This window comes from Lonchura striata, chromosome 1, assembly GCF_046129695.1.
Source record: "Lonchura striata isolate bLonStr1 chromosome 1, bLonStr1.mat, whole genome shotgun sequence".
NCBI lineage: Eukaryota > Metazoa > Chordata > Aves > Passeriformes > Estrildidae > Lonchura > Lonchura striata.
In genome coordinates this window covers 125,935,197-125,998,269 of record NC_134603.1, presented here as the reverse complement: position 1 = coordinate 125,998,269, position 63,073 = coordinate 125,935,197, and the positions used below count along the sequence as shown (strand labels likewise).

General features: G+C 42.3%; 1 protein-coding gene across 2 annotated transcripts; it reads right to left on the bottom strand.

The window, feature by feature from the left end:
- Positions 1–26,130: 26,130 nt before the first annotated feature.
- Positions 26,131–34,679, bottom strand: SP8 (Sp8 transcription factor). 2 transcript variants are annotated; one of them, XR_002466098.2, is made up of 2 exons: positions 34,644–34,663; positions 26,131–26,297 (listed from the first exon to the last, which is right to left on the bottom strand). XR_002466098.2 is itself a non-coding variant. In XM_021538052.2 (2 exons), the coding sequence occupies exons 1-2, from the start codon at positions 34,662–34,664 to the stop codon at positions 32,091–32,093; spliced, it is 1,500 nt and encodes a 499-aa protein (XP_021393727.1). In that variant the 5' UTR covers positions 34,665–34,679. The 2 variants fall into 2 exon arrangements, 1 of the variants encoding a protein (XP_021393727.1); XM_021538052.2 differs by lacking the exon at positions 26,131–26,297 and adding an exon at positions 32,091–33,569 and having other exon boundaries at positions 34,644–34,679.
- Positions 34,680–63,073: the final 28,394 nt, after the last annotated feature.

Below are 63,073 nucleotides of genomic sequence, written 5' to 3'. Positions count from 1 at the left end.
TATTTTTAGCAGCTGTAGCTCTGCTGCCAAGAGCAAATGATTAATCAGGTCCTTAAAATGACTTAACAGCTGTAAATCAAGGAGTAATTTTAAGAAGCAGAGCTCATGGACAGAATAGCTGTTTCATTTGCCAGGGAGCAGAAAGATATATTTAGTCACCTCTGGATGCTAGCATTGCCTCCATCAGATCTTTTAGAAGGTCAAATTGATTATTCCTCAGGTCTTGTCTGCATGTTGCTACTGAAAAAATCTCACTGCAACATGCATAGATACCCAGGTTTTTCAGAGTTTCTGGTATCACAGCCACAAGTCCCTTTGAACTTGGACTTTGCTTGAGAAAATAAGAGGCGTTTCCACACATTTCTGGCTGTGTGTCCTGGACTTCGTTCTTCATGTCTCTCTGAAGCTGTTGTCACTGACTGCTTTACATGCTGCTCCTTGCATCCTTACTTCTGCCAAATCTATTACCTAAGATCAAACAAGCAAATCTGGCTGAAAAAAATCATTTTTGTCCAGAATTACCTGTATATCTCCTTATCTTGTATCCCAGTACTCATTATTATTTTGGGAGCTCATTTTTGGCTATCTCAATGGTTATTTTTGAGTCAATTTACAGAAAAATATTTCCAAGGTGTCCATGGTACACCACTGACATGCTCTTCCCAGAGTGGGAATGACTGTGCTTACAAATGTGACCAGGGAAGTAATTTAGGGTGCACACTTAGAATGGTGAATGGTTGAAGATGGAGAAGAGCTCCTGTGTATCGACTGCTCAGTAGTATTTGCCATGACCAAATTACCTGCTACAGCTGACCCTCAAATGAGAGCTTATATCATATTCTGGTTATTTTGCAACTTACTTTTGTTTCAAAGGCCTGATTCTCCATCCAGCAGAGCCAATGAAGCATGTCTATATTCTTTAGAATCAGATTAATCTTATATCATGTCAAGAAAAATGACATATTTTATGAGCTCTGTGATACATCCACTCAATGCTTTTAGTAATGATTTTGAAACTCCTTCTTTAAACCTCTAGAAGGTTAAAAACCTAGAAAACCTCAATAACTTATTTTTCAGACCACGTTGATGTCATTTGGACCACAACATTCCCTATCAAATACAACATGGCCTGTAGTCTCAGTTGGAATCGACATCTACATCAAAATAGCCTGCCCACTGTCAGAGTTTAAGCTGGACAAATATTTGAAAAATTAAGCTTTTTACAAATCCTTATTTTGCAGTTACCTTCACTCCAGCCTTGGAAACACACTGCAGGTTACAGGGCATAGTCTGAGCTCATAGGAAGGAAGAAAGAGGAGCTTCAGCATTTAGAACTTGTAGAGAATGCAAAATCCAGGCCATCATTAGAGGCAGACACTGTCTTTACTAGGAGTGCAAAAAGTCAGCTTTTTAAAGGATGTCTAGAACTGTGTCTATAATTCCACAAGAATGACAATGGCCTGAAAAAAAAAAAACAGAATAATTCTGTAACAAATATGAATCAGCATAGTTTGACTGAAGCCTGTGGGGTTATTCCAGTTTACAACAGGTTAGGATCTGGCCTCAGCTGGACATTTGCATGCGTAAATCAAGTAATTGCATGCACAAACCGATAGTTATTTTGATTTGCATGTAAGTGTTCATACTAATTAGCAAGAGCACTATTGAACTAATGCTTGTCATGGTTTTTTCATGTGCAAACAGATGCATTTGCACTGAAGACTTTGTTAATAGTAACAATGTGGAAAGGGGAGAAGAGGCCTCTTACACATTGAAATCTCTTTTCTTTCTCTGACTTTGCTCCTTAAGTCTATTCTTATATGAAAACCTCCACTTTATTAAAAAAAATTACTGGACCTTTGGGGACAAGTTAGCCAGAGAAAGAGAAAAAAAATCTTCCCCTGTGTCTATTTATGACATTTCTGTGCCAGTTTTACATTGCCATTAAATATGGGTCAGTCTTAAAGGATATCACACATCAAACTTTCTACAGAGTGCATATTTCTATGGTGAAGCATTGCAAAGCAAGCAATGAGTCACACTAAGGAGAGAAAAAGAGGCAGGCTTTAGAGAGAAGGGAAAGTAATCAAAGCGAACCCAAAGTGTACTTGCAAGAAATGAATGTAAAGCACCTGTGTTTCAATCAAATTCTAATTCAGTTCAACGGATGAAGAGGTAACACTCATCAAGTTGTGAACTTAAGTTTACACCACAACTTTTCAAAAGCTTCAGTCTTCTCAGATCTTGGATTAAGAGGTCAGGCAAAAGTGAGGGATGCCAAACTTCAAGTTTCTTCAAAGTTTAAGGGTACCTGAACACAAGAATTCAGACTAGCCCAGTTCCAAAAAGGAAACTAATCAATGAGAAGGAGGGAGGCAGAATGCATGAATTAATGTGTTTCAACTGGACTCTTACAGGAAACAATCCCAGACAGGTAACAGATTTTAAAAAAAAAATAAAATTTTATATCTACCCATGTGGTCACATTTCTCAAGAATCAAAACAAATTTTTAAATTCATCAAGAGATAGAAAAGAGAAGACAGGAATTTGCAGAAGGCAAAATATTTTATTTTATTTTATTTTATTTTCAAGCTGAAACTTTTTGTTTCAAAACAGTATTTTCAGTTCAAGCTGCACTTCAGCTTTTAAAATATCACTCAAAGAGAGCTTAGTATTTAAAAAAAGGAAAAAAAAATGAACTTTGGGTACCATTAAACAACTTTTATAGCCATGAACTTTTTTAATAACTGAAAAATACACTGATTTTCTGGTTTGGACTGGTTTTGAGTTAGAAGTAATTTCCTTATTTTGTGGTTCAGCTGCCAAACTAAAAATCTACATTATTTTCAATGTCTTTAATTCTGTGCTCCAGTCTGGACCGATATATAAAAAATAATGTACTGAACTGATAATATAAAATTCTGGAATAGGTTACTTTCTGGAATTAAAATACAAAGCTAGAGTGGGAGTAGAGAAATTGTGTAATCTCAAAGTGTCCTAACAAGGGCAGTGTGATTCTGTCCTCCAAACCAATCACTTCCAGCTCTGTGTGACCAGCAGTTCTGTGCACACAAACTACAGATGCATGCAGCCTGGGAGAGTGTTTTAAAAAATGGTCACTGCCTGGTTGACAGATTGCCATACACATTTCTGTCAGGGGAGATGAGGCCATGGAGAATGACTTCCATGACATGTTCATGGCCTCTTATTTTTCTCCTCTTCATTTCACAACTCTTTTATAGTTCTTGCTGTGATCTAGAGGATGAGATTTTGAATTAATATTTAACACTCAGTGATAAACTATTTTTTCTTTAATTTCCTGATTATAGCTTACTGGCACAAGACTTGGAGCTGCAATATAAAACATTCCTATCTTTGGTATTTCTGTCATTATCTCCTTTATACATGTGTAACTGCTCATCTTTTCCATAGCATCTGTGCTTCCTGTCACAGGAATGCTGTAAGTGCATAGATGATGTAAGTCCCATGGACAACCAAGATAAAAAGGGACTTGCAGGCATTAGAGCAGGCAAGTCAGTGCCACTCCCAATCTTCAGAATTTAAAGGCTCTGTGCCTGTGATGTGGCCTTGTTAGGATGTGTTTACAGCTTTCTTCTCCTATTTTCTGTGCAATTCTTGTCACAGTGACATCCTATAAATGAAGCTCTTTGAGCTACCACAATGATGATGGCTCAGTATAAGCACAGTAACAGAAATTATCTAAAAACTATCATATTTTACGTGCATATACTTTATATACACTTGATAATATTGTCAATCAGTTGGGGAGGACATCCACTTTATTTTCAATAAAGACAATGTTAAAACTCAAAAAATCCACCAGAGAATTAAGAGACACAAGTCAAACACAGTCAGCAAACATAGAGAAAACATCCTGGGGGATGAAGAGGCTCATTCCCTCATTTCTTAGTCATATAACCTCAAAGAACAGGACAACGCATAAACTTCTCAGCAGCAAAAAGCAGGAGGGAAAAGCTAGCACAAATCTGTCTGGTGTAGATGAGCACAAAGGTTTCCTAGGGAGGAAACAGCCTTCAATACCAATTTGAAAGTAAAAATAAAATAATGCAGAAGAAATACAGATTGTATGGCATTATATATTGCCACTTGCTAGCCCTTTTGTAGCTAGCTGTAATAATTCTGGTGACCATCATTTCTCATATTTAGGTAATTCTTATGTGGGAATGCTTATGTGGGAATTCTTATGTGGGTGATTAGAGGTTAAATGCTGACCTGTTAAAAACAGTTGAAAACGACATTTATTTTTGTAGTTCTGTGACTTCATCCTGAAAATACTCCTGCTTTTGTGAAAGAAAGGGATCTTTTCCTTTGGGTACCTGAAGCAGATTGAGACCAAGTCCCTGTTGATTTCTTAGAATCAAAAGACGTGTTCAGAGAAACTCACCTCTCACTAAAACTGTCAGGAATACACTGACAGACAGGCTTCCAAGGCATATTGATGGAGTGATAGGTTGTTAGCAAACATTGCCCAGATGTCTTGCTTGAAGGATGCTGTTTTTAAAAATTCCAGAAAGCTTTTTTTCTTCCTTCTTCAAGTGATGGGTGGCTTTGGCAATATGAGGTTTGGACAGAATGAGGGGATTATAGAATTATAGAATCATACAATAGTTTGTGTTGGAAGGGACCTTTAATGGTCATCTAGACCCTGCCATGAGCAGGGGCATCTTCAACTAGATCTGGTTCTTCAGAGTACCTTTCAACCTGACCTTGAATGTTTCCAGGGATGGGGCATCCATCCATGCTCTGAGCAATCTATTCCAGTGCTTTACTATCCTCAATGTAAGAAGCCTCTTCCTTGTATCTGGTCTTAATCTACCCTCTTTTAGTTTAAAATCATTATGCCTTGTCTTGTAGCTACAGACCCTATTAAAAAGTTTGTCCTCATCTTTCTTGTAAGGCCCCTTTAAGTATTGAAAGGTTGCTATAAGGTCTCCCCGGAACTTTCGCTTCTCCAGTCTGAACAGCCCCAGCTCTCTCAGCCTGTCCTCATAAGAAACATATTCTAGTTTTGTGATTGTTTTTGTGGCCCTCCTCTGGATCTTCTCCAATGAATCCATGTCGTTCCTGTTGGAGGACTCTGGAGTTGGATGCAGTACTCCAACTGACTTTTCCCAAGTTTGGATCTTTTTCACAAGAAACTTACCGGTGCTCTGTATTAAAGAATATATTTTCAGGTTTTCACCAAGCAGTCATTTGCACCTGAATTTGTCATATTTTATACAGGTTCCCCAATGAAAGCAATAGAAGAGATTAGGAAATATTATCTGTGTTTCCATTTGTGCATGCAGTCTGTGTGTGGTGCATCTTTACTGTGCACAGGATCTTCCTGCATATATGAACCACACCTACTAGTGAAGCTGTCTCATTTATGGAACTCCCTGACTCTTCAAATGGAGATGATGCTGAGTTTTCTCAAGTGAGTTATGCTTCTAAATAGTGAGTATTTCAGAAATACTTAGAATAGCATTGAGATAGGTGGGTCCTGTTAAGGATTCAGGATTGATTTTCTGTATTTCTCCTGTACTGAAGGACTCAGGTTGAGGGTGTATCTAATTATTCATGTGAGACTGACTGTGAAGGGTGTTTTCAGGCAAGCCATATAAATTAATAAACATAAATGTGTTTATTAAGAATGTGCAGATTTACACCTCCCTTCACATCTTGGAAAATATTTCACTGTCACCAAGATAAATCGCCTTCTGAGTAGAAGGAAATAAATTCTAGTTTATATCTGTATTCTTTAAAACTCTAGAGACTTTCTCAAAACACTTCAGCTCCTATTTCAGCAACTGCCTTTTGGATAAATCTGGAATTCAATTTAGCCACTCTGGCTAAAGAAACAAAAAAATACTTCTATAAATACATTGGCTGCAAGAGGATGGAAAGGAGAAGCTCAATCTTTTGCTGGATACAGGAGGGGGATACGGAAAGGGCTGAGGTGTTTAATGACATCTTTGCCTTAGCCTTTAATACCAAAACCAGTTTTCTCAGGTTACTCAGCTCCCAGAGCTGGAAGTTAGTGATCAGGAATAAAATCCATGAGAAAAGGATTATATCTGTTATGCCAATTAGACACCCACAAATATATGGGCCCAGATGGGATACGAGAGTAATGAGGGAGCTGACAAAAAAGCTTGCCATGCTGTTTTCAATCATTTACCAACAGAACTGGCTGACAGGAGAAATGCCAGCTGACTGGAAATTAGCAAATGTATTGTCCTTCTGGAAGAGGAATCAGAAGGATGATCCGTGGAACTACAGGCCTGTCAGCCTGATCTGGGTACCAAGGAAGGTCATGGAGCAGATCATCCTGTGTGCCATCACACAGCACGTGTAGGAGAACCAGGGAATCAGGCCCAGTCAGCACCAGTTTACAAAAGGCAGGGCCTGTTAACCAACCAGGTCTCCTTCTATGGTGGGATGACCCAGCAGATGGGGAAAGACTGCGCATGTTGCCTGTCTAGACATTTGACGCCCCATCCCACAGCATTCTCCTGGAGAAATTGGCTGCTCATAGCTTGGATGGATGTAGTCCTTGCTGGGTGAAAAACTGGCTGTCCAGGCCCAGGGAGGGGTGGTGAATGGAATTAAACACCCAGCCACTCTTGGGGTTCCACAGAGCTCAGTGTTGGGGTCAGTCCTGTTTAACACCTGTACTGATGATTTGGCTCAGTGGGTTGAGCTCACCTCAGTCAGTTTGCAGCTGACACCAAGTTAGGTGGGAGTGTTAATCTGGAGGCTAAGAAAGCCCTGCAGGGAGATTTTTTGATAGGCTGGATTGATGAGCTGAGGACATCTCTGTGACATGCAAGGAGTTCAGGGTCCTGTGCTCAGATCACAGCAACCCCCAGGTGGCATTACAGGCTGGGGGAAGCGTGACTTGGGAGCTGCTCAGCTGGAAGCAACTCCAGGGTGTTGGCTGACAGCTGGCTGCATATAAGCCAGCTGTGTCCAGGTGGCTCAGAAGGCCAATGGTATCCTGACTTGTATCAGCAATGGTGTGGCCAGCAGGACCAGGGCAGTGGTTGTCCCTCTGTATTCAGCACTGAAGTCACACCTCAAATCCTGAGTTCAGCTTTGGGCTGCTCACTACAAAAAAAAAAAGGCCATTGAGGTGCTGGAGAGAAGGGCAATGGAGCTGTGGAAGAGTCTGGAGCCTTGTAAGCCCCACAAGCCTTACAAGGAGTGGCTGAAAGCTGGTGTTATTCAATCTGGAGAAGAGGAAGTCTTGTTGATCTCGGATGTGATGGTGCAACTTTTTTAAATCACCACAACCCTGATCCCAGTATATTTGCACATCCAAATGGCATGACATGCCTGGAATTACTCTTACACCACATAGTGTGTCAAGCACACAAATAAATTGAGTCTGGAGAAAATTATTTGAACCTTTTTTTGGAAAATATGAAACATACATTGATAAGAAATTTACAGTTAAATTGAAACCACCTAAAATAACTTTCTCAGCTTGTCAGTGTTTATTTATCCTCTCTTCAGGCATCCCTTCTGTCCCCTTACCACTTTGCATTTTGTAGTAATTAGTAAAATATGTAGAAGGATATTTATTTTAAACTGAAAACCTAAAAGTCTAGGCATTCTCTGCATTTTTATCCAAAACCTTTTAGTGGATGACACATTTTTGGATCCTGTCTGATTCTGGTGTCAAACTTCTGGCAGTAAAATGTATTTACTCTTGTTGTGCCTAGTCATATATGCTAGTAATATCTGGGAAGATATTGGCAATGTAGGTGAGACATCTGAAGGGCAGATGATCAAAAAATTTAAATAGCTCCACAAGAGGGGGAGTGTCTGGAAAAGAAGTTTGCCATATTAAAAATGGTTAAGTGCTAAAAACAAACATCTCTTGTTCCAGACAGACAGGTATATTGGCATAATATAACCACCCAGAGCCAGGGAAGAGAATTGACTGTGGACAGAGTACAGCACAATGCAAGAGAGAGGCCACTGGTGTGCAGGAATGTGGTTTTAGTAGTGATTATTAAAATGAAAGTTATGAAATCCACTTTTTGTCCTCATTTGTCCTCTGGTATTGGCAATGTTGTTTTAAAAGTCTCCTTTTAGGAGACTTTTAGGCTAAGCAATAATTTTGTTCTTCCTTTTTGTCATCAGAGGATGAGGCAGCCTTTCCAAGCCCTGCACCAGCACCAGTGACCCTGACCCTTGGGCACTCCAGCCTTCTGCCACATTGGGCCAGTATTGTGGAGGGCCTCTCATCAGCACTGACCAAGTCAATCCCATGACGAAAATGTTTTACTCTGTACTCTTCATTGGAAACAAAAATTCAGGAAAATGTTGGTTTTTATGTCACTTGCATCTGTTTACACTTTGATGATGTCTTTAGTTATCTTTCCACTTACATATCCAGTTTTAAGTTTTCAGATGGTATAAAACAACTTAAGTTTTCAGGTGGTATAAAACTGTTAGAAGGATCAATAAACCAGAAAATAGGGCTGTCATTCAGAGAGAGGCTGAAGAAATGGACTGACAGAGGATGCCTTAATTAAGACAAAAGCAATATCAAGTAGTGGGAGAGTTTGGGAGCTGTCTAGCTGTGAGTCACCTTTGGAGAGGACCTGAAAGATCCTGATGGGTGGTAAAATGGGTGGTATGTCTTTCTGGTGATGAAGACTAACCACATACTGGGCACCATTTACAATATTCCACCAGCTGAAGAAAAACAATACAGCATTCCTGGAGTGCAATGTTCAGTTTTGGGGTGTCCATCAAGAGTTTAACATAATCATAGAATCATAAATTTATAGAATGGTTTGGGGTGGAAGGAACCTTAAAGATAATCTAGTTCCAACTGCCCTGCTATGGGCAGGGATGTCTTCCATTAGACCAGGTTGCTCAGAGCCTCATCCTGCCTGGCCTTGAAGACTACCAGGGATGGGGCACTCACAATTTCTCTGGACAACCTGTACAGGTAGCTCACCACTGCCATAGCAAAGAATTTCTTCCTGCCATCTAATCTAAACCTGTTCTCAGTTTGAAGCCATTGTCCCATGTCCTATCACTACAGTTCCTAACCAATGATCTCTCTCCAGCTTCCCTGTAGGACCTTTCAGACACTGGAAGCTTGCTCTGAGGTCTCTGCACAACCTTCTCATATCCACTCTGAACAGCCCCAACATTCTCAGCCTGTCTCCATAAAGAAGTGATCCTGTTCTCTTATCAACTTCATGGGTCTCCTCTGGACTTGCTCCAACAATTCCATATCCTTCTTATGTTGAGGACACCAGAATTTTATGAAATATTTTAGACTAAGTGTGTTCCAGGAAAATGAGAAAATATGCAAAACCAACATTCTAAAGCATAAATCTGACCACTGTAGGGTGGTTTCTAATTCAGACATTCAAACAGCACCACATATAGAGCTCACAAACAGCACAGCATCCTATGGTTGCTGGGAAGCAGAGTTCAGGCTGATTTGGCAGATTATTTTGAATGAGCTTCACATAACATAAGGCATATATGGAGAAGGGCTACAGTGTAATGTTGCTTTCTTCTGTAGGAGGGCAGCGGGGTATGTAATATCTCTAATAATTTTAGGCCATTTACGCCTACACACTGCCATCCTCCATACATATCAGAGGAAATCTAGCTCTTTGATGAACTTACCTTTCTGTATGTTGTTTGAAAAAGCAAAATAATCCCCTTGCCTCCCATACCTTTGAAAACAGAAGCAAAACAACAGAGCAAAGATATTTTTAATTTTTTTTGTTTTCTGAATTCTCTTTGAAGACATATTTTAGCAATCTTTCATGTTTCCTTTTTAAAAGTATAGGAGTAGTTTTTGCCAAAATATATTATTGTGTCAAAATGTGTTTTCATTACACTACAGGATACAAAATAAATAAGTGGCACTTTACCTGGAAAATAAGATAATTTCTTGGACCATGGATGACTCAGTCCTCTTCTTTGCCTCATTTGAAGGGTTTAGAGAGTAAAAATAAGTATTAGAAAGTAAAAATAAATATTTTTTCTAGTCTTATCTGCTCAGTTGTATTTTTGGTGGAAGGGCTTGGTTTTGTTCTGTATGCAGTATAAAATTCAATTTGTTCTGAAACTTTGGTCACTAACCCAAAACAATGTTGTTCTGCTGGTCTACTTTAGAGCTCTATGTCTCAGAGGCAATGCCTTGATACCTTCTTCCTTTGTGTGGGATGACTGCAGAAACAGGTGGTCTCTGTTGTTTCAGTTGCTGCCAAGAGGAGGAATCTACAGAGAAGTTGTCTGAGAGAGAAATAAATACTTGATGCACAGTCAGAAACCATGCAGGAGAGCTCCTTTTATTTATTATTTTTGCATTACTGTGAGATACCCTGCTTAGTTCTCTACTTCTCTTTCTATCTATTTCCTCAAAATAACTGCATTACAATTGATAATCCTTTAAAAGTAATACTGTGTTTCTCTCCCATTCCTGAAAACATCTCTTTTTCTCATTAATTCTTTTACTATTGAAAACCACATAAAGTAAGGTCTGCTCCAAGATCTGCTATCAGGCGAGACAAAAAAATCCCACAGTTTGCTAGACATGTAATGAACTTTGCTATTGAGAATCTTGTGATGGAAAAAAATAGTCATTTTCAATAATTTATTTTCTGATGTAAAAATTTCTTTATGTCACCAAAATCAGCAACATAAAGCAGAAACAGCCTAGTGAAAAATTACTGTATGCCACTGTTGTCTTCAATAACCAGAAAATGTGATCTTTTTCACAGTTGTTTTACAATCTATAAAAATTATTAAGCTCAGATCAAACATGACAACTTAAGTAGGTGTTTTAATTACACGTACAGTAATACAGTCCAGTGCAGTATAAAACACAGTATATTATTCATGCTGCAGTTTTGTTGGTGATAAGAACATCCGATAATATTACATTATATTAAAAGATAGCAGAGTTGCCATGTCCTGGAACAATTTTCAAGGAATCATAGACAACAGGCTCTCAGACCACAAATGAGTTTTGTGGTATTTAAATATTATGAGTTTCAAGGCCCAGAGGTTGGTGTAGTTATATTATTGCATCCTATGTGAGTGTTTTCAAATTGTTTAGTATGGAGAGGACATCGCATATTCCCCTACAAGTAGACATATATGGTCAAGTTGGCCATTATTTTCCATGCAAACTCTGAACAAATTCTTTTCCTGTAAGTGATAAAAATACAGCTGCAGACCTAAAATTATAGTAGAATGAAACTGAAGAACAGCTAATAAGGGTTATTCAGAATAGTTAGTCACCATTACACCCACATCAGCATTTCAGGAATATTGTAGGAGTCTTTTGGTGAATATAATACTTCAGGGCATCCAAGTATGATGGAGCTACCTAAAAACATATGTCTACAATAGATTCTTAATCCAACATGAGCATTTTAAGACAAATGACTACATGAAATTATTCATTTTCAGAACAAAAGTAGCACATAAGCATTGTTGATCACATCTCAAAGGGCACATTTGATGGAAGTTTAGAACTCAGTGTCATTTTGTTTGTGTATCTATCTCATTCAGATATCCTCATTCTAGAAGTCTTGTCCCTTCAAGTTGAAATTGTACACACTATCATCTGTTGACACCTGTGGATAAGGGAAAAGCTCTTCTGTTGCACTATAGAAGACTGCAATTTGCTGCACCGATGATTTTATTATCTAACTAGTGCCACAGCTGTGCAAGAACTACTGTCCAGTATCAAGGGCTTTACAGAAAGGGTGATCACTATTGTTACTTACTACTAACATGGGGAAGTTTCATATTGTAATCTGTAAGAAAACAGGCTTCATTTTTCCTTATCCATCTTAAAGATTACTATCAGCAAGTTGCAGATTGAGAGGAGGAAAGCTGTTCTTTCATTCTGCTTCACCATGACTCCATAGACACCAATCAAGCTCTCCCTGTTTGCATCACACAAGACAGGTAAACTGCTACCATGTCAGTGTGGATCCAGTTTTACTGAGGAATAATTCCAGTTGATATAAGCGGAAATTAAATGCTGCTTTCATGCTTTGTGCCAGGGAGGATGATGAAGACTTAATCAAGGGTATTTCAGCTTCAGCAACTGCCATGGCTTTGGATTTTGGAGACTTCATTTGCCCTCTTGTATTCACATCCTCTCATCCTGTGAACCCCCCTGTCCTTATAAATGTTCCACTTCACCAGGATTGTTCTTGAATTTCCTGTTGCTGATATCTAACATAGAAAATCATGTTATTGTGCCAGATGTGCTTTACAAGCACATAGACAGCTGTTATTCAACATACACCCTTCCCTGCCTTCTCCAAGGTAAAGTAAAAGAAACACCCTGTGATTTTTCCCAGGAAAGCCTTCAAAAAACACAAATCTTGAAGTCTTGTATAAAAATGTACAGAGTTCCTTAGCAATGTACAAGAAAAGGGAAAAGACAAAGAAAACAAGATTAATTTGATCCAGTGCGGGTACTCCAGGTGGAAACATTAATTTCTGCCCTTGCCACAGTGGAAGTGCAGAATGTTTCTTATGTCACCCCACTGTCACCCCACATCTGTGTCTGGTTATTACTTTATCTCCTTGTTCAGACGTGTTCAGCTAATACACTGCAGGGCATATTCAGGATCTTGGTGCAAGTTTCTGTTTGAAAATAATTTTTCTGTGAAAAATTATTTTCACAGAAAATAATTTGTTCTTCCCTTCTGGTTTTTAAATGCTTATGTTTCAAAACACTAGTATACTAGCACAGTTTCTACTTTATTGTCATTTTATGTGTTTAAAGTTGCCATATGTCTAATTTTTCTTACACAATCAAGGCAATGTTTCCCAAATTGGTAATACTTTACTGCCTTTTCACCCTTTTACCAATGTCCTTGAATGGAGAGAAATTACAGACATTCTCATAAAAGAAAACCAAAGCCCAGGATGATCTTATGAACTGCTGAAACTAAGTGTTCAGGAATTTTTTTAAACTACCATAGATCTTGTTGAAGCCTTTTAACAGCCATTTTCATAAAAGTAGATATTGCACTGCCTTCTTTCACAGCAGTATTCTTTTAGAGTTTTACTGGACACATCCACTTTCTGGTGATATTCCAATAGTTTAAATCAGTCATGAGTATAAATAATATTTCATAAACTCCTTTCTTTTTTTTTTTTTTTCAGATTACATAGGGGAGGATTTCTGAGTATTTTGGGGTTTTTTTGTTTGAACTAAGACAGGTACTTAAATCTCAAAAATATGGTTTAACTGATACATGCCAAAAGCCTTTAAAATCCAGTAAAAGACAGGCAGTCATCAGTTTGCTTAGCATCAGGAAGCTCTGGAAGGTGATTTCAGTAGTTAATACCTTGAGAGCCTGATCTCTGGCTCAAGAATTTCTGTTCTTTGTATGAGCAGATGACAGAGATCAAGATGTTCATTAGTGTGTGGCTGGCCCAACTCTAACACTAGAAAGATTTTCTTGGGTGGATAACCCTGTTCTAGTTAATATATTTAAGCCCTAAATTCACTTAGAGAAGCACTTTATTCATAGTTTCTGATGACACGTGGGTCTATGTGCACTTCTTATACTTTATATTTTACAACAGTCTAAACCAAAAAAAAGTTCCTGTGGCTTTCGGTGACACAGGTTGTTACCCCTGACAATATATTTGGAAGTAAATTACAAAAAGTAATTTTAATGCATCTTCTGTCATTGGTCATTTGTTACTGTACATATGTAGTATAACAAAACAAAACTATTTCTCCAGCATACATCTAAGCTGGAAAACAGGAGAATGAGATTACCACCAGGTTCTAGTCCTACTTCTGCAGAACAGGTAGAATAATTCTGAGTAGATATCTACTCATATTTTAACTGCACTTACAGCAAGTTTACTGCACAATTTGGACTTCGGTTTTCTGGGAGAAAAAAGATCTGCAGATATTCTTCTAAGAGATTTTTGCTTCACAAATTTGGGCCAGGGTCACAGAGTTATACTGCTCAAAGCTGGGCTGAGGTTTGCAGGATGAGTCCTGGCAGAATATGGCATGAGAAAACATCCTTGTAATACAACTGCAGGTAGTTGTCTCTTAAACTTGTTTGTTGTGTGTCTAGGTATAACCAAAACCTGATTAAAGTCTGCATGTATCTGTTACTCCCCCAGGAGAAAGATTTAATTTAGCAGTGTTTCTTGAGAAGTCTGGGCCTGTCTAAATAAGAAAATTTACCAACTTAACCATACTGCTGTAGTTCCCTATGGGGATGAAAGGAATAGGTGTATCCACGAAGAAAGTTGTAGCTCTGGCAGTAAATTTCTCTGGGCAGACAAACCCTTCAGGTTTTGTCCATAACTTGGAAATTCAGACCTGATATTCATAATGCATAATTAATGAAGTTGCAACACAGAGACAACACAGCTGCTTAACCTTAGGGAAAAAAAGCAAGGAGGCTTGTTTGGTACTTGACAATATATCCCAGAATATAAAATACTATCATCATCTAATTTGGTGTGGTTTTGTGCCCTCTTAATGCTCTGTAGATCTCCATTTTATTTGGATTAGGCATTGACTATCATGAAGTAACCTGTGCTCTTCCCATCCCTGTGATGGAAGGGTCAATAAAGAAACAGGTTTTGCCAGCAGATGATTATCAAGTGTGAGAGTCATTATACTGTGATCCCAAATATGTGCAACCTGTCCAGTGAAGCAGACCTACAAAAGCACACTCTTTCCTTTCCTTAGCCAGTCAGTGACACACATTACACAGAGATGATTTGCAGACTCATAGAAATGATCCTATCCATCTTAACTTGCATTAATTTGCATATCCAGAGCTGCCTTCAGAGCTTCCAAACCCATTTCTCTTTTTCCCAGACCATATAGACACACTATAACTTCTCTTATTTCTCTTATTTTTCCTCAGATGGTGGACAAACCCTCCTGCCTGTGCCCAGAGCAGAAGGACCTGCATTTTGACCACTCACCAGCCATCACCAGCACCAAGCACCGTTGCTCTTCTAGCTGTTACCAATGAAAAAATAAAAAGAATTCACCAGCAGTAATGGCAAGACATGAAGCATATTTTAATTTAGCAAATGCACAAACATTGCCATAAAACATCAGTAGCTTGAGGTCTTCTTTAGAAATGAGCTGTCAGAAGGGGAAGAAAAAAAAAGAGCAGTTAGTATCAAAAGGGCGTAGTCTGACCTGCTGGATTTACAGGCTTTATTGCACAGTACTATTTGGGACTGGGAGTCTTTCAACCTGATCAATATTCCTGCCTTCAGAGAATAAATACACACTTTTTACATTGAGCTGAATATAAATGTGGCTGCAGACAATTTTTCACCTTTTTATTCAAGTGCTTACTCCCTCTTTTCCTGCTCCATAAAATATGCAACTGAACAGACTCCCTTGGAACTAACAGTGACAGATATAATTAATTAGCGGCATAATCTTAAATTGTTGTTCTAGTTTTTATGTTAATTTTTGTAAGAGGAGGTTTAAATCATTAAACTGAACTCTTGGTGCTAAGACTGTAGTGATGTACCTGGTTTGGGAGCACATATCAAACAAATTAAAATCTGTAAAATATTGTTCCTGGTTTCAGGCTATATCTCAGCTCTGTTTAAATTTAATGTATTATTTTGTTTTCTAACCATTTTCAGGACCATTTTAAATTGCTACAGGTGGGTTTTAGAGACTTGTGTTCTATCTCTGGATACCCCAAATGTTTGTATCCTGTGTTTCAATTTCTCTTTGTGAAAATCTGTTTTACTGCAAACTACTTCAAACTTAAAAGTACCTTAAGAACAAGGGATAGAGAAATCCTAATAAGAAGCAAATATGATAAAAAAAAATGTTTGCCATGATAGCGACATTTTACAAAAATGAAGAGAAGCTTAAAGATTGTGAAAAATTTTCATTTGTCACATTTGTAGAGAAATTATAAGTTAATTGAGAAAGTGATTAGCACACATTGTGGCAATACGAAGTAGGTGTAGGTGCACAACCTCACAGCTACATTGAGCTTCTTTAAGTGGCAATTGGAAAGGAAAAAAAAATTTTACTGGTTTTATCAGTCCATTTTCAGCATGTAACAAACAACATTAAAGCAAAATGGTTCCCTTATGAGTTTCCTTCTGCTTATTTCCAGCAAGAAATATCTGTTCACTGGTTCTGATGAAGTATCCTACAGAGCCAAATGCCCAAAATAGGAAATCTCAACCCATAATAGAAGACTGCTTAATGTCTTAGAGATGCACACAATCCCACAGCTGTCAAGTATATATCAAAATATCAAAAATTGTTAATAAAACACGTGTCCTTGAAAAACTGGACAAATCACATGAAAAAATAGATTGTGTAAGTGCTTAAGTTTCAATCTTTTGTGATGCTAAATCCTTCAGTGCACCCAGTTCAATAAAGACCATTACTACAATTATTTGGAAAATGGTAGGGTTTTTGGTTTGCATTTATTATATGACCCATAGAATTATTGAAGTTACGTGGAGGAGGAAATGAGAGTGGTAAATGCTTTAATAATCAGTCATATTATAACTCAGTCATGGGTTAAGAAATTAGAAATACATTGTCAGATTTGTTGAAGTACTAGACATCTTTTAAAATTTTGAGTCTAAATAATCTGTAGAATAATCTTAGCTGAAATACCTAAATATTGATAACTGAGGCACTTTTAAACATTCTATGCCAGACATGGTCCACTTCTGAGTTTAGGGTAGACTTAGCTTGTAAAAACATTTACTGAAGCGTAACTAATTCACACTGTGGTGTACAAAGCCTAGAACAAACACAGCTCAATCTCACTTAAAGGATTTATTAGACTTGCAGGTGGAGCGTCTAAAGCAGACCTTCAACTTTCTCAGATGGAAATAGGTATCCAGTGCTGACAATTCCTAACCATCAGCAAGCTCTGCTTCACTCTCCTTGTTGAAAGGACTGCTTTGCCCTGATGTCTAACCTAAACCATCTTTGCTGTTCATCACCAGTTTCTGCTGGATATTTTCCAGCTGGCACACACCCTTCATGAAGTCTTTTGCCCAAAACCAGGTTGCATACCCTAGCTGAGGCATTTGCAGTGCAAGCAGAGCAGAAGGATTATTTGCCATGCTTTGTGATCTCTACTCCTGCCCAGTGTATGTCAGGAGGGTGTTTTGCAACAGCATGACATTGTTGCAACTGCTGACTCCCTGCTGAGTTTAGTTCCTAGAACTTGTTCTTATTGAATATTGCCCTATTTTTTCAGACAATTTATCCAGTTAGTCAAGGCAATTTTGCATTCTAATCCTGTCCTCCGGCATCCAGTCTTTCCCAACTTGACATTTTCTGGAAATTTAATAAGCATGCTCTTCTTCCCATCTAGGTCATTAATGAAAATATTGAATATAACACAGCCAGGGCAAACTCTTGCAGAATTCCATTTACGCATCTGTTTGCATGAGGAATTCATGGCAGAGCAATCAGCAGAAGTTAGTAGGCAGATGCACCTAACTGTTACAATTATCTCTTCTTCTAAGTCAGCACACTTTGACTTGAATGCAAACAATTCAGATTCAAGCCGTACGGTTTAAAAATCCAAATATGATTGCATCTGCTCTCATCTGAGCAGTCTGTTTCACAAGGGACCCATTTCAAAGCTCATTATAGCTAATGAATGGCTTCTATAAATTTCAGTGGGCCATGAATCAGGGTTGAAAAAAGGCTAAACGTGATCCTTCACTGACACTAAAATGAAGTTTTGCAGAAGTCAGCATTTGATTTTTTAAAAAAATATTTTGATTAATTAAACTAACTAGTCAGCAAAACTGGTCAAAATTTATTTTTCTCAAACCTTGTATTTTCACCAAATGATCGAGGAATAAATTGAACACATTTCAAATTTATTATGCAAACATCTAAGATAAATTATTAACCCACTCAAACTTAATTATCAAAAAAATATATCAGCATGAGCTGATGGTGGGCCTCATTGAAACAGATCTGTGAGTTCAGAGTCAGCCTCTTCTAGCTCCCACAGAGTTTGAAATATTAAATACAGATTAGAGTTTCCTACAGCCTCTGGTAATCAAATAATTTTGCAAATTTGTAGCTGATGGCTTATCTACATAGAGTCAGAGATAGTGAACTCATTGTAGAGGACTGCTGTAATTACCCTCAATTATGTACCAGGCAGTCCCTTAGACTAATTTTTGCCTAGACTACATTTTATTTCCTTTAAAAAATAGAAGTAGCTAAAGAGTTAACAGTAGCAAGAATTTTACTGCAGTCTTTTTGATTATTCCAGAAAATTGTTATTTTAATTCCAAAGACTAGTTATCGTCACAGTTAAAATTTTGCAGCCAGGAGTCTATACTTGGCTCATTTCATCTGAGTTCACACACAATAACACTTGAAGGATCACAAAACACTTTCCGTTTTATATTTCTGTTTTCCATACAAGTACTTCAGGTGTAACCCCTAATTCTCATCTTTCACTTGGTAGAAGTGAGTGTCCTTACAGCCTTTTTTATCCTGCCCCCAGCTGTGGATCTTCACTAAATGCTCCTTACATTTCCCTGCACCATCCTTCAATCTGATTTCACCAGAAATTCTTCACCAGATTCTAGTGCTATCACTAAATTACAAGCTGAGAAAATCCCACAAGCTGTGTATTGTGAACAAGACAGAGTTTTTAAAAACAGCTTCATTTCAAACGAAGGCAGTGAGACCCTGGAACAATTTGCCCAGACATGTTTTGGGTGCCCCATCCCTTGAGGTGTTCAAGGCCAGGTTAGAAGTGTCTTTGAGCCACCTGGTCTAGTGAGATGTGCCCTTGCCAGTGGCAGGGAGTTGGAACTAGATGATCTTTAATGTCCCTTGCAACACAAATCATTCTATGGTTCTGTGAATTAACACTGGATGTCTGCAACATTCGAATTCAAGTCCTCTGCCCTTACACACTGCAGGCAGGCATCATCATAGTTTTCTATGTTTTATATCCTGCTTTTTGGACTATCTTTAAAGATTCTTTCAGCTGCCCTTTTCTTTCCTGCCATATATCCAGCATGCATTTCTGCACCTAACCTTCCACACTGTCCTCTATGTGTTCACTGCTCTCTGCATTTAATGATGAAGACCTGTTGCTTTCTGTTTGTGTGAGCTTGCTCAAACCAGGGTAGCAGCAAGAGAGCAGTCACTGATGAGCATAGGGCAGCCCACCAGACACTGAGCAGGAGACTATCCTAGAAAAAGTTGGAGTGACAAAACAAACCAACTGCAAACCAGACTTCTTTCAAGAGGGCAATGGGAGGGATGATGGAATAGAGGAAAAGGAGGACTATTGAGACACAGGCTAGAGTCTTGTCTTCAAAAAGACAGGTTGGCTAAAGATAAGCTTATTTCCCCTTTGTATTTTTTGCATCAAAACTTATTTCATCTTACTGTATTTCTTTTACTGCAAGAGAGTTATCTTTCTCTGAATTTCAATTATCTTGATTGTCTTCTTCAGGATGCCTCATGTGTCAGGTGTTCTGCTCATCCATCACTTTGCTATGGGAAGTGTTCCTCTTCTATGGGTGCAAAGTGAGAATGTCAGAAGGGGGTTGCTGCTTGTTTGCGTAACACTGAATATTTTCCATGTGTGACACAGTTTAGTAATTTGGTGGTCTATCTGGAAATATCTGATTTGTAGTTTGAAATCTGGAAAATCTTAAACCATGTAACAGCTTTGAACCTTCAGCTGGGACAGCCACTTATGTACCCTGCACAAAGATACTGCCGTTCACCTGGGCCCTCCACCCTCTTGTCCTGCTCACTTGTTTTGACTTGTTTTGGGTGCTTTAGGAAACAAATTGTGAATATGCCTATAGGGAAGGTGTTTGGGTTTTTTTGCAACACTCAAGTAGACACTTGCTGTGATAGAGTTACTGCCACATGAGCTTTGCCAGAGTCTAGCCTATCATCCTATGAAAACATACCATTTATCTTTCAGTAGACAGGACAAGTATTGACCTGAGCACACAGCACAGGAACTGCAATGCTTACTGAAGTTTTCATGCTAATGATAAATCTAATTAGGAATTTGTAAAAAGACCTTTTTTGTGTCAAAACTATAGGGAGGAAAAATTAATATATTCTTATAGACTTCACTTGTGATTTTTAGGTAGCTGCTTCAGCATCTGTTTTTCAGTTTTACTTTCAGGAAGAAAAAATTGGCAATTTTTTGTGGAAAGTGCTGTGAAAATGTGAAAACCTCAAAATGGTTTTGCAAACAAAGCAAAGTAAACCTGTCTTCTCATAAAATTTACTAGGCTGATAATTTGGTGAAGACAGAGTTTGCTTAATTCAGATTTTATTTTCATTACAACATAGTGTGAAACAATCCATTTCAGTCAAAAGGCATCGTTCCATGTTTTTTCATCTAAACCACCTTGAGATTTGATAGCTGCAATTCAGCCTAGGAAAGGAAGTCTTCCCAAGGCAACCACATGGAAGTGAAAATTGCCTCTGACAGAATTGTATTACAGGCACATTTGATGGTTATGCAACACACATGTGTGGCTGAGACCGCTCTCCCTCCCTCAGCGTGTCACATATTTGGCTACGAGGAGCCACTTTATGCCTGGAGGCACAACTGCAGTGCCTGTTTGTGTGTCCAGCAGCACCACCCTTTGACATGTTCTTTGACTATGAGCAGTCATGGTCATCCACCAGCACCCTTTCCTCCTGCTGGTTTAACCAAGCCTCTGACTGTTCAGATTCACTCTGAGGGTCCTAATCCCCTGTCTTGGTAGAGTTCCACAGACAGGAGATTTTATATGTTTAGATATGTCACTTTGTAGTTGAATTTTGAAAGTACCCTGGGTATTCCAGTAGTTCATTTGAACTGCAGTATAACTTATGCACATCTCCACTTCTCTTCCACATAAATCTGTACTTTGTGCTGCTGCTTCCAAGTCTTCCAAGTCTTGGAAGAAATGTCAGAGATGCTCCTTAACAGTAGAAAAGAATGTTTTTCAACTGTCCTAAATTCGTCCTAAACTTCCAGCCTCCCACAACTGCTCTAGTCCTGTGATACAAAATATCATCACAATAGAGGTTTTATACCCCCAGCTTCCCACAGGGAGGAATGAAACTGGTGCTGGTGGCAGGATTTGCAGTGTGTGAGGTGCCTTCCCATCAGATAAAAGTGAAATCTAAGGTCCTTATACTAAGGGAAAATCACTGACTTAAGTGTGTCAAACAAAACATATTCCAGAATTATTCCACATGCAAAACCAAGATGTAAGGCAGTATCTCTTAAGAAAAGTAATCTGCAACTCAGTGACTTTAGTTTGCAAGCCTATTTGTACCAGATTCTGAAGTGAATGGTCTTCTGTTAATTGATTAGTTTATAAGTCTGAGTTAAGTGTACTACAATTCCCTTCTGAATTTCCCTTATTAGAACAATCTATCCCATAGCCTTAGTTACACAGATCAGCTTTAACTAATGGAAAAGGTACTTGTCAAATATAAATGCAACCTCAAGAAAATGGGTTGTCTCTGGTCATACTAGTGACATATTCTTGTATTAGTCAAAAAATGTAAAGGTTATTCTGAGTTCATTAAATGCTGTTTGCCAGTGTGCACATATGAAAATAAATTTGTCTGGAGTCTGAATTTTCTTATAGAAATGATTCTCATGAAATCAAACCACCAATCTGCTTCTATACCTCTCAGTACAGGAACTCTTGTATCTGTTGGCTGGTTTGAGGTGCAATTAGCTTATTAAAAATGAAGAAAATAAGCAGTTTAAGTAGTGGAGTTTGTTCCTGTATCCCAGTTAAAGAGAAGGACAACCTCATGCCTTGTTACAATTTAAAGTATCTCTCCAGCCTGGCAGCTTTTTTTACTGCTCCCATTTCAGAAGAAGCTTTCATCAGCATTTACATCTCTGTTGAGATACAGATCTCTTTGTTCTTTGGCAGGAATACAAGAGAAACCACACATCATTTGATCTCTGGAGCAAATGCTTAGTTTTGTCAGTGTGCATTTAGCAGTTAGACTGTTCCCTGGGACAAATGACTGAAATTCTGCTCACTTCTCAGCTTGGGCACCTCTGCTTTGACTACTTGGAAGTCCTGCCTTGCTGGGGCCCAGGCCACTGGTAAGTCACAGGAAAGGGAAACACACTGCTGTGACCTTCCTCTCATCATTCATTAAAAGCATTTTCCTGTAGTCGTGTGGGGAGCTAAATCCTGGTAGTGTACAGAGGGATCCTCAAAGCATATGAACAGGGTCAATCTCATAAGGGATGAGCAGGATAAGACACCAAAGTGGCTTTACAGAGCCTGGGAGCACGTAGGGACATCCATACCTAAGCATGCAGGGACCTGTACAGGAAGGTGCTTGCTGGGTTTGGCAGCAGCCAAGTGCTCGTGTTTTATTTCCTGATCCTGTCCTGTTCACTGGGTTTCATCGTGCCTCTTTTTTCCTTTTCAGAAAGGGAGAAAATTTCACCTACTTTCTCTGCTTCTCCCGTACTCTCTGGAAATGTAGATAATGCCTCAGAAAACAGAAATAACAGCCTAGAGAAACCCGTGCCATCAGGGCAAGACCACAGTAAGATCAGCCTTGAAACCCACCCATAACCAAGCTCCTTCCTTCTCCCATGCGCTTGTGTCCTAAAGGACATTATCATGAAGGCACAGCCTGGTGTGTTATTGACTCTTCAGCTCAGTCTTCACCCAGGCAAAGCCCCAGTAAAAATGGTGTTTCATGAGAATGAAAATTTGTCCAACACATACTAAACAGAGATTTTATCAGAGAAGTTATTGCAGCAGGGCTAGAAATGACAGCTGACAAAAAAAAAAAAGTAAGAAAAGGATAGCAGGTTTAGTGAGATCATGGTTACTACTACAAACAGGGGAGATGTGGCTGTTATGTGCCAAAAATATCTCTAGTCGATGCAGCTTCTGATCTCTTCTGTGCCTGGAGACACACAATAAATTATACAAAAATATTTTCAACAGAACTTTTTTGAATTAAGTCTGACTTCAGAAGTGTATTTTTCTCTGCTATCAAATGACAAAATCCACATATGTAATTTTAAATTTATTGCAGTAGATGAAATGTGTGTTTGGCTCATAATCAGTAAGTACAATTCACCAACTATTTTACAAAAGGCTGAAATTTTTTCATTCGTATTTAGCTGCTGAATCCCCCTCTCGCTCCTTTACATGAAAAGAAGTGATGATGTGCACATTTTCTTGAGGTTTTGGGTCTCTTATAAAACTTCTGTTAATTCCCCCATAAGCATTTTGACAGCAGGTCAGCAATTATGAAACAAACATATCTTTCTGCCTTCAAATGACAAAATAAAAACAAAATAGATAAATTCTATCAGATAAAAAGACTTGTTAATTAAGATCATTAACAATGAAGGTTTTTTTTTTAGGGCTTTCATCGTTTATTAAATTTTGATTAAAAGATATTGAAAGTAAGTAGTCTAATCTGTAAAAAGTGTATTATCTCTAGAGGGTAACACAACTTCTCCATTTGTGCACAATCATTTTATATAATATTACTGACAACAGGAAATCATTGCTTGCTGTACATTTAAGATGGAAAAATACTGCATCAAGAAGAGGAAAATCTTTTGTTCTATGTATCTATATTTCAATTTTAATGTATATGTAGAAAAAAAATGTTTACACTCCCTCTCTGGTATGATGCTGAATGCAATGTACCTTGGAATATTTGCCTCACGATAGACTAAAGGATACATATGTGGAAACTTAGCATTTTAGAAGTCCATCGTCTTTCTTACCTGACTCATACAGTCAGAAAAACTTAATGTCTGACACAGCAAGTGAAAATTAGCAGGGCCTGACATGAATGTTAGCCAAGTTGTGATTTAATGTCTATAAAACACTGTGAACTCTTACATACTGTGTTTTGTAACTGAACTCATGTTTGGGTACTCAGTAGCTCTCCAGAACAGAAACAAGATCCATAGCATGACTTTGACATCAATTAAGCTTTTCTCATTTATGAGCAGAAACAGGTCAGACTGAATTTTTGGATTTCTGTGTCATAAAGGGAGAAGGACTAAGCAGAACTAAAAACAAATATATTGCAGTTACATTTTTAAGGATGACTTTGATGAGAGCAATTCTTTCAGGATCCAAGTCTTTCAGAATTCAGAGTTTTGTAAGCTATTTTTTTAATAAAGATATGCTGCTTGCATGTGTTTTCAATTCATTCTTTCTTTCATTCATTCATTCATGCATTCATTCATGCATTCATTCATTCATTCTTCTAAATACTCTGTGCTTGGCAAAACGGGATGTAAATTTAGTCTGCAGCTGTTCCCACAGGCGGTTGAGTTTAATTGAAAGTAGAAGTGATCCAGTGTCAAAGTGGGCATTAAAACAGAAGTCTACTGGAAATCTTGGGCTTGGTGCATGAGGCTGATAAACTCCCTGGCTGCTGAGCCAGGGCTGTGTCACTGTTTTTGTGAGTGACACCAGTGCTCTAGAGGGAAGGAGTCCTGCTCTGCACCCCTCTAAAAAGTGAGACCTGTGTTTGTCCTAACACAGAAGATGGCTGTGCAGATTTAGCAGTGTGCGCTGCATTCAGCACAATTGAAAACTGTGTTTGGCAAATGTTTTCTCCCTTTGGCTTTGTCTTTCCTATGTATATGGGTAAGCAAATTAAACCCCATTCTTAGTGTGGTAATGGTGAGACTATGCAAAGCAAAGCAAACACACACAGCAGACAGTGATGCTGGCTCTTACTGAAGTTCCAGGTACCAACCTATTACCAGGTAGGGATTTCCCCCTTGGGACAGCCTGTTTGCTTTGCCCACCTAAACCCTACATCAAATGTAGTACCTTTTGCTATTCAGCAATGCCAGTTTATATTTATTTCTGGAGAAACCAAAAATCACTATTGGCAAGTAATTATGGCTTGCCTCCTTTACCCTGAGGAAAGAGAGGTTCACAGAACTCACTTGGCAGCTCTGAGAAGGCAGTTGAGTGAAGTTTGGTGGTAATGTTTTTGCAAGATTTGCAAGGATAGGCAGCATCCTCACAACAGGTTGATTGCTGTAATGGAGAAGAAAATCTTCATACCTGCTGCCAGGCATCCATGTCTGATCTTCGAGTATGAGCATGAAAATACCTAAAAACAAAAATCACAAACAAACAAACAAACAAACAAACAAACACCACAAAACAAAACCAAAAGGAAAAATCCCAAACCTCTGAAAAGTAGGAGAGAAGGCGACTAAGGGGTTAAAAACGTCGAGAGGTGTATAAGAAGGAACAGCTGGGCAAAGGGGGAAATCCCTGAAGTTCTGAGTGTTAAAGTATCTTCCTTCGAGTAGTTAAAAATCCGACTGCCTGCTCCTTGCAATCGGAGGCAGAGAAGCAGGCGGTGATATTACCTCAGCACCTTATTTGCAGGCTGAAGGGGTTTTCTTGGCCGGCCGCCTTTCCTTGGAGAGGACACCTTTGCCTGCTGTGCCCGTTCCGCTGCGCTGTCGTTGTGTCGCTCCGTCCCCCCGAGCCCCGGGAGCCGCCAGTGCCTCCCGCTAGTCCTTCCCAAACCGGGTGCTAACACGGTTGTAAGAGTTTAACAACACGCTATACATTTTGATTTAAAAACAAAAACAAAAACAAACAACAAACAACAAACAAACAAAAATGCTTTCTAAAACTAAACCCGGGAGCAGCGTTAATTAACTGTGGAGCAATTTTAATTATAAGGAACACACTTTCTGCCTTTCACGCGCATAAGTGGATGAAAAGAACACCTGAGCTACCGTGAGAAACTAAATTTACAAAATATAGGAAAGTACTTTGGAGCGTCTCCTCGGGACAGAGTTTTCTGCAATAAACTCGAGGAAAAAAAAAAAAAAGCCGTCTCCGAGATAGCCTTAAACTACATGAATAAGTTTAGCAACTCAGCCAAAACCTTTGACACCCTCTCACTTCCCCCTCCCAGCAGTTTTCAAAGAATTCGGGGATGAAATATCAAATAAATTCCCAATCCTTCCCTAGTGGCTGCTTTCGCATTTCCAGCGCCTCTTCATCCGAGACAGGACATCGTCCTGCTGCGGAGGGCATCCCCGGCCGCCCCGTTTCGAGCCGCTGTGTGGATGCTCGGCGGAGCCTGGGGGGCTGCAGGCACCTTCTCCATCTCACCTATTTCCAGGCGATTTCACGGAGATTCATTCTCCCATAAAGGCATGGAGCTGTTCATCTGCCCGCAAAAACGAATTCTGGACCGTTTGCTCTGCAAAAGAAATAAGCCCACCGACCTAAGGAGTGTCGCGATGTGTCCCCTCGAGGCAAAGCAGGGCACCTCGTCCAGCGGGAGAGAACCGGCTGTGATTTGGAGTAAAACACGCTGAGTTTGAAGGACACGCCGGCGCCCGCTGCCAGAACGCGTGCGGCGCGGGCAGGGGCGGCCAGCCCCGGCCTCCCGCCGCTCCCACGGCGCCGCCCGGGTCAGCCCCGGAGCTCCGCCGGAGCTCCCCTCCGGCCAGCCCCGGCCTCCCGCCGCTCCCACGGCGCCGCCCGGGTCAGCCCCGGAGCTCCGCCGGAGCTCCCCTCCGGCCAGCCCCGGCCTCCCGCCGCTCCCACGGCGCCGCACGGGTCAGCCCCGGAGCTCCGCCGGAGCTCCCCTCCGGCCAGCCCCGCGTCCGCGGGGGTCCCGCTGCCGCCGGGGCGCACACACCGGGGGGCGCTGCGAGCCCGCGGCAGCTCCGGCCGCGCCGCCCCCGCTCCCCCGTGTGCGCGGGTGCGTCTGAAAGGGGAAGGGGGCCGTGGGGAGGCAGCTATCGCTCGAGAGAGAAGCAGCGCTGCAGCGATGGGGAGAAAGTCCGGGCGAGGTGCGGAGCCTTCTGCTCAGCAGCAACCGGGACGTCCGAACGGCTGGCTTGATTGCCAGCGGAAGGAGAGCTGGTGAGGCGTGGGAGAACAGCTTTGAGTGGCACAGGCACACACATGCACATCCTCCCGTCTCAAGGGATGAGGACAGGCGTAAAGCAAAGTATGTTGCCGGCAATAATAATAATACTTAAAAAACATAAAAGTATTATTTTCCTCGTCTCCGCAAAAGACATTTACACGGCTTGACATCGCCCCAGAAGCAAAAGCTGTTCAAAAGAAGCCTCCCGCCCAAGCATGTCTCTTTCCACAAAAAGGGATGAACCCTCACATGCCTTCTTTCTGCGTCCCCGACACACAGGGCAGCCCCGAGGCTCCAGCCGGGAGCGGGGGCCGCTCCCAGCATCGCCTCCCTGGGGACACCAACTTTGCGCAAGCGTCGGGGCTCCCTGTCTGCTTTTTGCACTTTGCAGAGTAGTAAGTATCGCTCAGGCTGAAAAGCAGAATTCTCCGATTGCCAAGATCAAGATTACTCCACAGGAGGTTGGGCCATTATTCAGCTCCTCACCGGGTCTTGCAGGCAGTATAAATATGCTTCTTGAAAAATTGTGCCCTTCTCAAGAAGTAATACAGGATCCCAGTTTGTTTCGAAATCCACAAGTGTAAAATGGAATTACTCGGTATTTAAAGTGCCCCACTAAGGCTCCTATGCAGTTGCCATTATCCCCTATTTCCCTAATCCCTTTTTTAAAAAAAGTAATTCCAAGTGGCAGTTAGAAAACCATAGAACAGGAAACACAGTAATTGTCCTAAATAGCACAGTTTTTCCTCAATACACAACTTCCTGATGTGCAACAATTTCTCCATACACTTTAGCAAAAGACAGACAGTTTGCTTAAAGTGATGCCACAACAAGTGAAAAGTGAAAAATTGGTGTTCTACATTTTAAAGCAGATATTGCAAAATGTGCTCTCCTCCATGGAATTGTTGAGGAACTTTTAATATATCTTTACGATTTTAAAAAAAAGTGTAATGGAGTCAGCTTAGAAAGAGACTCCGTTTATTCTAACATAAAGTTATTCTGATACAGCGAAAGAGTTTTGTCCTTTTATCATAAATCTGGTGAGAGCATGAGCAACTGCACACCTAATTTGCTCATACCTTTTCCCAGCTCCTCCTTCGCCAAGATAGACCAGAGTTCACTTCACAGAATGTACCTGAAATGTGACAGGTTTTGGCAAGTGCATACTTACTTTCAGCCACTCGTACTGAAAGATTTGTTGGACTGCACCAAGTAGCCTTATTACATCACCTTTACAGCTGTGAACGTGTTGACGGCTGGATTAACCACCACATCCAAAAATAAAGCATTTGATATTTCAGTTCTTTTTTCTGCTTTCGCATTCCGAGACTGGAATCGAGGAGAAGTCAACATCTTTTGATCGCAGTTTCGTCTCATCAGGCACAGGCCGAGGGTAGCAGGAAAGGCACTACCAGCAGGCAGAAATGAAGTGGCATTTTACATCACTTCAGCTGCACACATCTCCTGTCACTTCTCTATTGAAAATTTAAACTGGAAAATTACAATAAAAAGCTGGAATAATGGGTAAAGCAGGACACGAAATTCGATAGACATTGCTACGAGCTTGAAGGGAAGCGACTTAAAAGGTCAGAGAGCAAACGGGAATGGCCACAATCATCTGAAGGCAGTTGGAAGGTAAGTTGATGGACACCGGTTTGACCTGCAGGTCAGCAAACTAGTTTAACTCTACCTTGATCTGCACAACGCAGAGACAAGTTCCCGGCTCCTATCAAGCAACTCAATGCCCTTATCTGGAAGGGTTTAGTAAAAGTAAATCCACTACAAAAAGGAGCTATTCAGCCTTCAAGTGCTGGGTTTTGCTGGTAAAAGAAAGGAAAAATATGTGTGTTCTCACACAGCCTGGACCCAAACTGGCAACTCCCAAACAGCAGCAGCACACGCTCCTTCCTGGGTGAAGGATGAGTTTTGCTGCTGACTCTATCCCACTGCCAGACAGTCCCGAGATGGAGCAATCAGTGCCCTAAAGAAACCCCCAAGCTCCTGGAGAACACCATTTTGATAGCGCTCTCTTTTCAGGTGGATATCAGAGAAGCAATATTAGAAGTTATTCTCTTCTCCATTACCCTTTTTACTAGATGCTCAGACCATTTAATCAGGACCAAAATTTCCAAGTAACATAACCACTGCCCCTCACTCCCACTGGGGAAATTCAGGTGCTGCTACACCACCCTATTTACATGGTATTAAAAAACAAAATCAGAACAAACTGTTGCTTTTTTTCAGTAGCAAACTTTTCAGGCCTCTCCTGGTTGCATTTGTAATGAAGAAAAATCTGAATGTATCTCAGGAAAAGTCAACCAGAACAACTCTTTTTGCTAGTGGTTGTTAATAGTCCTGCCTAACCCCTACACCGTGCAAAGAACCAAAATCTTGATTGCATCTGTAGTTGACAGGTCTGTGCTTTTTGCCCTGCAGTTTTGCCCTGTTGTTTAAGGTACTACTAACGTGTTTTACGTATGTGCACAAAAGATCATTCTGCTATGCAGATTACATGCTCTAGCCCTAATTTTTCAGTACCCCAACAGTGAGCATCACCTCCCTAGGTAACACAAGATACCAGATTTCCAAACAGAAACAACACGGCCTCCACACGCTTCCCCACCCCCATCTCCCCACCCCCCCAAACAAGGTGGCAAAAGAAAGTTTTAGGAGTTTGAGGGGTTTGTGGTTTGGTTTCAGTTTCGGTATGGTGTTTTGGGGGGTTTTGCCAAAACGCTAATCAAACGCACAATTGTGTTTTTATTGTTGTCCAGGGGGAGCTTGAGGAAAAGATTTAAAGGACACAGCAAGGGCGGCAGCGCTTGACCGGCTGGCTGACAGCACCCCGCAGCCCCTGAAATTGCCCAGATTCCCGGTCCTGTGGGGAAAACGCCCCCGAACAAGAAGGGAGTTTTCACACGCAACCGCGAAGTTTCCCAGCCCTGAGACCTGAAGAAGCTAGTGCTGGCTACGGCAATTAGCATCGCTCCCAGCCACAACCACCTCACCTCAAAACAAAAGCGGAGGACCACTTTTTCTTTTGTCTTTTAAAGCAATAATGACCCTCAGCATTTCAATATTAAATCTCCTTTCACAATGGATCTGGCGTGATGTGAAAAAAACATTTCAAGGAGGAGTTATATGCAAAGCAGCTTCTCAAACATACTCAGATTTGTGAGAGGCAGTGTAAAATTATTCTGATAAAAACAATTTTAAAAGGGCTAATGCCTTTCATTTAGTTTCCTCTGATGGTACACTTAAAAAAGCATGAAACCGAAAAACTTACCCATTTTAATGCCTTAAAGCTGCTCTCAGTATGTCCTAAAATTTACGCTCGTTGTATTTTTCTCTGTAACTCTAGAGAACAACTCATGCCACACGAGTTCAGAGTAAATCACTGACTGTAACGATGGGCTTAAATGAAGAAAAACAACTGGCTGACCTAAGATAGAATGATTTTCTGGAGTTTATTAATACCATTTAAAATATTACAGATAAAAATCAATTACATTTCATGCATTTAAAATGCAAATCTAAAATGTTCCAGCGAAGGGCTTTTCATTTCAATGTGAAATATCCAAATTATTTCAACATTACAATGAGACAATTAGTTTGCAGCATTGCAAACCGCTAATGTAGTGTCAGGAGTGTTTATTAACATTTATCAATATTATTTTCAGGAAATACACATAGGCCAACGTTAGTTCAGTTTCACTTGGACAGTTTATTTAATACATGGGTTGTGGCAAACCCACTTTATGAAATATAGGAGAACTCTCACCGTAACTATACCTGAACTGCCAGCAAATGCAAATAAGTACATGCTCCATTAAATTAAATGTCATTCAACATTTATCAAATATTGTTTGCTTAATTACAGTTGTATGCCTAGCTAAATTAATATTCAAGCAAAACCTATATCCTGAAGTGTGATTTGATGCACACTTCAAGCAAGGAGTCCAGAAAAAAAAAAATGCAGTGAACCAGGACTGCAACAAGAATGTTTTCTCGTGACAGGAAAAGAAATAAAAATTTAAAAGGAAAAAAAAAAAGCTCAAGTGTATTTCAATATATTTTCAAATATTTACTGGAAGAAATGTACAAGAAAAATACTATACAAAATCGTCTCCTGGACAACTGCACCTCACACCGATATATTGGTGGAGTTTTATTTAATTGTTAGCTAATCTAGAACGATTTTCCAGTGGTACAAACCTATAGGTTCAGACGCATTTTACAAATATTTAATTTTTCTATTCCCCCCCCGGTCTCCCTTTTTTGGCATTGGAAATACATCTTCGCTTGAAACCCACGGTTCTTCTTCATCTGTCAGAAGTTAAAAAAAAATATACGACTTTCAACCTAATTATTTTCAACGTATTTCACGATTCTTGCTTAAACGAGAATTATACAAATATGCTGGCAAACGCAGTGAAATTCGGACTCGAGGAGGTAAACGATTTGTTTAAATTGAACAAAAAAAAATAAAAAGGGGGGGGGGGGGGGTAGGGAAATAAGCACACTGCCGCTCCGGTCCCGGGAGCAGACGGGCTCCGAGCAGGTACCGGGATGAGAGCAGGTCCGAGTGTGAGCTCGGCTCTGCGGGGCACGGAGCGCGGCTGGCGGCGCTGCCGTCGGAGGCCCCGCCGCGGAGCAGCGCCGGCCCGCCCGCCCCGCCGGGGCACCGAGGATGTACCGACGACAGTGGCGGAGGGTGGGAGTACGGGACAGTTTCCAGCAGCAAAGCGAGAGGGGACGTGGGTGTTTTTTCCGCTCTAAAAGCAACACGAGGCCGGGGTGGGCGGGGGGGGGGGTCTCAAGGCGAAGGGGAAAGGAGGCGGCGGCGGGGCCGCCCCATGGGGGTCGCAGCTCTCCGCCCTTGCCGAGCCTCTCCCCTGCCCCCTTGGCGGGGGTTGCGCGGCTCGGCCGCACCGCCAGCACCGTGCGGGGCTCCGGGAGGGCAGCGCATCGGCCGCGAGGCTGAGCGCTGTTCTTGCGGAGCCGTGCCAGCTACTTACGTGTCCGCGTCCCCGCCGCAGGGCTGCGCGCTCGGGGGGCTGCGCGACCAGGAGGGCGGCGGGACTGGGGGGCGCGACGGCCCCGAGCCTCCGCCTGTCACTCCAGGCCGTTGCGGTGGCCGGGCTCGGGGGGCGGCAGCAGCTCCGGGGAATGGCAGGGCGGACTGCCGGCCGCGCTGTGCTCGCTGTCGGTGTCGCTGCCCTTCTTGCCGCCGGGGCCGGGGCCGCCGCCGGGGCCGCCGCCGCCGGGGCCCCCGGCGCCTCCGGGGCCGCTGTGGGTCTTGACGTGCTTGCTGAGGTGGTCGCTGCGCATGAAGCGCTTGTTGCAGACGGGGCAGGCGAAGCGCTTCTCGCCCGTGTGGGTCCGCAGGTGCCGCTGCAGCTCGTCGGAGCGGGTGAAGCGCTTGCCGCAGAAGAGCCAGTTGCAGACGAAGGGCCGCTCGCCCGTGTGCCAGCGCAGGTGCGCCTTCAGGTGCGAGGTTTTGCCGTAGACCTTGCCGCAGCCGGGGATGTGGCAGCTGTGCAGCCCCTTGCGGCGCAGGCTGGCCCCCGCCGGCCCCAGCCGCTCGGCCTCCTGGCAGTTGGGGCAGTCGCAGGTGGCGCGCCCCGAGTAGCGGCGGGCGGAGGAGCGCGGAGAAGCGGCCAGCGGCGCGGCGGGGCCGCCGCCCAGCATGGAGCCCCCGGCGCCGGCCAGCGGCGAGGGGGCCGAGTCCGGGTAGGAGCCGGGCAGCACCGGCTTAAATCCGTCCATGAGATGCTGCCCGGCGGGGCTGAGGAGGTGCGAGGAGGCGCCGCTGCTGAAGGCCGAGTGGCCCAGGCCCGAGTAATCCGAGTTATAGCCGCCCAGTGGCGAGTGGAGCGAGGTCTGGAGTCCGCCGGGCGCCGGGTGCAGCGAGCCGGGCAGCGCGGCCGCCCCGTTGGGGCTCTGCACGTCGATCCAGCCGGCGCCCACGTCCCACCAGCTGGAGGCGCCCGCTGAGCCAACCTCTCCGGCGCCGAGCCCCGGGTGCGAGGGCTTGAACCAGGACTCGTAGGGGTGCGCCATGCCCACCCGCGGGTAGATGCCCTGCAGCCCCTCCACCGACGTGTGCACCTTGGAGATGAAGACGGGCTGGTGCGCCGCCGCCTCCTGTCCTGCCGCCCCACCGCCGCCGCCGCCGCCGCCGCCGCCGCCACCGGCGCTGCCCGGCGCCTGGAAGACGGAGTAGTCGTTGGCGAAGGGGGAGCTGGCGGCCGCCGCGCTGCTGGAAGTGAGGGAGAAGGCGCTGGAGCCCGGCGAGCCGCCGCAGCTGAACGAGTCCGAGACGAGGGCGGCCGCCGCCGCCGCCGCCGCTGCCGCCGCCGCCGAGGAGCCGTTCCGCGCCGCGCCCGCCACGCCGAAGCCCGGGAGGCCGGAGCCCACGGCGCCGCAGCTGCCCGCCGAGGCTGAGGAGGAGGAGCGTTTCCAGGGGTGGAAGCCTTTGCCGAAGGAGGACGTGCTGTCCGAAAGGGCGGACGGCGAGGGGCTGGGGCTGCCGATCTTGTTGCAGGTCGCGGCGAGCATGGCCAGCGGCGTGGAGCCTACCCGCGGTTCCTCCTGCGGGCACAGAGGGGAGAGGGCCGTCCCGCCGGCGTCAGGGATGGAGCGGCCCCGCGCCGCCGCCCCGCGCCCCGCGCTCCGCGCCCGGCCCCGCTCCGCCGCCCGGCCCCGCTCCGCTCCGCCGCCCGGCCCCGGGCGCAAAGTTTCGCGACTCCCGCGGGAGGATCCCTTCCCTGGGGCCGGCACCGCAGTTCTGCCTCCAAACGCCTACCGGGACTTTTTTTCACTGTCTAACTCCCCTCCCCCGAAGGAGCTCAGGAAGAGTTAAAAAAGGGGGAGAAAAAAAGAGAGGGGGAAAAAGTTGCGTCTGTTACCGTTGCTTTAAAGATGCCCCCGGCACGGCGGCAGCTACGTTTCAACCTGCTCTCTTTCCCCGGGACGTGGCCGGTCCCCGTCCCTCAGGCCAGTAAGGCTGCTTTCTTAAATATAGGATCGCAGGTCTATCAAATTACTACTTTTTTTTTTTTTAAAAAAAAGCGTCCTTTAAATCAGCCTAATTTACGTAGCAACGATAATGAAATACATATATAAATTTAACATATGTAAATATGGATGCATACACGAGTTGAACGTACCTGCTAGACACGGTGGGTTGTGTTATTTTAAAGGGAAATAAAAAGCCACAATCTGTTGCGAATTTTATAAAAAAATTGCACGCAAAAAAACCCGATAGTGCTGGGTTTGGGATTATATTTTTTTGTTGTTTGTTGTTATTTTTTTCTTCCAGCAGTCACATGTAAAGAAGAAAAGCCACTTCTTCTGGGGCACAGGAACAGCACAGCCCAGGCGCTGTAGGTTGTTTCTACAAATGCCCTTAAAACCTTTTCTTGCTCACTGAAAAGTGACTCTGCCCCCTTTTCCCCCTCTCACTCTTTCTTTTCTCCTAAATTCACTTGTACTTAAGCTAGAAAAAAAAAAAAAAAAAAAAAAAAAAAAGAAAAAAAAAAAACCACCAGGCTGAATAGAGGAGACTGATAGCCCCGGTCAAGACAGGGGTTATTTTAACCCCCTCCAATCGACAATAAAAAGAAACCAATTAAACCAGCAAGAGAAAAAAATCCTTAGACTCACCCCTAGAAGTGAAGTTGCCATCACACAAAAGTGCCCTCCTCTCAGAGGATCTTTTTTATATTGATAAATCAGAGGCAGTGTTTTTTTTAGAGGTGTGCAATACAATGATCAGTTCCGCCCATTCCACCACAATTGTAGCTCCCTCGCCGGCTTTGAAGTGCCGCTGAGCCACCGCCAGCCAATCCCCGCCACCGCCGCCTCGCTCGCCGACGTGCCTGCGTGAAGTCAGCAGCGCCGTCGAGCCCGGCCGCCGAGCCCCGCCGAGCCCCGCCGAGCCCCGCCGAGCCCCGCCGGCGCTGATGACCTCACGCACTCACGTCGGCGAGCGGCGCGATCTGCGGCCCCGGTCCGCGGGGACCGCTCGCCCCGGGTCGGGCTACTTCGTCCCGGCCGCCCCTTTCGCTCACCCCCCTCCTCCCCACCCCCGTGTGCGCAATTTGACAACAGTTGCTTTTGTTGTGCTGGTGGTTTTTTTGGTTTTGTTTTGTTGTTGTTGTTGTTGTTGTTGTTTTCCCGCGGAATGGTGTATGAATTTTCATATCATCATCATCATTATCTCAGTTGTACTATGATTATCCGCACGGACTGGCGAGAGCTGGTCCCCTCTCCCCCTTCCCGATCCCTTCTGGTCAGCCCTTCTTCTCCCGCTGTCCGGCAAGGGGGGAAAACACTTTAGGCCACTGCTGCTTGTCCCTCCCTCTCGCCCTCGCCGACCGCGGCTTCAGGCGTGATTCTTGGCGGAGGGGTTGCACAAGCGGAGTCCACCCGAGCGGCACCGGCACAATCAGGGGCGGCTTCCCGCCCCCTCGTGCCCCTCGAAGGTGAACGCTTTGCTCCCCTCGACTTCTCGGCCAGCCCTGGGATGCTGCAGGGAAAGGCAGAGCCCTCCCCTCCTGTCCCTGGGGGACCCCAATCGGCCCGGCCCTGCTCGCCCAGGTGCTCTCGCCCCCGCGGGCTTTACATGGCTTTGCTTAGCTTTCCAGGGGATGTTTTTCCTCATTCTCTCGGCTTCGGTTTTGACCCGTTTCCGTGTCGTGGGGATATTGACTGTACATCATATCTATTGATCAAGGGAGTAATGTACATTATCATACTTTGAAGTAAGAGTGAAGTAAATTAATGAACTGCTTTCTTTCTCTGAAAGCTGACGCTTACCATAAATGTCGCGTTTCTCTCTGCGAGCTGCTCTGAATGATTTTAGCCTGTTGAGAAGGCGTGACAGGCCAGCCCAGAAGGAGGAAGGGGTGGGGGAAGGAGGGAACTCCGTTTAACAAATAAAAAAGAATTAACTTCATTGCTTTGGTCTCCTTCTATAATGATATTCATTTTACAGACCTAACGCACACTTGTTTAAATTTCGGGTTTAATTTAATCAATACTATCACCCGCAAAGAGGGGAAGAACATTTCCCGGAGATACTCCCTTGTATGAATGCTTATTAACTTTTTATCTCCACTTTCTTTATCTGCTGGAGATGGGGAGGAACTATTAAGACATAGATCAGAAACCGTAAGAGCAAAACAAGCATTGTAAGCATTACATTTTAGATGAACACAAAATCGCATTTTGTGGTGTGCCAGGTTAGGTAAAAAGATCGACACGCATTCCTTTCAGCCCCAGAAAGTCTGAGAGACTTTGCCATACACCGGGGAAGTAGAAGCCTTTAGTTATATATCTCTTTTTAGGACAGCCTCGCCGGGTGGGTCGTCTATTCGCATCCGTATTTTGTCTGCACTTGTCTGCCCAGAGGAAACGTGTCCTTTTTTGATCTTTTTGTGTTTGTTTGTTCCGATGCTTGCCTTGACTCCTTTGATTTGGGGTCGAAAATCCTTAATTTTCAGTGCGCTTTTCCTTTAAAAGCAACGTGTGGGAAATTATGAAAAACTCGTTGTAAAAATAGTCGTGGGAGTCTTTACAAGGGAACTCAACTGAGAGGCAGGGGGAAAAAAAAGGCAAATACATCAGAACAGAAATCACAAAACTCCTGCCAGTGGGCATCCTCCTGCTATTCTGACAATTTCCCCGAAACTGGAAAAGCAGCAGCTTCTGAACTTTGAGAGCGGTGAGCTGATACTTTCTGAATTCGCCACGGAAACATCTGTAACCTTCCTCCTTTGTATACATTGCCTGCTGGGCAAAGGATTTAAGCAAGCTTACAATTTTGTTTGCATTTGCCTTATTGACCACTGCACTTAAGGGTGCAGTACATCAACATAATATGCAGGTGGGGGCGGAGGGGGGGAGCCAGAAAGAGAGGTTTCCAGAAATTAATTAAAACTTTTTTTTTTCCCCCATTTGAAGTTTAATGTACGGGAGGAGATAAATGTTCGTGCCGTTTCTTGAAAACCTGTGGGATCCACTCTCAATAAAGCTAAAATCTATTAGCATTCTGTATGCATCTCCAGCATAAATTTCATTTGAATTTCAAATTTAATAAACCAGGAGGTTTTTAATCATCCCTGGTTTTATTTGTTTGATATTAACATGCTTATTGACCGGGTCTGTTGACCAGTTTGATCATTACAGGACAGCAAAAAGTTAATTAAAACGACCACAGCTCCTTAATCATATCATCTGTCTCATCCATGTCGCTCCCTTTATTACAGCCTATGATGGATAGTCTCCCAGATTAATTTCTCTGTTTCTTCGATTTGGACAACAGCTTTTTGGACCTAATTTACATCCTGGGAACAACTTGCTCAAGTCTGCCTAACATCTTGAGCCTACAATGTAGATTAGCAATATCGGAACTTTAGACACAACGATAGCTGTCGCTAACCTTTCGAGAGTGGGGGTGGATTTTCTTGGAGCAAACCCCGATTCTCCGCGCTGCGACCGGCAAGCGGACAGAGATGGATAGACCCTTGTACCAGAGGTCCTCGCCTGTCTACAGACAGCGCTACCGGGGTGTAGAGGGGCATTTCTCTTTGAGGAAACAGAGGTCTGTGCTATTTGAAAAGGCGTAGCTGAAAAGATTAAGCTGCAGGCTGACCACGCCGTATGCTGAATGTCCATGTTAGCGAGAGAAAGCCCTTCACGCCACCCTTGCGCCAATTTAGGGGCACACGGGTGGGAGCCAGACTCTCCTGCCGCCTTCCTGGCGGTGCGTCTCCGCTCCACCGTCTGTCAATCGTCCAGCGAGGAGGAAGCTTAGCCCCTCGGCGTCCAGCGGCTCCTAGCTCCGCTCCCGTGGGCATGGGGGAAAGCCTCTAGGCGGGGGCCTTGTCCTCGCCCTCTCTGGGCTCCGTGCTCTGGAACAGGCGGCGTTGCCCCCGTGTTTGCCCCACCGCCCCGTACCTGCTGCCCTGGGTAGGTGGGGGTCCAGGAGGTGTCCCCTTCGCCCGACACCTTCACCTAGAATCTGTCGCCTGGAAGATTTACGGAGGGGTGACAAACAACTCTCCAGGCGCACGAGGGCTCAGCTTGTGCGGGGAGCGGAGAAAGGGGAATAGGATGTAAACGAGACAAAACGGCCACCAGTCAGAAAGGACCGTGCTGTGCCTGGCGGTCACTGAGCGAAGAGGGTGGTTAATGTCCTCCCTTAACCTCTACCTGCACCTCTGCATTGCTGTGCTTTACCTGGGACGTTTCCCTCACTGCCTCCCTGGGCACTTTGGTTGAGACCGGAGCTCCCTGCCGGGCACGGGGTGAAGCGCGGCGGGAGCGGACAGTGCGTGTGCGCCGCTGCCATCACCTATTGCCTATGTGGGTTTTTTCTTCCGTCGGTGTAAACGTGTCCCAGGTACCCGCCAACCCTGCCGGTGTCCCCGTCCCGCTGCCCACCACGCGTTTCCGAGCCTTGAGCGGCCTGACTGCTCCTCCGCGCAGCCGGCGGGGAGGCGCCCGGCAGAGCCCGGGCTTCTGTCTGAGCCCCTTTGGAGATGGAGAGGGTACACGCCAACCTCTCTGCAGCCGGTGAAGGGGATTCGCGATTCACTTAGACGTGTTTCCTCGTTTGTTTATTTGTTTGTCTGGATCTGTGCTAGGAAAAAAAAAATATTTAAAAAAAAAGGCAGGAAAAAAAAAAAAAAAAAAAGCTAGCTGCGTCTCCGAAAGGTCCTTGTAATTAAATTAGCCCGGGAAGACACCGCGCACATGCTGCTGTGTGCATGCCTGGGGAGGGAGAGGAAGAGGCACCTTCACACCCACTCTGTTTACATCGCCGGTGTGCGCCTAGATCCGATCCACATCTCCTCCTTCTTCTCCCCGTTTCCTTCCCTGCCTTCTCCCCCACCCACCCCCCCCAAAACCCCCACCCCCCGCTCCCCCGGTACGTTATCGCTGTGCACGCATCGGCTCCCGGGCGGTCATGTAAGTACCGGGAGGCGCCGGCGGGGAGAGCGAGCGCCCGGGCTGAGCGTGCCGGCACCGGGCGGGGCACAGCGCGGAGCCCCCGCCGCCGGTCCTTCGGTCCTGCCTAGAATAGATTTGTTTAAGCTGCTTTCTGTTTTTTTCTTATTATATATCACCTTCTCCCAGGCACCACTTACTGTTAAAAACTACTAAATTCTTCTCCTCAGCGGTATTGATTTCTTTTCATTCTGCTCCGTTAGGAGAGGAGGTAATGCTTCCAGATTACCCCGCGTCTCCTCCAGACGGTTGACAATTGCAATCGCAGTTTTCGGGAAGATAAATGTTACTTTGGGAATTGTGCTTAATTACAAATAATCTAGGAGCTGCTCTGGGTCCGATGGCTTAACCACACGTGTTCAAATCGTAGTACAAGCTTTTCAAGAGGGTGCCAAGATACAGTAACCGATTGGAAAATCGGTGTGCAAGACAGGACTTTCCCATTAAATAGTCTGCCTGAAGCTGGGTCACGCCCCGAAATATATGCTATTTATGTATAAACATACAAATATATGTGGATATGTGCGCGTATATGAATGTGTGTGACAGACACTCGCATATGCAAATCCTAAAACACCTAAAATCGTAGCCTGCCGAGAACATAGAAGAAAATGAAAGCTTTCTATGCCATGTATGTATGTATGCATGTATATATGTATTTCTTTGTTCTCCCAACTGCACAGAAGTGTCAGTCTGGAAAAAAAAATTAAAACATTTTTGCTTGCTGCCGTTTGTGGAGTGGAAGAATCCGTGGTCTTTCAGGAAAGTCATACCTTCGAAGCACTGTGCCAGGAAGGTTTTGCCCTCGTCCGTTCATGCACTCAGTGTGCACACAGCCGTCTCCTGAATGCAGAACTCCTGCGATTTGACTTGAGAGACCCCAATATTGATATATTTACTGTTCCTCTTACAATGTAGCTGCCACCTTTCCCTGTCGTTATTTGCCTATATGGCAGAGCAATTAGGTCACCCCCTCGCTCCCTCTCCCCCCACCCCCCTTCCCCAGCAGCCTTATTAACTTCGGGGGAGGGGGGCAGACGAGCAGCGGGAGGGAAGCAAGGTGGTGAACAGGTTATTCTCTTAACCCGACCTGGCTGCAGGAGCGAGATGAGCAACACTGAACAGATGTCCCCATTTAAGCCATTCTTTTCCCACATGCCTGCTGGATGCTGCCAGGGCGCAGGAAGCTTGCTGCAGACCTGGCCCATTCCCGGCCATTATGGCCAAGTTATTCTGGACCAGTGAGCACGAACAAAATGGGCTTCAGATCGCGTGCTTGAGAATAATTCGACTCCGAGCCCTGGAAGAGCCCCCTCCCCCCATTTTTTTAAGTGTTGGGGGGTGGACAGGGACGTGTCTCAGCTCTGATCGTAGCAGAAGAACTTCTCAAAAGCCCCTTCCCCCTCCCTCTCTTCGGCAAATATGGTATAATTTACAGAGCAACTTAATAATCCGAGGGCCACCGCAAAAGCCCTTTGCGTTGTAAACCGCTTCTAATTACCTGCCAGAGCAATTAGCTGACTATCACGAAGAAATTAGATCGCTCAATGTAGCATAAATAATGCGAATAATTTTGTAAGGAGAATGGAAAGCGAGACCTGGTGTTTCTTTATAAGGAAATAACACCTCGTACTGTACGAACCCTACATGAACACATATTAATGTCTAGGCATGCACGGAAATGAATCCGAACATGAACCCTCTGGCTTAGATTCAGCACTTTCTTCATTTACATATGCGGGGTGAAAGTCGGCTTCCAGGCGTTTAGATACAGAGCTCTTCCAGATCACAGTAATTAACACATAGCGACTTCAATAGGAAAACCTGTTTTCCAGATGATTTTTACAATGCAGCTTTATGTCTCATTTGGCAGTTTAAATAGCTGGAGTTGTTTTCTGGCTGCATCTCCACTATCATCTGTTGAGCATATTTTGCCTGGAATATTGACCAAAACTTCCGAACCCATTTTTTTTTTTTAAACATAGATGACTAATATACTGGACATGTCTAGAGTTTTCAAGAAGTTTTTTTAAATTTTGTTTTCCTCATATGGTTAATTCGTCGAGAAAATGTTATGGAACGCCTTATAAGTTTATGCTATTTTACAACTCATATTTTCTTCTTTCTGCATTTCACCTTGAAGGATCGCAAGCCTTTACTCCATTTTCACTGCTTCAATATTTGATCTCAAGAGGAAAACGCTTTTTTTCCCAGTTTAAAATTTACAGGTAGTAGACAGTCTGCAGGATTTAAATGTAGGTGTGTAACAATCAGGTTATTAAATTTAAATATTGGCAAAATATTTGTTCACGCTGTTGGATCTACAGCTGCAGAATTGAGGAAGGAGTTTGTGCCCAGGAGCCTCGTGTAATGAAAGTGCCTTTACAGATGAATTCAGCTAAAGTGGATTGAATTTGTTTCTGTTGTGTTTCTCCCCGCTACCCCCGCCCCCGTACTGAGAAAAGTGCTAGTCATAAAGCTAAACGTGAAGGTGCCTGATCGTAGTGAAGATCATCCCAGCCCAAACTACAGCTGCTTACTGCTCGCAGGCATTCAGAGATTTAGCGTAACTCGTTAGGAGTGCTCCGGGCTAAGGATAAACACAATTCATTTAGTTTATCTTTGATAAATAGGAGCAGCAGCGTATACCGTGATTCTTTAAATGGGTCTTCGAAGGGGGGCAAAAGCCGAGTGTAAAATCAGGTATTTAATAACTTTTCAGAGCGTCTCTTTCCTCAAGCTCGGACCCTAACTACAGCAGATATTCCTTGTCCCCCGGTTCCCCCGGTTGTCTCCGGAAATCTGGAATTTTCGCTGAACACGGTTTCTAAGCTTCTCCGGGTCTGAAGGGGACTGCTCAGCTGTTTCGTAGCCCCCACGTAGCACACTCGGAATTGCACAGCATGTTTAACGATTCTTGTTGGTCGGCTAATTAGAGAGGGCTTTAAAGCTCCATTACCGGCAACAAAATTATTGCGGTCAGTTTAGGCCAAATTCTGCGGTCCTTAATGGAGCGAAACTCCCATTGAAGTCAATGGGACAGAAGTCAATGGACGTTGTGCTCTATTAAGGAGCACAGAATGTGTCCCTTTGTGATTTAGAGATTAAAAATCGGTATCGGTAAGAAGTGCGTTTAAGACGGTCACACTCCCGAGGCAGGACCTCACCCGTGCCCCGGGTAGGGTTCGATCCCTTTCCACCGGGCGGGCTGAGCCCCGCGGCTCCCCAGGGACGATGCCGAGGGCAGGATCGGTGCCGGGGGTTATTAATCATCAACCGGGGACAGACAAAAGAGTTTTCCGGCGGTTCTGAAAGGACCAAAACTTCGCTCTCCCGGGAGCTTCAGCCCCCCGAGGCCGGCGGGGCTGCCAGTGCTGTGGGAGGAATTCGGCCCATCCCGCGGCCCCGGCGCTCCACTGTCCCCGGGCGCGGAGGGGGCGTCCCGGGCGCGTCCCCTCCCTCCCCCTCCGCCGCGCTCCGTCCCTCTGCTCGCCGTGGCTGATGTCCCCAGTCACCGACCAAAGAGGTTCGTTTCCCGAGGGAGGTTTTGGATGCCGAGAGTCCTGCATGAGGACGCAGGAAGCGGCCCCTTCAGAGCCCTCAAGCAGCACACACACCTTTTGGACGCCAACACATCAGGGCTTGGGAAGTCCCGTTCCTAACCCTGACCACCACTGCTATCGATGTGATCTGAGAGCTAAACTCTGAGCTCGGGTTTAAGGTGCAGCTTTGGGCCAACCCTTGATCTCTCAAATAGAGTTTGGTAGTGCATTATTAAAATTTTCCTTATTGTGGAGGGGAAATAGCACTGGACAAGCGGAAAAGCATGTTTTACAAAACGGAAGGAAATGCTGCAGATCACTGAAATATGACTATAATTCAATATCCTTCCTCTTTGAAACAGAAGAGGGATGGGACATAGAGATCTTCCTTTCTTCTTGTTATTGCCCTAGTGGAAAGTAAAAGCCTCCAGGAAAACTTCACAGTGTTTTTCTCAGAACGCAGAGGAGCACACACAGCTGATCCTCCAGGAAGCTGTGCACAATTAAGACTCATTTTCTTTCTGCTGGAACAATTAATTGTACAAATGAAAGGTCAGGCATGTGCTTTTCCCATGTTTATCAACCGCAATAATGAGCCCCTTCTATTTTTTCCCCCAGTGCATTATACTGCAATAAAGCGCTATCGCAATGCCGTCTCTCTGAGTAAACATCTTCAAAGGCGATGCGGCGGAGGCGAGCGGTACGTAAGTGTGTGTAAGCACACATATTTAAGAAGGACGCAATGGCCGAGGGGAACGCAGATGCGAGACGTGAGAAGCGAGGGCTTCCCCTGCCCCGCTGTTCCCGCATACCGGCGACGGCAAGGCGCCCTTTTCCCTGGAGCGCTCCCGGAGTGCCGCTGGCCGGGGCTGGCTGAGCCCGGAGGGCGAGTTCTACCTCCGGGGGTTTCTGCGTTCCTCCCGGTTTGGGTTACTTTTGTAGAGGGAGGGACGGATCCTGCCCTACTTCTCCAAGGATCCAAATCACTTCGGCAGATTCTTCTCCCTTGCCTCCACATCATAAATCCACTCCCGAATAGACAGGCTGGCAGCACCTCCATATACATGACAGTGTTTTCTTTCCATTACACTACTCTTCTGCTCACACCTTCAAGAATTCACCAAGTACCTGCCAATTCTAAACAAATCAAGGGGCTCCACTTTTCATGTCAGCTTAGTATGGTGTGGATTCACTGACTACGCATAGTAACAATCTTCAGAAGACAAGCATGATATTCTGTTATTTTGACCAGCATGTTCCCTCATTTTTCCTGTTACTTGGGGAACAGGCAAGTCACCCACTGGGATTGTGTTTGGGGGACCACAACTAGTGTTGGCAAGGTGTTTTTCTCCTAATTGATACATTACCCTACGTGCAACTATCCAGGACATCTACCCCATATAACATTCCCCTTAACCTTAATCTGCCCACGCTCACAGTGGATACATTTTTCACTCCTGACACGTGTGAGATGATGGAGGAAAATAACTCTATTGAAGCAGTCTAACATGTTGTGTTGTTAAGACACACAGGTGTCTAACAACACAGGTTTACTTTGATTTTTTTTAATCACGTTTGCCTAAGATACCCATAAGGTTTCTCAGAAGGGTCAACTTCCATTAGGACCCAAAACATGGGTCTGCTTCTCTTTGGGTAGGAATCATTGCCCTGTTTCTTGCAACATTTGCAAGAGGGAACCTTGTGCATACCTGGCAATCATGGACAGGCAAGTTTGGTTTAAACCAGCAGGAGGCTCTGAATGCCTTGAGCTGGCATTTGGATACAGCATTACTACCATAACAAACCCAAGAGAAACATCCATCTGGAAGGGAAAGAGCTCTGCCGGGCAGGATGCAGCATGGCCTCTTGAAACGGCCAAAGTAGTGACAGCACTGCACCCCATGAGACCGAGTCCAAAGAGAATGTGCAGACTGCGATTTTAGTTCCAATGGATGCAGAGCAGTGATGTCTGCATAAGGAGAAGCCAATGCCATTGCTCCTGAGGTGTGTAGCTAATTGTCTAGCGACTGCTTTGCATCAGAGCTGTATGGTGAAAGGCCAGAATGATTCCTGGTAGAAAATCTCATTGCTCCTCTGAAAGGATGCTCGTTTTTGTGCAAATGTAAAATTGTTCTTCCAACACCGAGCAGTGTCAGACAAAGTTTACTCCAGTGGTCTGCTTCATAGTGGTGAGCAATAAATGGTAATGATGCAAGTACTGACTGTTGCCACAATGGGATAGAGGGTTGCCACAATGGGATAGAGCTGGAAACAACACTGAGGTAAACACTTGGGCCACTCCGAGATGGGCGGGCCAGAGCAAGGGGAAACAGCCCTACCCCTGTCGGAGGGATTCCTGAGCTCAGGCGGAGAGCCTGGGCTTCCCTGGCAGACCCGGCCGTGACCTGCGCGGCCCGCAGACCCCGTCTCCCACATCGCAGTGACGCACACAGGCCACTGCGCCTGCAGGTAAAGCCCAGCCCCACCAGCGTGCCCAGAGCGAGAGCAGCCGTGCGCCCAGCCCGCCCGCCACAAGCTGCCGCCCTAGCCCGCGGGAGGCTGGGGCGGCCCGGGCACAGCCCCGGCGCGCTGCCCCGGGCTCCCGCACGCCGCCTCCCCCTCAATCACGGCCGCCCCGCTGACAGGCTGGGAGGGCGCCGCACAAAGGCGCGGGCGGGCGCGGCCCTCCCCGCCCGGCCCCCGCCCCGCCCGCCCCGCCCGCCCCGCTCCGCCCCCGCCGCGCTCCCGGCCGCGGCCGCCGCCAGCGAACCCCAGCCCGCCTTCTCCAAGCGGCGCCAGCACGGCTTATACAGGTGGAGAGCGCTAAAGCACACGCCTCGTTCTGCTGGGGTTCGCTGTGGTGACAGCTAATTGGAAGGAACCCAGTGGCTAGGAAAGGTGTGTAAGTGGACCACAGCTTGTATGTGGACTCTATTTTTTCAGACATTGCAATTCAAAATTGACTTTCATGGCATAAACTATTTTTTTCCTTGGATGTTCTTGGCTAATGAAAAATGAATAGTACTGTAAAGAACGACCCCTTAAATATCAGTTTGTGTCATGCTATATTAAAAGTAGATAAAAGAGATATCAAATGCTAAATGGATTTTCTGAAATGGCTGAAGTCCATTCGTTGGTGATTAGAAATCTGTTTACACCAAAAATCTCTCTCATAGGCAGAAAGTTTAAAGTAATTTTTTATTAGGATGCAGTCAGTGTTTTGTATATGATAGCAGTAAGCATTAATTAGATCTTGCACAGATTTCAGGACAGTTTCAAGTATGAATTTGGGAACCTGTATGTTCAGCAGTAAAGACACATTTCATTCCATGGGGAAAAGTGACATTAAGTCTATGCTACATTTTTTGTGGAATTACTGTTTCCACAGAATCATTCAACAGACATCATGTTAGTAGTTATTAATTTATTCATCTACTTTCACTATGCTAGGAATACTGCCTTCAACTGCTAAAGAAGCAGCTGGCTTTTTTATACAAATAAACTGGGCTCTGAGACTGTCAATCTTCTTTGTTTGACAGAGAGGAGTTCCTGCCCACACTGAAAGAATAGCTCAACATCTGTCATCCCATTCTCTGTGATGGCCCAAAATCAGGAAGGCTACATCTGTCCTCTTCCTTTCAGATACTTCTGGGAGAGAGAGGTAGGAGGACCGTGTATTTGGTCAGCGTGTTCATCATGCATTAAGCAAGTCCCTACAAGCCCTTGCATGTAATTGTATTGTTTTTCCACTGCTTGACTAGTAGAATTTGCAGTGTAGAATGTCTTTGCAATTTTGATCCTACTATGAGATTTTGGGTTTTTGTTTGTTTTAGTTTAGTCTGCATTTGGTAATAAAACACATTTTAATTGTAATTAAAGTGTTTAGCAATAATTTATACCTAGGCATGTGGTCCATGGGCATGAAAATTGCAGATATATACATGATTGAGCATAAAGCAGAAAATATTTTTTATTCTTTCAGGTTAGGAATTACACTACAGTGCTGAGTGATGGAGGAAGATTAAAATGAGGGATTTAATTTAGCTTATTCCTCGCAAGCTCAAAAGTGGCATCTTTTGACATAACTGTGTACGGAGCAGAGGAGAGAGGGAAGGGGTGGAGGAGGAAGAGAAGGGGATGGAAGAGGCTGGGAAGAATATGTTATTATGCAAAAGAAATGCTTAACTTCATTTTCTCTGGTTTAATATCCAGCAAATTTGTCAAAAGCAAAAAGAAACAAATGAACAAAAAAATTAAACAAACAAACAAATAGAAAAAAACCTCAATCCCCAAACTCAAAATAGAAATGAAAGTAATTGTTAAATTAATTGTAATGTCCTCTTCCAGTTGTAGACAAACTAGTAGTCAATAGTGGAATGTGCATTCCTTTTCTTATTGCAATTAAGAGCTACTGTGGTGAACCTCAGAGTCCCATCAAGCAGCAATTGTGTGAAGCATACACCTCTGTGACCTACAATTTCAGCTTCACAGTCCTAAGATTTGGGGAAAGCATGAAGTGCAAAACGCACAGAGGGATTTAGGCATTGTGACATTCAGCTCTGCTGTCCAGGGGGAATCCACCCTCTGAAGTCAGGCTGGGGACTGTTGGGCTGTGGTGACATGGTGGTTCTGATTTGGCTTACACCCATGCTGCCACTGAAAGAACAGCTCACCAGCTCAGTCACACTCTTACCTACTGCTTAGATTCTTAGAGCTCTAACACGTGTTTATCTTGAACACAGAAAGGAGGCAGTTTCTTAGTAAGGCTGGTTCATTGATTCATTTAACATTCAGTTGATTCATTAAACATTTTCTAAATAAAAATAATTGAATAACATTTTCCACAGAAATGCCTGTCTAATCTCAAGGCATTTACGCATGTGAAGTCATAGAATGAGACCTTACTAGACCTTATAGGATTATACTTAAATGAGATTTTAATGTGCCACCACCAAATGCAAATATGGTACTAAGTTTGCATAAAAAGACCAACATTTTTTTTTTGTTATTATTTACACATAGAAGAATGATAGCTGCATCAATAGCTGGACCAATCCAGGAAAGAAACCCACAGAAATAGGAAAGCCTCCTGCTCTACAGAAGAGAATCACAAAAAATGAGATCCTACTTTCCCTGCAGTCTCTCTGGTTCAGGAACTAAAATTTTACCTTCCATTTCTTCTGTTTCTTTTTATGTACGTACCAAACTTGTCTCTGCCCTAGGTGGAGTGACATACTCATTTTCATCTAGGTCCCCAGATTTTTGGAGACAGCAATTGATTTAGTGCCTCCTCAAGTCTCTGTTTCCATACTGTTGGAATATTAGGGCAGGAATAAAGATATTAGTCAAAAGGAGAATAGCTTAAAGGAAGGAAAGGGACTTGCTAGACTGCCCAAAGCTGAATATCTTCCTGCATATGTCTGCTGTGGGAAACAGCATATAACTGAATTGGTTGTTGGCCTTCTCTCATTGCTCAGAAAAGACAGTCCTCTCACCAGTCATATTTAGAAAGGAAATTTCATTTTCCAATAGAAATGTTCCAGTAGGTTTTCTCCAGATTACTGTGTATAGGAGTTTTCCTGTTTTGCTTTGTAACAGAAGGAAAGCAAACCATTGCCAATTCTGCATGGCCTTCTCATGAGATGGTAGTGATTAAATATTTTGCATTTTCTTTCTGCTTTATGAGTTTGGGGTGTACACTCACTTTATGCCTTCTTTTTTTGTGAAACAGTGCAAAATAGAATTTGGTTTCATTGTGTGCATTTTTAATGAGAGCTGTGAATTTTGCAACAGCATTTTCTTCTGAAAATAAAGCTTGGAAAAAAGACCAAATATAGCGACACAATAAAATTGCAAGAGTTATAAACATTGTAACTAACCTTGAGGATGTTTTGACTGAAAATCTCTATCTTTTCAAGGAAGCAGATCCTGAAAGTTAATAAGCTTAGGAAGATTTTAATGAGTACATAGACACTGAAGCAACTCAGAGCATTTGCCTTGTCTTACGTAAAGGGATCACACTTAAAATCCTTATTACTTATGACATGTGGTTTGTGCTTTGGATTGGCAACCTTCAAATTGTTGAATTATGTGAAATAGGTAGAGAAAAATTCACAGCCTTTAATGACCTGGCCAATACTGTCAATTTGTCAGCTTCCAGAAAATCATTCTTGAAGTAAGGAGCAACATTGCCATTTATTACACCAGAATCCTTTAAAATAACATTCACATTCTCATCATGGCAGAATAAAAAAAAATGTAACAGAAAATACTTGTTAATGTGGTTACCCTGATCTGCATACAAGTCAACAACATTCAACCATCTAACACTTGAATGGTTTTGTGCATCCATTTCTGGCTTGGATTGCAGAGTGGCTTCTGAGGCCCTTTAGCACCCATACTATCCCACAGCCTGTAGGAGCTATGTCATGAGCTGTTCTCTGTCTGTCTCTGCGGTCTCACTGAGAGCCTAACACACTGAAGACTGCAAACTCACCCACCTCATCCACTGGATTGCTCCAACCCTAATCCAGTCCATTTTATTCCGTGTCTAAAATGCAGACAGGAGTTGATTCTAGGAACTGATTCACTCTCTCCACCCCTGTCTTTGCTTTATCAAGCAATTTTGCTGAGGTACCTCTCAGAGAGGTACCTCTCTCTCAGATGAAGAAGATACTATTACTTCCAAGTTTAAGACTGTATTTTTTTTAACCACATAATTTATTTAATAATTAAATTATGGTCTCAACAGTGTGAAAATAGATATCTTATAAAAAGAGGAGCCTTTGATTCCAAGTATTATTTGGGGTCTAGACCTTTTAAAGAAAAGGAAAGCAAAAGTTGAGTGCCATCTGTATTGTTTATCCTGAACTTTACAAAGGAGTCTCTACATGAAATAGTGAACAGGCAGGGACCACCTTTAGGGACATGTGTCATGGGTGGTTGCACAGGTCACCACAACGCAGGGTCGCTATTCACACAAAGTGAGAATGTTGCAGTGTCATGCCTGTGCTGCTGATTCAGCTCCTTATCAGCTCCTGCCTTGGAGCTTTGATAGCTGATGTGACAAACCATAAATAATGGAGGGTCAAGCTGAGCAATGTTGTTCACTCTGACCTTCTAATACTTCTGGCTTATTAGATCAGTCATTAGCGTTTCAACAGGCTGCTGAGAAACAGAGTACAGTGGCTTTAGCTGCCAAATCCTCCCCTATTCACAGACAGCCTCTCTGTGTGGGTATTAAATGCATCCCAGGGAAAAAGTCATATGTTCCTTGAAAGGAAATCAATTTACAAAATAGGGTGAAAATCGCAGAATAGCCAAATATAGAATATGGCCATGTATAAAGAGAGTCTATCAGCAAAAAGCCTCAACCTATTACCACCCCATGGAACCCCTCCGAACAATAACCAAAAAACCAGCTCAGTAGTTATCAGGGAAAATCCTTTTTTTTTTTTTTTTTTAAACTAAAGGGATATGAGTAATAGTGTAAGAAAAGAAGGCAAAGAAGACAGAATCTGACAATGGAATAAATATACTGTCATTATCCAATCCCTGCCTCCTCCAAAGTTCTGAAGCTGAGGAAGCTCAGTAGTTTCCATTTTAAGGCCCTGTATTTATCCTTCTTATAATGAGAATTTTCCCATTAAAACAGTGAAATTTTCCATACCAGTGGTCTGCCAAATCTTAGAACTTTAAAATAGTTTAAAGAAAAAACAATTCAAAATTTAAAATCTCATCAATTCCAAAAAAATATTTTAAGCAAGCATATTTTAGCTAATTTTAAGAATTATTTTACAATTATTTTCTTAGATACATCTAAATGGGCTTAAAAAAGGTAGATATAAGATCATAAGTGCTATGCTAGAAGGAGAAAGACACACCATTAGCACAAACTCTTGTCAAGATTTGTCTCAGGATTCTATGGCTGCTAAGCAAACAGGGCTGGATGCCAAGGTACACTCCTGCCATGGATTTATATGGAGCTCCGTGACCACCACTGCTGTTGCCCATATGTTATCTTGCCTTATAGGAGGTGATGTTGTCAACCACAAGCTGACATCTATGCCAAAGAACCACCCTGAGGAACAGTGGTGCTCCACACAGCAAAAATCCTGCTCAGTTTTAAAAAAGAAAGGGTTAAAAACTGTATGCTAAAAATTAATATCAAAAAAACTCTGAAGATTGTGCATTCAACTGAGAGATTAGAAATGGAAAGAATTAAGCTTTCCTTGCCAGCTCTAAGTGTCCTCTTTCATGCCATGTATCAATCTTAAAATGAACAGTCTTTTTGTTTTTCTTTTTTTCTACAGCATTCACACTTGTCAAGCACAGGGGCTTCCTGGGGTTCTGTAACATAGAAGGCTGCTCCAGGATCATGAAGAATTGAGAAGCTGCCATAAATGAAACCAGAACAGGGAGACAGCAGCTCTCTTCTGAAAACAGCTCTAAGTTATGATGGATAAAAGGATTCTCCTGGAACCACAGATCCAGAAGTGAACCCTCATCTATCCTGATTTTGTCTCTTTTGTAGAGTCATGTTTCTCATGTGATTCAAGGTTTATAGGTGGAAGGCACTTGTGTATTCCTTATTTCCTGAGTGCACAACTTCATACACTCAGGGCTGATTCACAGAAGTGCTGAGTACTCACAGATGCTGCTGACATCAATGGGACTTATGCTTTAGACATATAAAATACCATAAAAATGCTAAGCATCTTGGAAAATGTAGCTCTAAGCACATCATACTGAGGACCCCAAATTAGTATACATTTTTATCAATCTTGGCCATAATGGCTCAGCACTTCAGTTCCCTGTCTATAAAGTGAATCTAATAGTACAGTCTCATTTCTCAGGTTGGAAGGTAAATTAATTAGTATTTGGGAAGCACTCAGAAACCCTAGTAGAGAATGCTACAGAAACACTCATAAAGATATTAATAATTCAGTATTCTGCACAGGGTTTGAATGATGTGCAGTAAGAAAGGCATGGAGCTACATATTGAGTGATAAGAATAAAAAGAATATTGAACAGCTGCTCACTCTGGGAGCATCGTCCATCCTATGAACTGAATGATGTATGTGTCTCTGCAGTTAAAGACTTATTATCATGCATATGTGCAATGAGCTCAAATTAAAGTTGCAAAAGCAAGCTTAATTCTTATTTTTCTGAAGTTGAGGGGGCTTAAATTTGTAACACACACATACATTCAAAATAAATATTTTGTGTGATCATCTCTGTATTTTCATGTTTTCCTCCTGAAGACATGAAAAGTTTCCTGTGTCATTGAGCCCAGTGACCATTTACCTAAAGCATTCATGTGGCCTGGGTCACTCTGGGAACAAATGTATTGATTTTCCAGGGACCAACACCAGGGGCAAATTTGGCTTGAACCATCTTCTTTGTCTGATTGTGTAAAAATTTTGTAGTGGCTGCTGGGTAGAAGCGAGGCATTAAATGTGTACAGGGACAGAGTATTAAGCTTGTCTTTTGGCTTTACTTTGTGTCAGGTTTTTTCTGTGGTTAATGTAGCACTGGGAAAATCACATAAACTTCCATCCCAGAAATGAAGTTATTGCCAAGGCAAAAATTCCTATATTTACATATAAATATCCCCATTCAGCATGACTGAATACCTTTCTCATTTGTAATGAAGTAGCAACATCCACAACAATCAAATTCTAAGACAGAGATGTTAGATTAAACTATCTTTGTACGTATCTTTGGATGTAAATCCAATCTTTCAGAAATTCTACATGATCCAAATGAATAATCCTTACTAAACATGTTCTGAATTATGACTAGATTTCTACCTAAGATTACTTGATCTCAGCTGAAGACCTCTGTAATACAGGAAAAAGACTGCTGACTCCTTCTGTCTCACTCAAGGATCTAGGTCTAATTTTAGTATGTTGTCTATGTTAGATCAAAGGCTTGGATCTTCCTAGTGACCTGGAACAGTCAGTGGACTTTGTGGCCTTCTGTTATTTGTGACCAACCACAATCCAGTCATTCTAAACCTGTCATCTACTTTACACTTTGAGTTCTGGAAAGAACAAGAGTGGTTTTATAAATTTTGTTTCACTGGTCATGTAATGACAATTAAAAATATCTGCTTCTCCCCTTTCTTTATTCTTACTTTATCCCAGATTTCATAACAAGTATATTTGGTTTCCAACTAGTTGTAGTTCTGTTCCACATTATATTTTCTTGTTATGCTAACTCAAAGATTATTTCAGAGAAAACTGTATCATCCTGTGACAGGAGGGAGTTAAAAAAAATTAAATCATTGTTTTAAGCAAGCTCTTAATTTCCTTGCAATTCTAAATGTTTTTCTGGATGTAGATACATTTCTGAGGGGAAAGCAGTATTATTTATTTACACAACTCTCTTTTCTCCCTTTTGCTTTTTTTTTTCCCAGAAACATAACTTATTATCTACTCCAAGATTAAAAGCATTCTAAACCGTATCAGCTGCGAGAAATAGCTATCTTGTTGATTTTCTGAAAGTCTACAATACTCCATCTAATGTATTCAATGAATTATTTATTTCTTAAAGAGATACAATAAATCTTCACTACTGTATTTGATGATTTTCATAGCAGGAATAATAAGTAATATGATTTGAGTGTGATTGGAACCAGGTACTGGAATGGGGGAAGGGAGGTCAATTTAGAGTATTTACCAAGCACACTGAAAGACCGTGCATCTGTAAAGACACTAGACATTGCTACTCATTTAAATTTTCCAGGGGAACAAGTTGATGTATTTCCATTGAAAATAAAAATCAAGAATTACTCAAATACTTATGTTTTAAAGGAGCAGTTTAGGTGCAAAAGCACAATGGTGATGTTCAGTGGCATTGTTCTCTGTTACATTGGAGTGAATCCAAGTAATTCCATTGATTTCAGTGGACTTTCATTGGGCTAACTGAGAATAGAATCTGACTCCATGTTAGCTGGGGGTGGGGAAAGTGACAGGAATATAAATAACTCCAGATAAGTATTTGAATTACTAATACTCTGCAACATGGTTTCTATCAGTTACGACTGGTCATACCAAGTCATGAAAGTTTGGCATACATCCTCTCCCATTTAGTTCATACAGTTAAAAAAAAAAAAGATAAAAAAGAAAATAAAGCACTGCTTAGTGGCAGCAATTCTTGATGCTGTTATTAGGTACTGTTGGTGTCATACTCTGAAGCATCCATCAGAGGATCTCTAGAGTACCTCAGAAGTGTGCTGTCCCGTTCAGTCCTTGAAGCAATCAAAAGTTATAGCTTAGTAGAATTCTTTCTTGGCAGGTAGTGAGAGGAGCTGGTGAGTCCCCTGTCCCACTGCTGTGTGTCTGCACAGTGACAAACAGCTGAACAAACAGTTAGGAGCATGAACATCAAGCCTTTAGATTTTAATGTTTTCTAAGATATTCAAAGACATAATGGAGAATATTTATGTGCATTATACAAGAATTTCAGGGATTAACAGTTCCTTACCTTGCCGTGCTTTGCCTTACCTTGCCTTCCCTGTCTCTCCACCCACAGACATTTTTCTCTTTTATTGAGTAGATAGAAACCCTAGTTCAAGCAGAGCATAAGATTTTAATATAATGTCTTACTCCTCTTACCTTTTTCTGCAAGCAAGAATATGGAATGTAAGCAGGTACATGGAATATCTGCAGTGGGATCTTGCTCTAGATCTAGCTAGAATTAGCAGCAAAGCACAAACTGGTACCATCTGTCTCTATATTTACATGTAGCCATCATCATTTCACCTTTGTGGCTTCTTCACAGATATGTTCAGACTTTCAGTCTTTAAATTGCCTTGAGGTCTGGTTCTTTCAGATCATTGGTGCTATATAAACATATATAATCAATATTTTAGTCATTAAAATATCTGACCTTCAGAATATGCTGTTAAGCAGCTAACAGACTGACTTAGGTAATTTTGTCTTCCATACTTTTCTATTTAAATCTCTATTATGTGAAAAGCCATCCCAAACAATTATTTGCAAAAATACCTTAGTAATTTGCATCTATTGTCTGGATTGCAGATTCTGTTTTCAATTTTAGGAATATTGTACTTTAATATTTGTGTTTGTCAACGACTTTTGGCTGGTAAAAAGAGTGCTGGCACACTAAAATGAAATCTTGTTTCACTTTTTTTCTTTAAAGCATGTTGAGCTTTCTCCTATTTTGTGCATCAGAGATTTGAGTAACTATCTAGTTAATACTTGTTCTGCTGATATGCTGAAAAGCTTTTAGTTAACTGCATGGATGAACTCAGCATAAACGTAATTCTAAATTTTGGCTGACATAGTTCAATAAATCAAAATCTTCATCTCCCAGTCATACACTTAGTTTCATTAAGTACCTAAGAGTAAAGCTAGTAGTAGCATTAACATGGCAAAAAAAATTTGCATTTCAATCTGTTGGAAATTCTGCACAAATGAACCTAAATAGATACTGATACCATGAAATCATCTTATTTCAGGTATGAACATTCAGGTGGCAGGACCCTCTGTATTTCTTTTACCAGCTGTGGTGGGAAGGTGCAGTTTCCCACTATTGGGATCTCTTGCAAATGTTGGAGGTTATTTTATCATTTTATCATTAGAAACATCTGGATGCAAATGTCTCCCATCAGCTCCCTCAATGTTTCCACTGATCCACTCAGAGTAAAGAACTGGTACCTATGGAGACGCCATAGGAAGGGCAAAAGGGTCAGTGGAATCTGCCACTTTCCTACCCGTGTAGGCAGAGGGTTATAGACCACAGTAGGCAGCCTTTTACAAGATGCATTTTAAAGAAGATGGGGCAAAATAATCCAGGTATTTTTAATTTATAACCTTAGCCAAATAAATTGGAAGACTTGGGCAAAGCCAAAGATCACAAAATCTGTTCCGAAAAAGTCCTTATCCTTGTGAAAAGAAACATGTTCATATAGCCTTACAGCTGTCACAGCCAGCATTTACTGTAGTTCATTAGATTTGTTATGGGACATAAAATGTATTTGCTATGTGGAAAAGAAAATGGAAAAAACTCCCTTTTATGTAAAGGTTCCTTATTTAGAGGATGTACAGTTAAACTGCAAGGCTCTTGTATATTAGACTGAAGTACACAGGGCATCATGATGAAGTAAACCTTCAAAGTTTTCTTGCTCATTGCTCATTTTTTTGGCATGTTCTCCATCTTGATTTGTCAGATGGTATAGGGTACGGAACAGGAGTCTTACTTTTTCAATAAATGTAAAATCTAACAGCATTAGTTACGCTGTAGTTTTGTAGTCAGCAGTGTTTTCTAATGGCACCAAGGAAATGTTTTCCAGCTTAACATCAGGTGATTTAGCTTGACAGTATCTGTTAAATCAGCCTTCAAGCTTCATGCTGTTCTTTTTAAATTAAAATTTTTACATATTTATTCCTTGCTTTACTGTACTGTGATAAGATGCTAAATTGCCAGTAAAAAGATTTCTTTAGTACTAATTGAAATAAACTCTTTCTAGGTCAGCTTATCTTAGTTTAAGTAGTTTTTGATATTAGAGAAGTACATAGATATGTCTATCACTAATAAGTAGCAACTGCCTGTCAGGGATGCTATAGGAATGTTGTGTCCCATTAAGACATAAAATTTTTAAAGGGATGATGGAAAATTGGAGCAGGTTTAGAAGAAAGCTGCAGGAATAATTTGAGACTTGGAAAGTGCTCTCTCCAGTGGCAGCCCAAAGAAAATTTAGATTATTTAAAAAGTAAAGGTAAGGAAACAATTTGACTATCATCTATAACCCTCTGCATAGTATCAGCTGAGGTAAGATGGTTCTTAAAAAAAACAAACCAAAACAAAAGGCCACATATAACATGATCCACAACATAAATCAAAGTCAGCAGTTTTCAAACTGGAAATTTCTGAGGAGGGAGAACAATTAACCAGTGGAAAATATTGCCAAAAGATGCAGTCAGTTTTGTACACGTTAAATCAAACATGCATGTTTTTCTGAAGGTACACTTCAGCTTTATCACAAGCTGTGGCTTGAGGCAGAAATTGCTGGGGAAACTCCTGTAGCGGGAGTTATGCAAGAGGACAGAGGCCACAGTTGTAACACTCTTGACTGGGAATGTGTGAATCATGTGCTAGTGCAGTATGAGGCATTCTTTCATCAGAGTCTCTAAATTTATATTAAGTGCTGTCCAGGTCATTACAATCCTTTAAATAGAATATCAAGCCTCCAGGTAGTCGCAGACTGCCCTTTTATTCAACATATAGAGTACAGAATCACATTTTTCTTGGTGGGAGGGGTAAACTTTAAACTTAACTCATGGAAGAGCTGTGGAAAAAAGAAAAAGCCTAGGAAAAAATTTCTCAAAATTGCTTTGTCCATATTTACACTGCCACTGCCTTTCTTTTGTTTCTTTGGTGTGTTAAGTTTACCTGTTTGCCAATGGGTAGCTCAGTGCACTTTCTGAGCACATGATGGATTTGCACCAGAGCTGTTGTGACTGCCCAGGGTTTTCCAGGCCCTCTTTAGCAACAGTCCATTTTGTGATGAAGGCCTATCGAGATATTGAAAAAATGATTCATTGGCATGTATTTCCACTTACCTCATAGTTGTAACACCATAAAAAACATTTCTCTTGTACCCTAGGCTGGGAGTTAGCTGTGTGTATGGCTGGTGATTTATATGGTTTAAAAGCAGCCTGAACTGGGATTCAGTCTGTTTATATTCTGCTTGAATCAGGAAAAGTGCTTAAAAACTTGTACACATTCCAGGCACCAACCCTGTAAACTGCTTCTAGTGCTACCTTACTCTGTAGTTTTCCTCTGCCTTTAACTGGCAGCAGGATATTTTGCTATTATTTACTTTTCCTTCTCGGTGAAGAATTTTTACATTTCTACCTGCAAATGAAGCATTTTGCACAAATGGGAGTTCTCCAAGACAGCATTTTAGCCTGACAGTAATGCTTCTTTTCTTGAGATTTGGAAACTTTACCTACCTTCACAGATGCAGTTTTTAATATAAGCTGTGAAATCATGTGCTTATGTTGACCCTGATCACCCTATTCCTGTCATTTCTATCTCTGATCTTGGCTTGTGCATGACCCTGATAGAATCATTCTCCTTCTCTGCTTTGCTTCCTACCCATTCCCTATTTTGTGTGTTTTTTATGCATTGCTGCTAAATGTCCCACATCAGTCAACACCAGGGCATTTTAGCTGGTGCTATTGCAAATAGTTTGGTATCAGTACTCTTAGCAGTGCTATTCACAGGTTCAAATCCTATCTGGAAAAGTGCAGAATGGGTTTTTTCCCCCTATTAGGATTATTCAGGTTTTGTAGAAAAAAACAACACACATAAAAAATTGCAAAAGTAACTGATGATGTCTAAGAAGAGGCATTTGTAGTTTGGTTGCTCCTGTAATTGTAGTCCATAACTAGAATGAAGATTTTTGAGAATTAAAAATAGCATATTTCTCAGCCATTTGTGATCTAGTTTTGTTCTCTCATTGTCATCAGTGGCAATAAATGAAAATATCTTTTAAATTAAGGTAGTGAAAAAAAGAGTTATTTGTAGAGCTCTGTTAGAACAAATTGCCTAGGAAAGGCACTGAATCTATATTTGTCTTATTTTTTGTCCCTTTTGACTGCCTGAACTAGTAACCTCCAGACTGAGTAGAACTAGTCCACTCAGTAGCTCTAGTAACTCTTTCTGCTATGGTGCCTCTGAGGCAAAGAGGCTGGACTCAGGAAGTAACAAGCATTGCATTTAGAGGTAAAAAGCACCCAAAGGTGTCTAGAAACCAGAGAAGTTGAGGAGCAAAGCATTTCCCCACCTTTGCTAATTCTTTAGCCTCTACATATTGCCTTTGCTAAAGAAGTGTGTAATGTCCGATATCTGATGCATAATGAGTTAACTCAAGGAGATATTGTCAAGCCCCTATTTGGATTATTGTCTTTTATTGTCTTGTTTCCTAAACATAAGGTTATTTGAAGCTCTTGATATGTTAACTAATATGTTATTAATTATTTTATTTTTAAAAAGCCTTTGTCTCGGTGTGCTTCTATCTAAGGATCATGCAAGCCTTTACATATTTCCATACTTTCAGCATATTTTATGCAAATAATTGTTAAAAATGAAAATTCTAATTTCAAATGAAGTAAATTCATGACATGCATCTTGTGTTGCAGTTTAATCACTGTATACCCAGGAAAGTATTGACAGTTGTCCCGTGGAAGCTATTAAAGTTCCTGTCCAAGGTTAAATGAAATTGCAGTTTATCAGAGCAGCATTGAGAAAATAAGGGAATCTGTTCATGGCTCTTGATTAATGCCAAGCATGATCAACACAAGGGGGTTCATTAAGCTATACATCATGTGGGTAATTTAACATGTCATTGTGCCTGCTGGCTGCTTTAACTCTCTGCACAACCCGGTGTTCTGAACTTGTACCTGAAGCGTTGTCTCCCAGACTTTGTCATGCTTGGGTTGGCTCAGCCAATCCCTCTTTTATGACCATTCTGTGTTTTTGTTTAACATTTACAATTTATACTGGGAATGCTTCTTTCATTGTCTAATTTTCCTGGACTTTTTAGATATTTCTATGTTTTGGGAAATTGATTTTAAACAAGGCAGTCAGAACTAAAGGAATTAGGTCCTAATCCTAGGAGAGAACAGTCTCCTCAATTCCCAGTGAAGAACTGCATCTTCATACAAGATCAAGCCTGACAGCTTTCCACACCACAGATAACTCTGAAGGATGGAATGAACAAGACTTTTCCAAACAGAAATCTGGTTGCAGATATTCATCCTCCTTGGGATTTAAACCACAGAGGCATTTGTTGGGAAGGCAGCATAGCACAGTGCAAGGAATCCAGGAAGGCTTTAGACCATTGAGATGGATTTTCTAGCACAAATGCCAAGTAGATCAGACTTAAGCACCCTGATTCCTTGATACAATGGAGTGACAGGCTGTGTGAATGGGGGAGGATTGGTGGATATAAAGTTTGACTTTAGTAAGATTTTCATGCCATCTCCCACAGCTTCTCCATATAAGAGACTGCTAAATGCATTTGGTCTGATCTTGGATGTTGGACTAGTAGGCATTTATCAATTACTTCATTTTTAGTTAACAGCTGACAATAAGAAGACCACCATGATGTTGAAATGGGACTGACTCAGTTCGATGTGTTCATCATCAAAAGTGAGATAACAGAAGGTGGTCCTAGCAAATTAGGAGTAGTTAACATGCTTACCAGGAGAGATTCAGTCCAGAGGGGCCTTGAGAAACTTAGGGGTGGAGCAAACATAAAATCTGTGAAGTTCAGCAAGAGGTGCAGGGTCCTGGGTAACCTCATGCATCAGTGCAGGTGAGGAAAGCCAGAGTGGCTGAAGAGGTGCCTGAACAGTGGCCACCAGGCTGACTATGAGCCAACAGTATGTGCTCACTGTAAATAAAACAAATCTGCTACTGAGCCATACTGCAAGGGCTGAGGCCAGTAGATTACGGAAAATTATTATCCCATTATGCTTGTTATTGGTGAAGCTCTACTGGGAATGTTTGTATCCTCAGGTTCTTCAGTCTGAAAGCACGTGTAGAAAGTGGAGAGGGGCCAGCAGAGGGTTATGAAGGTCAGGGACTCAGATAATTTTCCTTTCAAGGAAAGGCTGAAGAAGCTGGTCTTTAATCTGGAAAAGTGGAAACAAAGGAACAATATGATAATATCCTTGCACTGCTTGCAGAAAAAATTGTAGAAATGATGGAATGAAGCTCAATTTTGACAGCTGGTAAAAAAAAAAAAAGATGGAATGGCATACTAGTACACCACTATACCTTAACAAAAATTTCAGGAACATCCCCAGCTGTGCATCTGAATGCATACTGTGCTCAAGACCGTATTGGGATGGAAATGGGGAAGAATGCACTATTCCTCTTATGGCTGTTTCATCCCTCTATTTATCCTTAGGCCTATATTTCCCAATTTCTGTGTGAGAGTAGTATGAATTAAGAGAGTGAAAGGCAGCCATAGCATTTGGGCAATAATCCTGGCAAGTGCCCAGGATTGTGGATCACATGGCTGTATTCCTAAGACTCAGAGGGCTGAGGTTTTACTACTCTTTGATGTACTCGAAAGCCTCCAACAGTGCTAGAACTGCAAAGGTACAGTGATGGTGTAACATGAAGCACCTGACCAAAAAAACCTGTAAAATACCTCCTCACTGATACCAGTGAGGTATTACTGATACCACTATGAGTGGTTTAAAGCACAGTATGTGCCAGCTATTAGCATTTTGGAAATTCACCTTGCTCCCAATGAATTTAGAAAATATCTACTACACATTTACATTAGCTGATGATTTTCAGTGCCTATTTATTTGCTGTGCTATTTCTTGCATTAGCTATAGGAATCTACTCAAGGCAAAGGATATTGAATTTATTTTTCCAAGTGTAATAAAGCTATCAAATAAAAGAATCAAAGGATCAAGTGATTTACAGGAGATGCACCTAAAAATTCAAATAGCACAATTCAGATCATGTACTATGTTTTATTTGATCAACTGAAGGGATTTGCCATTCTCTTCATATTTACTTGTTTTCATGTAATTCTGGGATTAGCTAAAATTCTTGTATCTAGGAAGGACTGACTGTGCTAGAACTTTCAAAGCATTGTAATTTAATGAGAAGTTTATCTTAGCAATGAATTTCTCTTGCAGAAGTTGTATTTGCTGCCTACATTTGAAAATAATTAACTGTCTAGTTTCTTTTAGTATAGGGATTGTGAATTGAAGTAAAATAGATATTACAGTCTAAAGCCAGATTACAAAGGTGTACACTAGTTGTAGTAAGTAACACAGAATGGCTGTTTAATATAATTGTAATTAGTGTACTACTGCTTCTAGCAAGTTTGCCTTTAGTAACAATTATCATGTCTCTTGCTGCAGTGTGACTCCCTTTTACTCTGAAACCTTAAGCGGTTTTCAAGTATTCACAGTTCCACAGTGGAATAGTTTAAAAAAGATAGTGTATTGTTTTCTGCTACCATTAATTACCAAACATTTATTTACAAGACAATAATTAATTATACTTCTGGGATGCTCAGGAGTCTAACATAAATCAAAGCAGACTTGATAAGAAGCGATGAAAGTCTCACATAATTAAACAGGGCACTAGAGACCAATTGTTTATAGAATTATTTGCTTGGGCTAATTGACACTAATTATTTAATCTGATTTTCTTCTTCCGAGTAATGCTTCTACCAATTCTCTGTTCTTGGCTGATGACACAAGCATATTTCACTTTATCAAGGTGTCCTCACTGTATCAATACAAATGTTTTTCAGCTGTTACCACTAGGCTATTTTTGTAGCAATGCAAGAGGGAAGTATGGAAACTGATGATCATTAAGTTTTGGTAATAATTTCCTAACTACACAAGGTATTGAAGTGTTGCAAATGCTAAGCAAGGCAATGACTTAGTTGATGATAAAAGTTAATTCTACAGTAGAAGCAGCCTTAGAAACACAAACATGAAACATATTTGCAAGCCAACTGGTAGTATAGCTCATTTGCTACAGCCCTCTAACTACTATAAAAATTCTAATAAGAACTCATTTCTAGGTAAGATCGGTAACATTTCCCTGATGATGCATTATCTCATATTTTATAAATATCAACATGTGGTACATGAAACTGTTAATGGAACTTTAAAATTTCTTACCAGAAACCAAATTCAAAGTCCAGTGATGTTATTGAATTACCCCTCATGCGCTAGAGCAGAGCATCAGCATCTCATGCAACTCTGCCATGTCCTGTAGTCATGCAGAAATAGCAGCAAAACACAGAGACAACTAAATTAAATAGGCTGATCCTAACATATCATTGTGTTCCATCCAGACATATAATTTATTTTAGACTTTAGTGTTACTTGGTCAGTAACATGCTTGGAAAGATGTTTAGTCTCTGTGTGTTTTTAGTCTGCCTCCTTGAGGAAATGAGGCTAATATGATGCCCAGAGACTCCCTTTACCAAAGTTTTAACTCACTGATCAATTTGAAATGGATGTTACAATGAAAGATGGCTCAATTATATGAAATTCCAGTGAAATTCATGAAAATAGGTGTTTGTGTAGTGGAAAAAAGATATGTATTAGAATCCCCACAGAGAAAATGACTGTAGTATAAATTCTATTATTAAACAACAGAGAATCCTTGTGGGGTACAGCCTATGTCTTGTTACAGAGCTAACGTTGTTTATGCGGTAGTGGAGTACAGAAAGGTTGTGGTCAAGCTTTTGCAAATGTCTGATTCCAAATAGATGAGTCCTTTTCTTCTCCTTAGTGCTTGAAGTTAAACACTGGTGAGAATTTTCAGCATGCAACTAATGCTCTAAGCCAAAGGGTGACCAATGTACACATGCAGCCCTTTCAACTGCAGCACTTTCAATTCACATGCAGCTTAAAAGCTGCTTTTCTTCTGTCTCTGGAGCTACACGTTCACCTTTTCCCCCATCAAAATATTTATAAAATTGTGAGTATGAACAAGTTCTCAAGAGCTTGT

Bases quoted from the DNA above. Each gene is read 5' to 3' on its own strand.
- SP8 (XM_021538052.2), bottom strand. From the start codon at position 34,664: ATGGCAACTTCACTTCTAGGG. The intron at 33,570-34,643 runs GTGAGTCTAAGG...CTGTGCCCGCAG, and splicing joins TGGCAACTTCACTTCTAGGG to GAGGAACCGCGGGTAGGCTC.